General features: G+C 43.1%; 2 protein-coding genes across 2 annotated transcripts in view; both read right to left on the reverse strand.

Annotated features, from left to right (window-relative positions):
* Positions 1-25,272: 25,272 nt before the first annotated feature.
* On the reverse strand, positions 25,273-56,046 carry LOC311132440 (brevican core protein-like; the record flags this gene model as incomplete). The annotated part of the gene is made up of 14 exons (XM_084165730.1): positions 25,273-25,499; positions 25,960-26,104; positions 26,266-26,348; positions 26,923-27,081; positions 28,270-28,377; positions 31,066-32,073; positions 33,107-34,573; positions 37,296-37,589; positions 38,588-38,715; positions 39,201-39,375; positions 39,595-39,981; positions 54,769-54,844; positions 55,048-55,197; positions 55,633-56,046. The coding sequence occupies 14 exons, from the start codon at positions 56,044-56,046 to the stop codon at positions 25,273-25,275; spliced, it is 4,821 nt and encodes a 1,606-aa protein (XP_084021856.1).
* Positions 56,047-66,790: 10,744 nt separating this feature from the next.
* The window catches only part of mrpl24 (mitochondrial ribosomal protein L24), a 6,615-nt gene continuing 1,316 nt past the window's right edge, over positions 66,791-72,089 (reverse strand). The window contains exons 3-6 of the mRNA XM_084165976.1: positions 71,995-72,089; positions 71,210-71,313; positions 70,579-70,709; positions 66,791-67,265 (exon numbers count right to left, since the gene is read on the reverse strand). The exon at positions 71,995-72,089 is cut by the window's right edge and continues 1 nt beyond it. Coding sequence (XP_084022102.1) covers positions 67,129-67,265; positions 70,579-70,709; positions 71,210-71,313; positions 71,995-72,089 — 467 coding nt within the window. The 3' untranslated portion in view covers positions 66,791-67,128. The remainder of the gene's footprint in view (positions 67,266-70,578; positions 70,710-71,209; positions 71,314-71,994) is intronic.

Consider the following 72,089-nt stretch of genomic DNA (forward strand, 5'->3'; position numbering starts at 1 on the left):
TGTTGTTAAAAATAATTCCCCCCCTAGGACAGTGCGTTGAAACTAATAAGAACATTTGCCCTGTCTTCCCTTGGCTCTCTCAGCACACCAAACTATGAGTGTATAAACATGCCTCAATGATGCTCTCTAGTGGTAGAAAAGTAGATGAGAGCAAAGGCCCATTCAACTTGCCTGGCTACCTATCCACATCGCTTCGGCCTAACTGACGTTTCTTTTCCAAGACGAGTCTGGATTTGCCTCCCTCCCCTACGATTTCTAGATTGTGAACACATTCTGACCGTTCTGATTGGTCTCAGAAACTGATGGGTTGGGCCAGAGCCAGCCTACATGATGAGTTATCAACTTTGATTGGTTAGATTTGTTAGAGACTATTGAGGATGGCAGATTCAGACTGAATGTATGTGCGATAGAGCAACGGAATTAAATTCAGGGTGAGTCGACAGGCAACTATTCAACCCCCTCAAACACTGAGCTAAAATTGCTGTGTTGGTTTACACAGGCAGCCCAACGCTGATATTTGCCACTATTGGTCTTTTGACCAATCAGATAAGATCTTTTGGCAATAAGGCTGCATTTACACAGACAGCCCAATTCTGATATTTTGCCCAATTCTGATCTGATTGGTCAAAAGACCAATTAGTGAAATTAAAGATCAGAATTGGGCTGCCTGTGTAATTAGTGTAACCACTGTAGTTGAATATAACCTAATAATACCTAGGTACATTTGAAAACCAGGCGGGCTGCAGCGTTATGGATAAGTTGAAGGGGTTTGATGGCAGAAGCGGGGAGCCCAGCCAACAGCGAGTTGCAATAGTCCAGACGGGAGAGGACAAGTGCCTGGATTAGGACCTGCGCCGCTTCCTGTGTGAGGTAGGGTTGTACTCTAGATGTTGTAGAGCATGAACCTGCAGGAGCGGGTCACTGCTTTGATGTTTGCAGAGAACGAGTGTTTTTGCACTCTGGGAGGGCAACACTGGAGTGAACCGTGATAGAGAGGTCATTGTGCAGGCAGACCTTCCCCAGGAGGAAGAGCAGTTCCGTCTTGTCGAGGTTGAGCTTGAGATGGTGGGTAGACATCTAAGTTGAGATATCTGCCAGGTACACAGAGATGCATGTCACCACCTGGGTGTCAGAAGGGGGGGGGGGGTCAATAATAGGAGAGACCATGTGAGGATCTGACGGAGCCAAGTGACTTGGTGTACAGAGAGAAGAGGAGAGGGCCTAGAACCGAGCCCTGGGCTATACCAGTAGTGAGAGTACGTGGTGCAGACATAGATCTTCTCCACGTCACCTGGTAGGAGCGGCCTGCCAGGTAGGATGCAATCCAAGAGTGTGCAGAGCCTGAGACGCCCAGCCCTGAGGGTGGAGAGGAGGATCTGATGGTTCACGGTGTTGAAGGCAGCAGATAGATCTAGAAGGATGAGAACAGAGGAGTCAGCTTTGGCAGTGTGGAGAGCCTCCATGACACAGAGAAGAGCAGTCTAAGGTGAGTGACCCATCTTGAAGCCTGACTGGTTAGGGTCAAGAAGATCGTTCTGAAAGAGATAACAAGAAAGTTGATCAGAGACAGCACGCTCAAGTGTTAAAATAAAATAAAGGGATACAGGTCTATAGTTTGACATCAGATGAGTTGAGTGTTGGTTTCTTGAGGAGGGGAGTGACTCGGGACCTTTTGAAGTCAGATGGGACACAGCCAGCAGTCAAGGATGAGTTGTAGGGAAGTGAGGAATGAGAGAAGGTCTCCAGAGATGGTCTGGAGAAGGGAGGAGAGGATGGGGTTGAGCGGGCAGGTTGTCGGGCGGCCAGACCTCGCTAGTCGCAGGATGTCATCTGGAGAGAGATTGGAGAAAGTAGTCAAGGCGTAGGGTAGTTATTTGCGAGTGAGACCAGTGGACTCAGTAGGCTGAGTGAATGAGTAGCGGATGTCAACCTTTTTTTCAAAGTGGTTGACAAAGTAATCCGCAGAGAGGGAGGCGGGAGGGAGTGGAGGATTAAGGAGGAAGGAGAAGGTGGAAATAGTTTCCTAGGGTTAGAGGCAGAAGCTTGACATTTAGAGTAGTAGAAAATGCTTTAGCAGCAGATAGAGAGGTAGCGAAGGTAGAGAGGGAGTGAAAGTATGATAGGTCCTCCGGAAGTTTAGTTTTCCTCAATTTTCGCTCAGCTGCCTGCAGCCCTGTTCTGTAAGCTCGCAATGAGTCACTCAGCCACAGAGCAGGAGGGCTGACCTGGCCGGGAGGAAAGGGGACAGTGCGAGTCATCGGATGCGGAAAAGGAGGAGAGTAGGGTCGAAGAGGCAGAATCAGAAGACAGGAGGGAGAAGGATTTAGCAGAAGGGAGAGATGACAGAATAGAAGAGGAGCGTAGTGGGAGAGAGAGAGAGCGAAGATTGCGATGGTGCATGACCATCTGGGTATGGGCTGAGTAGAAAGGGAGACAGAAAATGTAACAAATTAGTGATCTGGAGTGAGATTAGTAGGCGAGCAGCCTCTAGTAAAGAGGAGGTCAAGCGTATTGCCTGCCTTGTGAGTTGGATGGGATTGGGAAAGGGTGAGGTCAAAAGAGGCAAGGAGGGGAAGAGAGAGTTGGAAATAAATTAATCGAAGGCAGACGTCGGGAGCTTGAAGTCGCCAAGTACGAAGAGTGGTGCGCCATCGTCAGGAAATGAGCTTATCAAGGTGTCAAGCTCATTGAGGAACTCTCCAAGGGCACCTGGTGGGCGATAGATGACAATAATGTTAAGCTTGAGTGGACAAGTGATAGTGGCAGCATGGAATTCAAATGAGGAGATGGACAGGTGAGGGAGAGAAAAGAGAATCTCCACTTAGGAGAAATGAGTAGACCTGTGCCACCACCGCGACGACCAGATGCTCTTGGACTATGAGAGAAAACATAGTCAGATGAAGAAAGAGCAGCTGGAGTAGCAGTGTTCTCTGGGGTGATCCATGTCTCCGTTAGGGCCAAAAAGTCAAGGGATGGAAGGGCAGCATAGCGTTCTTGACCGCAGATTGGCAGTTCCAAACGCTGCCAGAGACCCGGAATTCCACATGGGTTGTGCGTGCAGGGTACACTAAATTAGAAGGTTGCAGCCAAGGGGTGGGGAGCATCTGTAAAGCCAACAGGGAGAGGTGAGAACAGGTATAGAAAACACACACATAGTTGACAAAGCTACAAAAGATCAAAATGAGATAATCTGTAAATAACTACTCAAGTGAGAGAGTGGTGTGGAGCCTTCCACTCTTTCCTTGAACAACCCGGTAGAACCGTCTTTGTTTCGGAGACGGTCTTAGTTTTGCAATGAAACTGCCACTGACACAAATGTCGCTTACAGCTGCCGCTGAAAAAACAGGGGAGACTGAAGAACTAACACTAATTGCTAATTGCCTAGCAGAGGTGAAACCACTCCCCCTCCAATACAGCCTCTGATTACCAAAACAAGGCACAAATCACTCCTGGAGATACCAGGAGCTATAGAATGAAGCACACTGAGATGGAGCCTGAGAAGCTGGTTACAGTGGGGGAATAAAGTATTTAGTTAGCCACCAATTGTGCAAGTTCTCCCACTTAAAAAGATGAGAGAGGCCTGTAATTTTCATCATAGGTACACGTCAACTATGACAGACAAATTGAGAAAATCCAGAAAATCACATTGTAGGATTTTTTATGAATTTATTTGCAAATGGTGGTGGAAAATAAGTATTTGGTCACCTACAAACAAGCAAGATTTCTGGCTCTCACAGACCTGTAACTTCTTCTTTAAGAGGCTCCTCTGTCCTCCACTCGTTACCTGTATTAATGGCACCTGTTTGAACTTGTTATCAGTATAAAAGACACCTGTCCACAACCTCAAACAGTCACACTCCAAACTCCACTATGGCCAAGACCAAAGAGCTGTCAAAGGACACCAGAAACAAAATTGTAAACCTGCACCAGGCTGGGAAGACTGAATCTGCAATAGGTAAGCAGCTTGGTTTGAAGAAATCAACTGTGGGAGCAATTATTAGGAAATGGAAGACATACAAGACCACTGATAATCTCCCTCGATCTGGGGCTCCACGCAAGTTCTCACCCCGTGGGGTCAAAATGATCACAAGAACGGTGAGCAAAAATCCCAGAACCACACGGGGGGACCTAGTGAATGACCTGCAGAGAGCTGGGACCAAAGTAACAAAGCCTACCATCAGTAACACCACGCCGCCAGGGACTCAAATCCTGCAGTGAAAGACGTGTCCCCCTGCTTAAGCCAGTACATGTCCAGGCCCGTATGAAGTTTGCTAGAGTGCATTTGGATGATCCAGAAGAGGATTGGGAGAATGTCATATGGTCAGATGAAACCAAAATATAACTTCTTGGTAAAAACTCAACTCGTCATGTTTGGAGGACAAAGAATGCTGAGTTGCATCCAAAGAACACCATACCTACTGTGAAGCATGGGGGTGGAAACATCATGCTTTGGGGCAGTTTTTCTGCAAAGGGACCAGGACGACTGATCCGTGTAAAGGAAAGAATGAATGGGGCCATGTATCGTGAGATTTTGAGTGAAAACCTCCTTCCATCAGCAAGGGCATTGAAGATGAAACGTGGCTGGGTCTTTCAGCATGACAATGATCCCAAACACACCGCCCGGGCAACGAAGGAGTGGCTTCGTAAGAAGCATTTCAAGGTCCTGGAGTGGCCTAGCCAGTCTCCAGATCTCAACCCCATAGAAAATCTTTGGAGGGAGTTGAAAGGCCGTGTTGCCCAGCGACAGCCCCAAAACATCACTGCTCTAGAGGAGATCTGCATGGAGGAATGGGCCAAAATACCAGCAACAGTGTGTGAAAACCTTGTGAAGACTTACAGAAAACATTTGACCTGTGTCATTGCCAACAAAGGGTATATAACAAAGTATTGAGAAACGTTTGTTATTGACCAAATACTTATTTTCCACCATCATTTGCAAATAAATTCATTAAAAATCCTACAATGTGATTTTCTGGAAATGTTTTTTCTCATTTTGTCTGTCATAGTTGACGTGTACCTATGATGAAAATTACAGGCCTCTCTCATCTTTTTAAGTGGGAGAACTTGCACAATTGGTGGCTGACAAATACTTTTTTCCCCCACTGTATATACACTCAGAAAAGAGATGAAACCACCCCCTCTCCAATACAGCCACGATTACCAAAAAAAGTCACAAATTGCCCTGCCCCTTAATCCTGGTTGATGTGTCAACAACTATCTGCAAATTATGAGCAGTCAGCAGTTCACACACCAAGTAGGCCACTGGGAAGACAGGCAGCACTTAAAATAGATGTCCCTAGCTAGCAAAAAGACAGCACTAGACCACAACAGATAAAGACACATTTTTTAAAACGTATTACTCCTGGAGGTTTCAGGAGTTCTCTAACTAGTATTATTTCTGAGGTTTATTTGTGAGATTACTAATTAAATGCATTGAGATAGTAGCCTACTTGGTAATAACTCAAATATTTTGCATAATTGAATATATCATAATAATAATAATAATAATATCATTATTGAAGGCTTCAAAGTACATTGAGGCGTCTCACTAAACTTGCACAAAAAAGGACAACCCTCTCAACCTAACTTCACCCTAAATTTCTCTCTCACTTCAATCACCTGTCAATCCCCCATCACACCTTTTCCAATTTCCAACCAATCGGGGCACATGGATGAACTTCAGGACACTGTCCATGTTGGAGTGTGTTTTCTACCGGAGACTAGAAGAAGACCACGATTGAATACGGAGCAATCATGGCGGAAGCGGAAGTGCTGTTTGATTCTGATGGCGGAACGACATCACCACTGGAAGGAAGATTCAAGTGGAGTAATGGCGGCTGGTAGAGCTTTTTGAGTCGACGCGACATGGTGGCAAATTCAAGATACAAGAACCATTTGAACAGTTTGCAATTATAGCGGATGAAGGAGCAGAAAGAGCGTGGAGATGTGGAAATGGACAGCGGGGAAGAAGGTAAGGAGTGTAGAGGGAAGCGGTGTGGTGAAGAAGATTGGCGTCATGTACAAAAAGAAAAAAACCTACTCCAGTAGCTCAGAAATCTGAGAGTGAGGATGAATTACCTGCGGTGGCAGGTGCGGTGAAGACCGCTGAGTTCGGGCCTCGTCCTGATGATGACAAGGATGTTTCTGGCACAGTCGGAGTGAAGAGAATGAATCCTTGCTTTCTGGCTGATCATATGTGGTGACAGGATGGGTGGAGAAGAGGTTGGAGACTGTCGAATCGGTGAAAGTAACTTGAAGTCTGTCCTGCTGAGTTTCGATGCAGAGTCTTTACCCGACAAAGTCAAGTTATGTGTCAGTTATCCTGTGAGAGCTTTTGTCCCAAACCCATTACAGTGTTTTAGGTGCCAAGCTTATGGTCATGTTGCAGCAGTGTGTAGGAGTGAGATTCATAGATCTGAGAAGTGTGCAGGAGGGTGGAAAAAGCTGTGTGTGTTAACTGTAGGGGTATCCATGGCGATGGAGATCACAAGTGTCCGGTGAGAGAAAGGCAGGTCGAGGTTGCCAGGATCAGAGTAGTACAGAAAGTGTTGTATGCTGAGGCAGTGAAGAGAGTAGTAAAGGAAGATTGGTCCAGGGCGAGGGATCCTAAGAGGCTCCCTGTGAGTAGGCTGAGGCCAATAGAGAGCGATAGGAATAGCATGTGTTTAGATAAGGTTAGCTTCTTAGAGTTCATAGCCATGGTTATCCACTGTACCGCAGAAATTGAACATAAATCACAGAAAATAGATGTTGTAGTGGCAGCTGCAGAGAGGTACTTGTGTGTACAAGATTTTACTGTTTGGTGGGACGTTGCAACGTTTCCATGAAACGTGTCTAGAACATTAATATGTTAAATTCTGAGAACATGGTAACCACGTTCTGGGTAAGTTCTATTTGTCATTAAGGGAATGGTCTATTGGAAACATTCCTTGCACATCACAGGAGCATTCCTATGAAAACACAGTTAATGACCTAATAAGACTCTTAAGGGAACTAAAGTTGGGGGAACGTTTGTTGTTAGCTGGGTTCCACTTTCAATATTGCACACTTTGAAAATCCCAAAATGTTGATTACTGCTCTAGTTATGACCTTTAAATAAGCTTTTTCCTCTGTTGGACACTGAGAGTACACATTGTCCACATTTGCCTATTTAGTTATGCAATCCTGATTTCTCTGTCACACGGTTGCCTTGTTAGTAGCTATAATGTGGGATACAAACTCACTTCTCCATTTGAGCAGTACAAGTTATCAATGCTATATGAATTGTTATTTTCTCAGAAACTTTTCATACCACCTCCTCCTTTTCATGTTGAATGCTGTTGAACCTGTAAGCATGAAAATGACAATTCTAATAGATATTAAATATATATCTATGTAAATACTGCATGCAACCGTGTGCCTGGAGTAGGACCTTCCATTTTGGGCCTTAGGATCATGGGAACCGTAGTTCTCTGATGTGTCCAAGTACCTGGCTGTACCATGTCTTTCACAAAACCTGCAACATAAACTAAAATTAGATTAAAAACAATAATTTCCTAGCACGTGTTTTAACTGAACAAATGTGTGTTTTGACTGCAACTGTCCCTTTGATATTCTCACCCAGGGAACCTTTCCCGCCAATGTTGATTCTAATTATAGCTGCCTGAAGCCTTCACTATGTGTGCAGCATGGTAGACATACTGAAGAGCTGAGATCAGCCACCAGTAATTTTTATATGGCTGTTTAATGGTATGATTTAATGCTGACCAAGTTTAATAACCATAATTTATTGCAACTTGAAGCCTCTGGTAAATGTGGATTATAACTGTAACATGATCAAATACATAAAATGTTTTTTAGACTGGTGTACACTTGTTCTTCATTGTAAGAACTTGGTTTAAGGGAACACTGCCTGAATTGGTAGTCCACATGTACATACAACACGGTCCTCATACGCTGATTTCTCATATAGATACATATCTTAAATCAGGTTACATACCATTTAACTAGGCCTGAGACCTTGTCGTATCGGGTGAATGGTGGCAATTATTGCTGATGAACAAAGGAGTCCGCTCTTACTGAACTTGGATCATAAGGTTTATTCATATCACAAGCTTCAGCATAAGTGACAGATGTCATGACATCCGGAGAGCGACGCCTCAGAATGGCCGCTCTGCCTTCTTCTTCGTTTTGCCCCTACTTATAAACAATGCAAAAAGATGGGTGGCTCCCTCTTCTGGCCAATCACCAGTCTCCCCTGGGGCGTCACCCTCCAAACGGCTACATTTGACCTAACATAAACAACATTCCATTTCCTCAAGAAAAACATTTAACAAAGGCATAATCCCAATACACGACATTTCCCCCCATCGAGACTAAACAGTCTCGAAAACAAACAGAATAGGATTATGACTAGTAACAATTTATCTTATTGAGTATCTTTAACATTAAACCAAAAAACATTCTTCTCTAGAGTGTATATACCTTTCTATGAAATATGAATAACTGTTTATGAAGTGTGAATACATTACTATGAAATATGAACAAATCTTTATGGAGTGTAAGAGCGAAAAACTGTCCGGCAACCTTCGTTCCAAATCCATCCATCAATCAAGACAGTAAAATTCTCTCACGGTCCCTCTGCCCCAGGCAACCACCTAGATACTCCAAATAAACTCATAAACAATGTAAATGCATTTGAAACTATGATGCAATTAAATACACATGTAAGCCCCTGCAAACAAAATCCTATCCAAAAAATATCCACTCTAAGGCTGGTCAACCCATTGGACCCTATAGTGGACCTCTCCCTGCCTAGACTCCCTGTCCCTAAGCATTTACGAAATAAACAAAAACATCTAAGATCCCCACATGTATTCAATAACATCAAACATCATTCTACAAAAATTAATCCCTAAGGCTATGACACAAATTATGTATTACACATCAAATATGTCTATATTTCATTGCAGACACTGGAATGTAGTCCACTACACTTCATCTCCTCCGTAGTCTCCTCTTCCAATGGACTGTTGATGATGGAATCGGAATCTTTCCACCCCTCCTTGTTTTATCTCCTCCAGTCATTGTCCTTTCATATTGTCCTTGTTTGAGTATTTCAATCTCCACATGTCCCCCAAATGCTTCTGGAAGAAAAGGAAAGACCAAACAGTATCTTTTGCAAAACAACACTTTCAAATTAAACATCAATATCAACTAAGAATATAAAAATGATATATAAATGATGCATGAATCAATATAAATGATAGAATAATGAACTAGGATAATTATTCACTCATACACTTCCCCCCTTTGATTCATAAAATCATACCAAAATCACACTAATATTGAAAAAAAATAAAAAATTTGAAAAATGATCAAATAATCAAAAATGATATTTATCCATTCAGTTCCACTTGTCCATCTTCATCCAGATCTGGAACAGTCAACACCGGCATCTGAGTGTTGTCTCCAGGCATCACTCTCCAACCTATCTCAATATCATAGCTTTCTCAAAGGTCAGTAACAAATTACAAACATCCACAGTGCTATCAAAGCTGCAACTAAAATCTGAACTATCACTGCCCCTACTGGGCCTAATTGATCTTGCAACCAAGACTTCGCTGACCATCCAGCTCCCTCAGATCTCCCAAACGCATCCCTTATATTCTTCAATGCATATATAACCCTAGTGATAATATCTGAACTATCTGGACTCAAAGTATACCTAATATTATCAATATGATCTTCCCAAATGTTACACCATACCATGGAAAAAGTCCCCCCTTCTCCCTTAGATGTATCCTTCAATGATAGGCTTGAAGACTATGACATGTCTCCAGGTCTCTTTTCATCCTATTTCCAAACCTAGATTAAAATGTATCTGTGTCCGGTGCTACCCCTCTTTTAATGGTAAAAACCTCATATGGAAGCTTCAACGTCGACATGTAACAACATCCTATCCATCAATAGGGTAAAACTATATACGCTTTATCACCACAAACCCTCCAAATCTCTAAAACTCCCCATAGTTACATTGACAGGCAAAAGCTAATCTTTTAACCATCAAAGTCCTGCTCTTCTTACTACCTGGTACATAAAAAGTTACATTATATTTGTCATTACTACCCTTAAGGTCATGCATACCCAAAGTTATCATATAACATCACAATCTGATATTCCCATAAACATACCCTTTACATCATATGTTTTATTAGAACAAAAACAACTTTTAGCCCTCAATGGTTTCACCACAAATGCTTCAGGGTTTGCTGTTACCTGATTTTTCTTCCCATCTAACAAATGCACACAAGTTAATTCACTTAACCCAATACCACCTAACCCTAGGCTTAAACAAATGTTTTGACAACAACATTATTTTATCGGTTACTGATTGTTGCTGATACCACAGTCATGACAAAGCATAAGATTGACACATACTTGATAGAGGTCGAGCGACCGTCTCTAACATGTTTGTCTGGAATTCTCAACAGACATGGACCTTCAAGATTCCTCACTGATCTTACAGAATGAGCTGCTGGAACCTGCCCATCTATCTCTAATTTTCACAACAGAAGAATCAAACCACTCCATTTAGTTTCTCTCTTCCCTAACGAGCGGTACTGCAGATACCTCTCCTTGTCTGTCATTAAAATCAAAGACCTCATCCTGTACATCCATGATGAATCTATATTCTCTCTACTACTATCTGTTCTCCTATTTTAACCCTATTCGTACTATCCTTGACAGCACTCTCCAATTCGTAACATAAACCCCTGAGTCCTTCTTGCTACCCCCTTTAATTTCAGAAAAGTTGTTGTCGGTGTCATACTTCCTACATTTGCTATTGCCATCGTATCATTAATCCCTTCCAAAGTTACTGCTGTTAAAGTAGTTGATTTAGTTGATGTATTAACACTCTTAACTCCTTCTAGTGCGAAAGTTCCCGATATCCTCGGTGTATTATCTACTGTTGGAGTGACTACTGTAATCTACTCCTGAACTCCTTCGGTGACTGTGGAAACTTCAACAGACTCCAAATTTTCCATTATAAGCGTCACTTTATGAATTACATAGCCTTTTAACCAATAATTCTTAACCAGAACAAATTTTAATGCTTGCACTAGATAAGTATACTTCTTCTCCATAATTATCTTTCTCTGTAACATTACTCAAAATAAATGAACAATCACTCATATGGCCCTCTTCCACTTCATATCGTTGTACAAAATATACTTCCTTTGACTAGGTGCACCAGCTTCTACTCTTGGTCCTGATAACAATACTTCTTCTCCATAATTATCTCTCCATGTGGGAGGAACGTCCCCATCCTAACCCTAAAAACAGCGTTCCCCTAAAATGGGTGCTGGAGATATTGGTTCCCTTATAATCAAATGCGATATATTTATGGCTTTAATAACTATCCATGTTGAAAGAGTTAAATTGCTTCTCCCTGTTGTTTTAATAGACTGAAGTGTTAATGTCCTTGTTACTTCATCCATTTTCCCCAAAGCTTTGAAGTCTTTGCTTGTACTTCCATCTATCACCACTAGTGTCACTTTTTCCCAACTCTCAGTCCTATCTCTAATCCCTGACATTCTAACTTTTGATTATAAAAAATACACCTACAATTACCTTGATCTTCTTACTCTAAAGTGTCCTTCACCATTGTTCTCTCTCTTACTACTAACTTTGAAACTTAGCTTACTGTCTTAGAGTTCCTTCAACCTAGTTCTCCTAACTTATTTTAATCTAATCTTTTCTCCTAACCTTTAAAAACCTTTTCCACTGATTTATTCACAAAATCCCTTTACCACCAATTTTTAGGATATGTGATTGGGAAAGTCCCCACATGCTTCTGACTTCTTTACACACAGACTTGGCAAACGACTAAACACCTTTTAGCCTAGCCTGAAATCCCTTGGTGTAAGAATGTAACCCAGAATAACAGTCACCCCTTTTAACTTTATTTCCCAGACAGATTGTCTAATAGGCAGTCTAATAGATTATCATCCTTCCTATGATATTATCTTTTGAAGCAAATATGATTCCCAAAAACCCTACTTTTTAAAATCTTCTACCAGACAGCCGTTTAGTGTACATCCTATTGTACAGTTCAATTTACACCATGCATCTCTTCCCAACATTGCAATAGGTATATGCTCTAATATTAGTATGTCTATTTTAATTTCTCTTTGAGTTCTTATAGCATAGCTCAATTGGTTCCCTAAGAGTAATTAACTGTTTTACTACCTCAAATCCCTATCCTAATTAGTTAATTTTACATAGTGAGATGTTTAACCTCTTTTAGGCTCAACACAGATACGTTTTTCCACTATTCACCATTCTTCTCATAGTCCTCTGGTTTTACTTCAATTGTTGGATATTTTCTCTTCTTCTCTAATCGATGCTATCAGCTGACACCCCCCTTCGTATCTTCTAGGCTCTAGAATCCTTAGGGTTCACCTGGAGAACAGGTGATCTTGACTGGCCCCTGTATCTTCCTTAAAAATGTTCTCTGTTGTTTCCTCCTGACTTGTTGCAGTCACAGGTAAAGTGACCAATCTGTCCACAATTATAACCGTCTTCTGGAGATTGCTGGAAGTGTAGCTGAAATCTTCCTCCTCCTTCTAAGCCTTCTCGTCCTCTTCCTCTTCAATTCTGTGTCTGTCCAGAAACTGGCTGTGGATATGAAACACCTGGTACCCCCTTGGCTGGTACAATTGCATTTGATATTGTTCAGTTGAAGCTGTAACAGTGATTGTTGATTTGGTTCACTCTGATTCTTCATAACCAAAGCTTCTCTTCTCCACCAGTTGTATGATTGAGTTTTTTGAGAGTTTCTTCGTCCTGTTCTTTGTTGTTGACATATCAGGATTCTTCAACAGCTTATATTCTAAGCACTGTCCTCGAAATATCATCTTCCATCATCTTCTTACTTTTCTTCAGCATCTTGGCCTCAATGTATTCTTCTTCTCCTCCAATTCTTGGGATTATTTTCTCAGCAGGTTTTCTCCTTGTCTCTTCAGCGTCTCGAGCTGTTCCTCTAGCTCTCTTACCTCTCCCAAAGTCCTCGCTTCCTCCAGGCCTGATAAGCATCGGTCTATATCTCCTTCTATTTCTTCTGTGCCAGTCCTTGTAGGACAAACTCCTTTTGAATACACAGCACCTTCAGTCTCCTCTTTCTCGCTGTCTTCATCTGAACTCGAATCTCTTGTATCCTTCTTCCTTCAACTTCCATCAGAGATCAAATCTCTAGTATCCTTCTTTCCTCTCTTGCCAACTTCCTTCTGATCACAGAGTCATATCCACCCATGATCTCTTCTCAATCACTCTGATTTTCATCTTCATCATCTTCTTCAAGTTCCATCTTCCTAACCTCACTCTTCTCTTTCAGACATCTCATTTTCTTCCTTCTGGAGTTCTGGATTCATCTTCATTGTCGTTTCTGCTTGTCCTCTATCTATTATTCATCTTCATCTCTGATGCAACAATCACCCTCCTGGATGATCCCTGGAAGCTGAGGATAAACATCCCTAAGCTCTACTTCCTTCTCATAAGGTGGGTGTCTTTTAGCTGAATCCGTATGTGAGAAAGGTGTACTCACTTCTGCCATTAGTTTTCCTGTCGCCTTTTCTATACCTTTGTTTATCTTATCGCTGGAATCTTTTATCAGTTTTTGTTTGAGAATGAAGGGCAACTTTTGTTTCATTTGCCGGATAACCTAACACTACTTTAGTTAAAGGATTACTATTTTGTACTATATCAATCGGTGTAATGACTTTTTATAGCCTTGATGTCGTTTTTCCCCATTGTAACAACCCTTTTATATTCCTTTATCGTGAATTATTTTATTTTAGACTATATAGCCTATGGCTTCCCCCCTTCAATTATTTTTAAATAAATCAATTAAAAATCATGAATAATTAAAACCAATTTTTATTCCTATATCCTATGTCACCAATTTATCAATTAGTGGTGGCTATCTTACCACAACCTATCAAATGCAAATGTAAGTTAGTCAACTTCAAAGCAATCCCAAACCAAAGCCTCTAACCCTTCAACACTACAATTCCCATAAACCCTTATCTTAATTTTACAGAATAATGTCAGTCCTTGATTCCCAACACATCTGTAATTAACCCAAGTGATGCACATAGCCTCCAAAATGCAATTTTTAATGAATCAGTTTGCCAAGCCTATGTGAAATTGTCATAACATCAAAGAAGATTTTGTAACCAGACCAGTCTCAAACCCTTTTTGACTTGATCCTCTGTCGCGTCACGTGATGCTACGTCACGCACCCGTTAGCCCCTCCTCTCTCTCTCCTTTGCTCTCATATGACAAAAGAACAGAGACACAGGAAAATATTTTAGTAGTTAATGCAATACTGAGTTACTTCAACCATATTTAACATTCCTTCGTTCACATTCGCTCTAAGAATCAACTCAGGACTAAATAGATCGCTCAAAAACATTTTTATTTTATTTTAATCCGTCATTTAATTTAATTCATTATACTCCGACACCATATATCTAATTTATAAATTCACTACATCTCAACAAATAGTTTCATGTTCAAACACCAGCCGCTTTAAACTATAAGATTCACGTTAAAATCTCTCCTCTTTGTTCCCTCGTCTGTGTCTCCCTGTCTCCCCCTGCAGCCCAGTCTAGTAAAATCCCACGCATGCGCGATACATTCAAAAATACTTTTTCACCGTGGAAGGGAGATTCTTAGATCTCTCCCCAACCCCAAATAGACGGTTAACAGTCCTGCTGTACCTCCGTTTCCCCTCATAGTCAAACAACATTTAACAGCGCTCACAAAACCTAGAACCGAAATTCTACAGACAAACATAATTTAAGAGGCTTTATCCCATCGCAGTGGACCTCTAAGGTTAAGGTTATCATGTAGCACGCAACACAATTAGCATTTAGCATTTAGCATTAGCATTAGCCTTTAGGTACAATGTGGCACGAAACACAATTAGCATTTAGCATTAGCATTTAGCTAAGCTGTGGCTTGCAACATGTAACAAAACCCGCATTGCGTCTTAAATTCATTTTTCTATGTTTCTATTTTTATTCTGCCGTGAGTATGGATATTTATATGAGCGGTCCCCCCCAAGCAGATATCCCGTCGGACAGAAGATGGGCAAGCAACCCCCAATAAATCTACAACCAAACTCCAGTCCAAGACTGACCTGACAAAACATAGCGCGTTACCAGGATTTTATGGCCCACCCTAGGGGTCGCCTCGTTTGTTACGAGGGCTTATCAAATCCTGCAATGTTCTAACTTGTATACATATCTTGGCCCCGATTGTTCTTGACTTACTATTCAAGCAACACATCTCTATGAACAATCCATAAGCTCTACCCACTTTTGCGCTGTTTTAAATTTTTTATAATGATTAGCCAGACCCCCAGTTATCAGCAATAACACCACACGAGGCACGGTCGTATGGTACATTTCTCCAGTGTACACAAGCAGTATCCAACCTAACAAGCTCCAAAGCGGTAAGAAAAACTCACCCTTGTCTGGCCATGGCATCAAAGCGAGTTAGCCTGGCGGCTGAATGAAACAGAGGAGAGATGCAGACCAGCCCCACGTTGGGCGCCATTTGTCGTATCGGGTGAATGGTGGCAATTATTGCTGATGAACAAAGGAGTCCGCTCATACTGAACTTGGATTATAAGGTTTATTCATATCACAAGCTTCAGCATAAGTGACAGATGTCATGACATCCGGAGAGCGACGCCTCAGAATGGCCGCTCTGCCTTCTTCTTCGTTTTGCCCCTACTTATAAACAATGCAAAAAGATGGGTGGCTCCCTCTTCTGGCCAATCACCAGTCTCCCCTGGGGCGTCACCCTCCAAACGGCTACATTTGACCTAACATAAACAACATTCCATTTCCTCAAGAAAAACATTTAACAAAGGCATAATCCCAATACAGGACAACCTCTAAACTTAGCAAGCGTGTCAATATTAGCAGGCTAGTTATTGGTTTCATAAGATATGGGGGCTCGTCCGGGATAATTGTTAACAGATGTTGGCATTTGTGGTTTTAGTCCTGTTGGTTTTGAACCGGTTTAGTTTTGTGGTTGTGCATTTGTTGAGAAAGTTTATAGCAGGTGTTGTGTCAAGCTAGCATGCTAGGACAGGGTTGCAGCAGTGCTACTGTGAGTTTCAGTTTGCTGGCTAGCAAGATAGCTCATGGTTTTGGTCAACAGAAATGTTTGGGGTGGTGGCCGTGTGTTTAGTCAGTTGGTTGCAGCTGGTAGTCTTTAGGTACTTTAGGGCTGATGAGGTGTTTTGCTTGTGGGCCGGAACATTTTGTGTTGACTGTTTTTGGCTATGGTTTTGGTAGCTTTTGTTGGCGCTGTTTGCAGGACTGGATTTCCCAGTTTGGAGTGTGGAGGACTTTGTGGCACATGCGTTTGTGTTAGTGCTAGGCTAGTGGATAACTGTTGCTATGGTTTGTGGCTTTGGTGAATGTGTTTGTGTTAGCGCTAGGCTAGCGGCTAAAATGCTTATGTGCTAGCTCCCTTAACAATGCAGTAAACTAATCAATAATAACAATGAAAAGAGTTGAGTCAAGTCAAAAATAACAAGTAGTAGAAATAATAGAAGATGTAGTATGCACAGTAGTAATGGACTGTATTTACAAATGAAGTGGGTAGTGGAATCAATAATATATGAAAGAACAGCAGCATTGACTGTGTGTGTTGGTGTGTATATTTGACATTTTAGTCATTTAGCAGATGCTCTTATCCAGAGCGACTTACAGTTAGTGAGTATATACCTTTTTTTCATACTGGTACCCCGTGGGAAACGAACCCACAACCCTGGCGTTGCAAACGCCATGCTCTACCAACTGAGCTACACGGGACTGTATATGAGTTCTGAGTGTGTGTGTGTGCTTGTGTGTGTGTTTGTGTAAGTTTGTGTCTAAGGAATGGATGTGTGGGTAGTCAGTGCAAATCATTTCTAAGGTGCATGTAGTCTCTCCGGTGCAAATAGTCTCTAAGGTGCAGGTCTGTGCAGGGAGACGGCTAGGTTGAGCTTTTCAGCAGTTTGGTGGTAGAAGCTGTCTCTGAGCCTGTTGGTCCAAGACTCGGTACTCCGATACCACTTGCCAGATGGTACAGAGTGAACAGTCCGTGGCTCGGGTGACTAGAGTCGTTGGCGATCTTTCGGGCCTTCCTCAGACACCGCCTGGTGTAGATGTCCTGGAAGGCATGGAGATTGCCCCCAGTGATGCATTGTGCCGTCCGCACCACCCTCTGTAGGGTCTTCCAGTTGAGGGTGGTGCAGTTGCCGTACCATGTGGTGATGCAGCCAGTCAAGATGCTCTCGATTGTGCAGCTGTAGAACTTCTTTAGGATCCGAGGGCCCATTCCGAATTTCTTCAGGCGCCTGAGGTTGAAGAGGCGCTGCTGTGCATTCTTCATCACAGTGGTGGTGTGATTGGATCATGTCAGGTTCTCTGTGATGTGCACGCTGAGGAACTTGAAGCTTATGACCCTCTCCACTGCAGCCCTGTCGATGACAATAGGGGCATGCTCCTCCCCCTATTTCCTGAAGTCCATGATCAGCTCCTTGGTTTTGCTGACGTTAAGGGAGAGGCTGTTTCCCTGGCACCACTGTGCCAGTGCTCTAACCTCCTCCCTGTAGGCTGTCTCGTCGACGATCAGGCCCACCACCGTCGTGTCATCGGCAAACTTAATGATTGTGTTGGAGTCGTGGGTGTACAGGGAGTACAGGAGGGGGCTGAGCACACACCTCTGGGGTGCTCCCATGTTGAGGATCAGTGTGGCGGAGGTGTTGTTGCCTACCCTCACCACCTGGGGTCTGCCTGTCAGGAAGACCAGGATCCAGTTGCAGAGTGAGATGCTCATACCCAGAGCCTTGAGCTTAGTGTCAAGCTTGGAGGGGACTATGGTGTTGAAATTGGAGTAGGTCCAGGGTGTCAGGTAAGGTGGAGCTGGATGTGGTCCTTGACCAGCCTCTCGAAGCATGATGACAGAAGTGAGTTCTAAAGGGCGATAGTCATTTAGGCAGGTTACCTTAGTTTGCTTGGGTACAGGGACAATTGTGGACATATTGAAGCATGTGGGGACCACAGACTGGGACAGGGAGAGCTTGAATATGTCCATTAACACTCCAGTCCTCTCTGAGGACACGGCTGGGGATGCCGTCTGGGCCAGCTGCTTTGCAAGTATTCACAAGCTTGAAGATTTCCGGAGGTCGTAGCTGGTCTTTTTGTATCCATCCATATCCTCAGAAATCCGACTGGAGTTGAATGTGTTGGTCCGTGCTCTCAGTTTTGCGCGGATGTCACTATTTACCCATGGTTTCTGGTTGGGATATGTGCTGATAGTCATTGTTGGGACAACATCCTCCATTTCCTGATGAACCCCGTGACTGAGTATGTATACTCGTTGATGTTATTGTCGGAGGTGACCCGGAACTTTTCCCAGTCCACGTGATCAAAGCAGTCTTGTAGCATAGATTCTGATTGGTCAGACCAGCGTTGAACAGACCTTACCACGGCTACTTCCTGCTTACATTTTTGCTTGGAAGCAGAAAGTCTTAAGGGTTTGTACAGTCCTACATCACACCATGAGTTGTTGATCGTGAAGTATTCTCCTCTGCCTTTGTTTTTCCCTCAAAGTTATTTTTTCCTGTCCACGCAATGTATGAAAAACCCTGCAGGCTGTATAGCCGTATTAAGCACCTCCCCCGTTAGCAAACTTTCTCCATGATACCCTTTCACACTCCATCCCCAGAGGGCAGAGGCAACGGTTTAGGGGATGTGTTCTGCCAGGAAGCCTTGATAATGACTCAGGGGTGGGCAATCAGTATGATGGTCAGTCCAGGAGAGGTAGGCCAGAAGCCTCTCAGATGGCCTTTGTTTGTTTCTTTGTGTTAAAGGGGAAGCCTGAAAGAGATTTGGAGGAGAAATTGGGAGAACCTGGAACTTTACCAGAACAAACTGGTGAATAAATTATCTTCCCCCTGATCGTCTGTAAAATAGGATGTGGCTTCCCCTGGCACTTTGTATCCTATTAATATATTTGTTAGAGGAGCCTGGAATAACCTCTTCTCCCTGGCCGCATGTCAGCCAGCATGTGTCGACATGTCAGCCTGGCTGTTTGCAGACTACCCATGGCCTATGGCGACGTGTTCTCTCAAGAAATAGGGGGAAAGGTTATGCACTAGGCATGCGTTTGGTGAAGGAAATGCAATCACAAATGTACATCCATTGTTCAAAGTTCACCCAGTGCGCATCATCAAGACTAAAATAAAAATAGAGATGTTACACATAAGTGTTACGAAACCAATAACTAGCCTGCAAATATTAATATGCTCGCTAAATCTAGGGGTCTAAGGCCTAGTTAACTGGTCTGTAATCTAACCTGATTTAAGATGATCTATGTGAGAAATCCTTTTTTTTTCACCTTTATTTAACCAGGTAAGCCAGTTGAGAACAAGTTCTCATTTACAACTGCGACCTGGCCAAGATAAAGCAGGACTGTGTTGTATGTACATGTGCCCAGGAGACAACTAACTTGCAGAGTTCAGGACCATCTCCGTTTTGAAATCTTGGTCAGCCAGTCCAAGCAGATTATTATATACTTAACAAAAATATAAACGCAACATGTAAAGTGTTGGTCCCATGTTTCATGAGCTGAAACAAAAGATCCCCAAAATGTTCCATACACACAAAAAACGTATTTCACTCAAATTTTGTGCACAAATTTGTTTACATCCCTGTTAGTGAGCGTTTCTACTTTGCCAAGATAATCCATCCACCTGACATGGGCAAGATCAAGAATATCAATGGGCAAGATAAAAAATCAAGCATATCAAGAAACTGATTAAACAGCAGGGTACATGCAACAATTTCAAAGATTTTACTGAGTTACAGTTCATAAGGAAATCAGTCAATTGAAATAAATTAATTAGGTCTTAATCTATGGATTTCACATGACTGGGAATACAGATATGCATCTGGTGGTCACAGATACCTTTTTTTTAAAGGTAGGGGCGTGGATCAGAAAACCAGTCAGTATCTGGTGTGACCACCATTTGCCTCATGCATTGCTACACATCTTCTTCACATAGAGTTGATCAGGCTGTTGATTGTGGCCTGTGGAATGTTGTCCCACTCCTTTTCAATGGCTGTGCGAAGTTGCTGAATATTGGCAGGAACTGGAACACGATGTTGTACATGTCGATCCAGAGCATCTCAAACATGCTCAATGGGTGACATGTCTGGTGAGTGTGCAGGCCATGGAAGAACTGGGACATTTTCAGCTTCCAGGAATTGTGTACAGATCCTTGCGACATTGGACCGTGCATTATCATGCTGAAACATGAGGTGATGGCGACGGATAAATGGCATGAAAATGGGCCTCAGGATCTCGTCACGGTATCTCTGTTCATTCAAATTTCCATTAATAAAATGCAATTGTGTTCGTTGTCCATAGCTTATGCCTGCCCATACCATAACCCCATCGCCACCATGGGACACTCTGTTCACAACGTTGACATCAGCAAACCGCTCGCCCACACGACGCCATACACGTAGTCTGCGGTTGTGAGGCCATTCAATTCTCTGGCAACAGCTCTGGTGGACATTCCTGCAGTCCACATGCCAATTGCACACTCCCTCAACTTGAGACATCTGTGGCATTGTGTTGTGTGACAAAACTGCACATTTTAGAGTGGCCTTTTATTGTCCCCAGCACAAGGTGCACCTGTGTAATGATCATGCTGTTTAATCAGCTTCTTGATATGCCACACCTGTCAGGTGGATGAATAACCTTGTGGACAAAATGCACGAAATGAGAGAAAAAAGCTTTTTGTGCGTATGGGAAAATTTCCGGGATCATATACTTCAGCTCGTTTCATGGACCAACACTTTACATGTTGCGTTTATATTTTTGTTCAGTGTAAATACAACCTCTGGATACAGTCTTCATCATCACCTGGACTGTTACATAAATTCCACCATTTTATGCACCTGAACCTCTGACTCCCTCTCAACTGTTGATGCTCCACACCAACTAAATAGGCACACAAACACAGTCACAGAAACATTATAATTTTATTTTGTTTATAATGAAGAGTATTACTGTAAAATATACTTAGAAAATCAGTAAATAAAGAACAAAATAAAATATTTCAGAAAATGGCTGTGTGGTTAATACTCATTAAATCCTTGCTTTATTCTACAAAACTTTATTACAACATAAAGCTTTTAATAGGACTGTGTCAGTAAAATGTAGGGCATCTATCAGAGGGAAGAGTGGACAGTAATTAAACCATACTTTGAAACAAAATCTAATCAATATCATTGATACGTACAGTAAAGGCATTGTCACCCTGGTAAAAACAATTTCATGCTACTCACCCTAGCCGTTTTCACCCCAAAATAGTTAAGAGTGAATAAATAAACCACTTTGTGAAATATAAATTCTAGTTTGATAATGGAATTGGCTTTATAAACGTGTTTTATTTTCTAAAATCCTATTGCACAAAGGTGCCATTTTGATTCTTTATGTTTAAAAAAATGAAACGTACTTCATGCATGTATCATAGGCAAGGGCGTTAGCACCACATTTCATATAAAGTCTGTTGATGATAAAAGTCTAAGAAGGCCTATGGTTGTGAGATGGTTGAGATGGAAATAATGCTGAGTTCAAAACTTGATATGGGTTCCTAGGAGTGCAGGGATTTTCTGCCCCAAACCAACCATTGCTTCTATTCTAAAGACTTTGTTAAGTCACCTCATGGATCTGAAAGATTTGGATTGGTTTCAGCAATGTGGTAATAGCCACACCTAGTCCTCTGATAGGCTTGGCGGAGTTCCCACCATATTCCGTACACCTATCCAGTCCTTTCAGTTCTATGAAGGGGACTCAAAGGACCTAGAGGTTGTGACGTGAGACAGGTTTGGATATGGACCACAGAGTCTGTTGTGTTTCTTCCCTGACACTCAACCAAACATCCCTATAATGACTCACCTGTCCTGGAGTGTACTCAGTTAGATAAAAAGTTCAAAAACATTGCAGGTAGAAATATTACTAATAGAACTACAGTCGTTACCAAGTCCACAGGCAATCCAACGTGATCTCAGGGAAATTCATATTATTCTGCAAGTAAATCTGTGACAGTCTATTTAGTATGATGCGTTACGTTACATTATAAATGGAATAGTGGTCGTACAATATCATTTGATTTAGAGGACGTACAGTGTCATAGGTCTTACCCGGTAGTACAAAACATACAAATATCTGAGGCCAGGTTGCTTGTTGCGCTGTAACAACAAAGGAGAATTACAGGGAGAATTTACATGGGCGGTTAGGGTAACTAACGGCAAAGGTTAGGAGAACTAAAACGACAAAGGTTAGATGAATTTACGTAGCAGGTTAAGTTTAGAATAAGGGTTAGGGGAAGGGTTAGCTAAAATGCTACAGATGTTCCTGATGCAACTCGCACATGCAACCTTGGATTGCTAGACTGTCGCGGATTACGCCCACCCATCCTCCCGACCAACTTCCCTACTTGAATTTCTGTCTCAAGTAACTAGACCATTAGTAGGTATCATACGTCTTGGAGGTGCTCAGAAATACATAAAGTATATTTCATACGGCTCTGAGGCCAGGCTGGACAATCATATCTGTTCTACACAAGACATTTCTATCTGAACGTTCTGTAATGTTCACCCTCCTGAACAGACCCCAGGTAATCCCTAGCTGATGGAATATGAATGGAATTGCAAACAGACCAGCTGTTGTTGAAAATATGATGGGTGGATTTATAAAGCTGATTTGCCAATAATAGTCAATAAACATTGATTGATTGATAAATTATGCAGATTAAATCACTGAACACCGTTAGCGTGCTGAGGCCTGTTTAAAACCAGCAAAAGACCTGGCCCTACATATGACGCCATACATTGAATGCAATGGCATCCTAGATCGCTATAATGTGGAGCCCGGAACATATTTGGTGAAAAGTCCTTAGGCATAACGGTTTCCAAATATCTTGCTACTGAAGGCATATTTATAATCCATTAGGCTTGGCTCGCAGTCGGCATTCCAATTCATCCCAAAGGTGTTCAATGGGGTTGAGGTCAGGGCTCTGTGCAGGCCAGTCAAGTTCTTCCTCACCAATCTCGACAAACCTTTTCTGTATGGACCTCGCTTTGTGCACGGGGGCATTGTCATGCTGAAACAGGAAAGGGCCTTCCCCAAACTGTTGCCACAAAGTTGGAAGCACAGAATCATCTAGAATGTCATTGTATGCTGTAGCGTTAAGATTTCCCTTCACTGGAACTAAGGGGCCCGAACCATGAAAAATAGCCCCAGACTATTATTCCTCCTCCACCAAACTTTACAGTTGGCACTATGCATTCGGGCAGGTAGCGTTCTCCTGGCATCCGCCAAACCCAGATTCGTCCATCGGACTGCCAGGTGGTGAAGCGTGATTCATCACTCCAGAGAACGCGTTTCCACTGCTCCAGAGTCCAATGGCGGCGAGCTTTACACCACTCCAGGCAACGTTTGGCACTGCACATGGTGATCTTAGGCTTGTGTGCGGCTGCTCGGCCATGGAAACCCATTTCATGAAGCTCCTGACGAACAGTTATTGTGCTAACGTTACTTCTAGAGGCAGTTTGGAACTTGGTAGTGAGTGTTGTAACCGAGGACTGACGATTTTTACACCCTACGCGCTTCAGCACTCGGCAGTCCCGTTCTGTGAGCTTGTGTGGCCTACCACTTTGTGGCTGTGCTGTTTTTGGTCCTAGACCTTTCTAGACTTCACAATAACAGCACTTACAGTTGACCGGGACAGCTCTAGCAGCGCAGAAATTTGCAGAACTGACTTGTTGGAAAGGTGGCATCCTATGACGGTGCCACGTTGAAAGTCACTGAGCTCTTCAGTAAGGCCATTCTACTGCCAATGTTTCTCTATGGAGATTGCATGGCTGTGTGCTCGATTTTATACACGTCAGCAACGGGTGTAGCTGAAATAGCCGAATAGACAAATTTGAAGGGGTGTCCACACACTTTTGTATATATAGTGTACAATTCAGATGGATGGACAAGGAGTTAGGGTTTATAGATATGCCTCAGTGATAGGATTTTCTGAAAGCCTAAGGACTTTTCACAGAATATGTTCCGGGTTCCGCGTTCTAGCACACCATTGCAATTCATGGCATCCTATGTAGGGCTACAAGAGACCCTAAAGCCCAGGCTATTCCAACAACAGATTCAGATCGATGTGCTTTGGGGAGGAGAGTAGGAATGGAAGAGGTTATGCCTGACTGACCATGTGTCCCAATACTCTTTCCTTGTCTCCTTTCCTTCAATATCACCCTATTGCCTTCACATGTTCAGCCATTTCAGATCTCTGGTCAATGAGGAAAGAAAACTATTGAAGTGTAATGGGACATGGTATGGAATTTAAAAGTTCCACTTGATGTCCCAGTATTGAAGCGTTTTCTTTGTTGTTTGTGATTCCTCTTCAGCCAGCTCCTGGTTTCCTGTGGTTGGTGATGTTACTCCTGCTATCTGTGCTGTGCTTCCTGCCCCTGAAAGGAAACCCCAACACAAAGTTGAAAATAAAGACTTCTGACAAATCTGTTGGATAAAAAGGCAGTGTCATACGTACATTACTTTCATACATCTATCTTGTCCCTCCCACATAATATCCAGAGTGAGAACTGTCTGATTTAGCCGCTAGTTTTCTGGGTTGGCTTTGCCTGCCGCTATGGCATTGCCTTGACTTAGGCCGGGACTCAATGAAAGGCACATTTCAACAAGCGCACAGCACTGTCGACAATCGACATTGTGTCTTCTACAGGCAATTCCCTGACGGTTGTGTAGATTGCATTCGCAGTAAACACTGCAGATGTTGGCTCAAGTGTAAACTACCTTTAAAAGTGAAGTGCAGTGCGCTTGTTGACAATGCGACTGATTGAATCCTGGCTTTGAACCCAAAGATAGATGTTCTCCTCCAGAGCTAAATCAGATTCAGCAACTCCCCACTACAGAATAACAACTAACTTTCCGGTTAAAAAAACCAGTCTCCACTCTTAAGCATCTCCTTCATTCTTCAAAAGAATCAGTGACACTGATGTACTAAATCACAATTCTTCAGTATTTCTTTAGTGAGGCAGATTCTTGCTGACAGTCTGTCACAAGAGATGAACTGTATCCCAATAACTGTTCTTGAGTCATATTTAGCAAAATCAGAACTGTAATGGAACATGGTCATGGGTTAGAGATAGGTGGGCTGGTCATAGAACTGTTCATACCAGCGATGCAGAGGATCTGGGGCTCCTCCCACTTGCCACCTGGCAGGCACTTGACCAGAGGGTTTTGTCTCTGCTGGAAGCCCTGGGCACAGTAGTAGCGCACAACCGCGTCTGTCTCGTACCTCTGGCGAATTTTGCCAAACGCAGATGCGTTCCGGACTTTGGGGGGAGGGCCACATGAAGCTGTGGGAGGAGTTACAAAGACTGTAGGTGATAATGTCTTCTAAATCAAAAACACATTCATGATAGTCCTGTGTAGCTCAGTTGGTAGAGCATGGCGCTTGCAACGCCAGGGTTGTGGGTTCGATTCCCACGGGGGACCAGTATGAAAATGTATGCACTCACTAACTGTAAGTTGCTCTGGATAAGAGTGTCTACTAAAATGTCAAATGAAAAGTTAAACGATTATTTGTCCTAATGTACACATTCAATACAGTTAAGTTTTGAGCGTTATACTAGTTTGGGACTGTATTGAATGTGAGCATTAAACATCTACTACTACTTCTACATACCTCTAAGTTAACTACCTCTGTGACCTATTGCCTGTATAGCAATATAATCTATTGCACAGAGGTAGTTACAGATATGTAAAGGAACTGGTAGATAGGTGCTTGTTTGTAGTAAAATCATGTCCATTACTCACAGGTGCCTTTCTTGCAGGTGTAGGCCAGGTGGTAGTTGCAGGGCACGTCGCTCCAGCGCCCGGCATCATGCCATACCATCACCACACAGTCCTCTCCAGACAGGAAGTAACTGTCAGGCTGGCCCCTGTACCAGTTCTCATAGAGCTGTGAAGACAAGGTGAGAGACACAGACCTGTAGTAGTTTATAAGCATGGGAGCTAATGTCTTGTGTCTTGTGTTCCTGTGTCTTTGTAGCTGCATGTCATCCTGTGGACATGTTTTGACACAGTACTTTTTCTATGTCAAACCAATCTGTCTGGACTCACCAATGGGTTACCATCGGACCAGCGGAAATCCCCCTCGATGGTCTTGTCGTTCAGTCCAGTCCACTGATACTCCTTATAGTTATCTGCGGATAGAACAAGCCATTTTATTTGCTTTTCAAGCAGTAGGCCTATCACTCCTCGAAGAAGTTATACAGTAGACCTTTGTCTTTGTGCTTCCACTGCGAATATCAACAACTCTGCCAGGGTTTGTGTTGCCAATTGACTGGGCATGAAGTTACTTGGAGGTAATTTGGCCACGTAATTTAGAACATGCTAAAGCTGCCCCCCATCACTCCCATTGTGTTTTTGGTAATTAATGATAATGTCAGCAGTTGTGACAGTGGCTGAGTACACAGTCTGTCACTCTGGTTAAAAGTAAGTGTTCATCTAATTGATTTAGTAATTTTGCTGAACTACCTCTTTAATCACCCAGATTAGCATTTGCATGTAGCACTTCCGCACAGCAGGGTCATGACATTTGTCCTTCCTATGCTAATAAATAGCACACACAAACCCTTGAGAGCTAGCTGCTATATTTCCAATGTATTAATGTGCTGTAAAATGGTACGCTCTGCTAACAAATGGAGTTGCCTATCAATGAAAGAGAAAAGGTGGAGTAGGAAGTTTGGTGGCTCGCTGTCACCACTCCCACCGTACTGTTAATGAAGTCCTGCTCCTCAGGGGTCATGATTGACACCAGGTGGCCCCCCACCATGCGACAGTGCTGCTCCGCCACCTCCCAGATCAGCCGCTGGTTGAAGTGCTTGTAGCAGTTCCCATGGAACTTTTGCCAGCCCACCCCACACTGCTCCAGGTCTAAGAGACAGAACAGGAGGGAGGGAGGGTGGGAGAGATTTACTAGATGTAATTATTTTATTTGGACGATTAAGAGGGAAAGGTTAGATCCGTTTAGCTTTTCTGACCATTGAACAAGAAAGAGAGAGAAGAGGTGGTATTGATGAAAAACAATGAGGTGACCCGAACGAAACTACCTTAAGACCTTGCTCGGGATTCAATCTAAGATGCATTATCGACAAGTGCAATACACTTGACTTTTGAAGGAAATTGTTTAAGCTTGAGCCAAAATTCACAGTGTTGACGTGAATGTGATCTCCGCGAATGCCAGGAAAATTGTATTTGATTGAATCCTGGCCTTACTCTGTAACTAGATGATTCTAACCCACAAAGACAGTTTCCCTGATTCACTGAGCATATAGATCCATGAGGTTCATCCATCTAAAGAACACTTCATTTCGCCTTCTTTCAATTTCTATGTTCTCATCCCTAAATCTGTGTGACAGGAACACGGTGGCATAGCAAGCAGGTCTCAAAGAAAAGGCTGTGTCAGACTGAACTGAGGTGGACAATTGTTCCAAAAGCAAGGTTTTGTCCTTTCTAGAGTTGGGATCAGGGATGGAACAGCCATTCTTGGATTGTCCTCTTCAAACAAGGTGGTTCTTTGAGATTAATGGGCTCTTAACGCCACAGTGTGTAATATTTCAATTTGATTGATTGAGTTAATAGTACTACTAGTTATTAATAGCGTAGTACTAGTAAACTAGACTAGTACAACTGTCTTACCTTCTAATAACAAAAACATTAAGGATCTGTTACTTTGTTTATGTTTTGGCCGTATATATCCTTTTACTTCTTTATTACGAAGATGACTGGAATGTGGCTCCACTCATCGGAGCCTGACTTAACCTGCTTCAGCACATACAAACCCAAAAGTATTATTACTGAATGTGGTGGTGCATTACATTATAGTCATTTAGCAGATGCTCTTAACCAGAGCAACTTACAGGAGCAATTAGGGTTAAGTGCCTTGCTCAAGGGCACATCGACAGATTCCCCCCATAGTTAGTTTAGGGATTCGAACCTGCAACCTTTCCGTTTCTGGCCCAACACGCTTAACCGCTAGACTACCTGCCACCCAGTAGTCTGCCATCTGGTGCATTATAACACTGTTTAATAGCACTCTTACAAGAAGAATGAGGAGCTCACCTGTCTGACAGAGGTCACCTCCATAGCTGGGCAAACAGAGGCATGTGGTGCTCCCACCCATCTCAACGCAGGTGCCGCCGTTGGCACAGGGGTCCTCCAGACAGGCATCTGAAACACAGCAAGAGGCCAGTCCTGCCAGCTCTGATAACCATATGCAGCCTACTACTGTAGTAATACTAATAGTAAATAGTAAAGTTGCACTGTAGTAAAAATAATACACTGATAATATCATTCAATTATAGCCTAGTGTGTAGAAAACAGTGAGGGTAGCTGCAGCAAAGAGGATAAAGAGAACAATATTTAACGTGGTTAAAATATGAGTATGATGATAAAAGAGTTGAAGTCAAAGAGTTTAGAGATTATGTAAAGAAAAAGCAAGGTTGGTGAAGGTCTGTAAGGCTGCCCAGTCAGGTGCTGCATCTCCTGCCCGAAGGATGTTCAATGAACTCAGTGTGACCATAGTCCTTGTCATGTCTGCTGAAGATATCACCGTAACCTTGAATGACTCCCTGACTATTCACCAGGTCAAGTACTTATTAACTCTCAGGGTAATTACGCCCTCTCTGGCGAGGATGAGTAAGCCATTTCTATCACTGTCTACAATTATGATGATGATTTCAGTGTTGTGATACTTAGACATTTAGTGATGATGAAGGTGATGTGATAAAGGGTGCAAGGGAATTAGTAATACTGTCTTTATCGGCAATTGATTACCTACAATTAACCTCTCATGATGTTTTCCATTGGGTATACTTTTGCATGCATCTCTGTGTAGATGTTATATTTTGGTCCGGAACATATTACCAAAGTACAGTGTTAAGATTGCTGATAATTGTAAAAATGAACTATGACACATTATGGATGCCTCATACCTTAGTGGTATTTCTGCAATCTACTATAAATGTAACCTGGGCTGGAACCAGAAGTGAGAGAGTGAGACTTAGACATTAGGTATGAAAATAAGACCACCAAAAAGAATCTACCTGAAAGTATCACATTGCCTCTTGTATCAGACTGGAGCACACATGTATCCGACTACAACCAGTGGTTCTAATCCTGAATGCTGATTGGTTAAAACCGCATTCCAGCTGGTGTCTATTCCACAAGTTACCTCCATCTTCTCCTTTCCTTTAGATGAACATACAATCAGCCAGTAGATGGAACCAAAGTTCACATATTGAGTTGATAACAATGCTCACAAAGCCTGCATCTGGCATCACCTGTGTAGAGAAAGCTTGAGGTAGAAGTTGTCCTTAACTACAGATGTAGGATCAGATTACCCAACCCCCTATTTTAACCATTAGGCGGATAAAGAAATATCAGATGCTGTGTCAGTGGTTAGGGCAATTTCTACCTAATCTGTCTGGAAAGTAAAGCACCAGTGAGAAAGTAAACCTAAAATTAAAGGCCATGTCCTCTAATTTTGATTTTCACCTTTAATGGTTACTTCTCTGTGTAAAAGCACATTTACTAAAATGAGACGGCAAATGTAGCATTTTATACAATTCTGTGCAAGTTATCCAACAGGCTGGTTTATGGTCTGTTGGTTGAATGGTTTTATGGATTGGGCCATCATGTTTGAGTTAACTCCTTAGAGGAGAAAGCACACATGTTTAAAGAATAATCCATGCTGTTAGCTGTGCTTGTGATATGCTGGTTCTGACTCTCCATCTATACAATCACAATCTGCAAAGACCCATTTTATATTAGATGACATGGCACTAATCATGCCACACTGATTTTACTTTAGCGTCAAACAATAAACCAGCCTCAATAGTTTCCATGTTATATTTAGAAACTCTTACTCATTACAAATGTTTAAACGTTTTGGAAGAAACTATGATCAGACCGCCATCTAGGAGATCATTGTCATTTTTCAAATGGTATGTCTTGTTACACTGAGAGATTGATGGTATTACATAAATTTTTACCCCAAATAACATTACAAATATTCTAATTAGATGTAATTTACATGTCTACAAGACTTGAAAGCTGGACATTCCCTTATTATGGTTATAGAAGTGACATTATTCGCCATACATTCTATTATATATCTACTATATACTAACTCAATACCTGCTGAGTTAGTTTAAAAAGTTGCTGCCGTTTTATAATTGGGATACTGTCCCTCTATTAAATCAATAATATCTGTATTCTTTGCCAATAAAATGTCAGTGGTGTTGCATTTGGGAATCAGTGCTGTTACATTCAGAGTTAGTGGAGTTACAATGCAAGGACAAATGTTTGTCTGGATGAATAACACTGTTTTTTTTTCACTTGGAATTGTGCTCAAACTAATATGGGCCCCTGGTAAGAGGAAATTGACTGTTTGAATGCAGAAACATTCAGGACGGTGAAGGTGCAAGTTGGACATCACTCTGGCAGGAAGAATAGGGGGAGAAAATCAAGCATCGCAATTCTCTTTCACAGAAATGGTGTGTCTGGGCAATACAGTACTTCACAGAAGTCAATCTTTGAGTGACAAAAACATCATGCACAGCAAGACTGGTTTGTTTGACAAATGTCAAAAGGGAGTTGTCCCATATATCTGTCAATGCTCAATTCCTGGGGATCACAAAGAGCAGGGTGCTCTTTAAGGGGGAAGGAGGGGGAGGAGGGGGAGTGGGCTGCTGAGACAAACAGTGAGACAGACGAAGAGGGGGGAGCCGTTGGGAGGGTGGTTGTTTGCAGAAAATGGAGCAAGGCAGCTTGGGGTGGGAGAGGCCGGGGTTTAGTGCATCGCCTTGTCGAGCAGCAAGAGGACGGTTAGGCTGGTTAGGGTGGCTTGAGTGTTACCTGAAATCTTCCTGGCACTGCCCACAGCAGCCCTCTCATTGGGCAAGATGAGCAGGGTGGGCGGCTGAGTGAAGCCGAATTCCAGATCCAACTGGCCCTCATCCACGGGGGGCATAAGAGCTGTCACCCTCTCCGGCTCAGATGTTTCTGGGGGACCTGGTGTGGTGGAGGTGGTGGGGCTCCAGGTCTGTGTGGCCCACTCTGTGGATGTGTACATGGTGGATGTGGACATAGTGGCAGCGGTGGGATCCGTACTTGAGGTGGACAAGGAGTCTGACCCAAACCGATCAGTTTCTGCTGAGGAGTCTGGAAGCTCTGTCTGGGAAGAGGTGGATGGGGGTTCCCCGCTGTATTCAAGGTCTTCCTGAGACTCTTGGGATGCAGAGGTGGAGCGGTGCAGATCCCAGCTAGTTGTTTGCGACTCAAGGGGGAAGACGGTAACTTTTTCTCCCAGGGATGGTTCATCAGTGCCTGGCTCATGTCCACTTCTATCTTCTTCAGGGTCCATGGTGGTGGGATCCACCTCTATTCTGGACATGGTCGTTGTTTGATAGCCCATTGTGGTAAACTCGACAGGCAGCTGGGAGGTGGTGGAGAGGTCTGGAGACTCTGTCGTGGCTATGCCCTCTCCAGACCCCAGGTTCTCCTCATCAGACTCCCCTAGTGTCAGCTTCACTTCTCCTAAAGGTTCCAATCTCTCTGGAATGACGATACCCTCGAAATCTAGAATGGTGCTGCCTTCCGGCCTAGCGGAGGAAGTTCCCTGGGAGGTTCCTTGTGGATGGCCTACTGTGGAGTACACAGCTACTGTGGAGTACACATCCAGTCCCAGCTCCTCATAATGATCCAGTCCAGATGAGATGCTGCTTGAATGCGGAACTCTTGTCTGCTGCTCACTGGGGATGCTGGTGGCTCCAGGGGAGGCAGACATTTGAGGGGTGAAGTCAGAGGATTCAGAGGTGGGGGATCTGTCTGTGTGGATTCCCTGGTGGACACCTATGTCTATCTCTGTAAAGAAGGTACAATATACATTATTGTTGGATGATTATGAAGTCTTAAATTCTACACAGCCCTACAATGACAAAGTACATACTTTTGAGAAAAGGAGTTAGGAGTAACATCTGTAACAACTATAAGATCAAAAACGTCTAACATCGAAGATATTATTTATTTTATTTTTACATTATACACTATTTTCAAGTATGATCAAAATACACTTGCTTCTAAAATAACAAGCAGGTTTTCATGTAATAGGCAGATTGCAGTTGGTCCAGAACAATGCAGCACGTATCACACTTAGATGTACACAGAGGGTGAATGTCAATGACATGCATGTCAATCTCTTCTGACTCAAAGTTGAGGAGAGGTTGACTGCATCACTATTGGTCTTTCTGTTGATGATACCAAACTGTCTGTTCAAGCAGTTGACACACAGTTCGGACACTCATCGGTATCACACAAGACATGCAACCAGAGGTCTCTTCACAGTCCCCAGGTCCAGAACTGAGGCTAGGAAACACACAGTATTAAATAGGCCCATGACTAAATGGAACTCTCAGCCACCCCAGGTAACTCAAGCTAGCAAACAAAACCAGATTCAAAAATTAGATAGAAGAACACCTTACGGCATGACGGGGACTATAAAGAGACACACAGACATTTCTATGCATTTTGTATTGTATTTTGCATTGTATTATGTATTGTATTGTGTATGTGATACGTGGTTGGGATACGACTGTGATATGTGGTTGTCTCGCCTGGCTATCTTAAGATGAATGCACTAGCTGTGGGTCGCTCTGGATGGGAGAGTCTGCTGAATGGCTGAATTGTAATGTAAATGTAGTGCTATCTATATTTATGTATATTATGTATTTTATTTGCTGTGTTGATTCCTGTTTGGACCCCAGCAAGAGTAGCCGCTGCCTCGGCAGCAGCTAATTGGGGATCCTAATAAATACAAAATACAAAAAATATTAAATGTCATGTATCATAAAGCTATAGCCCAAAGTACATGAGGAATTGGGGGCCACATTAGCCATACCTTGGGACACATCTCCAGATCCATCCAGGGGCAACCACACTGAGGTTGCCTTTCCGTAGGGGGAGAGTGTAGACCAGACTGGGTGGGGATCAAGCTCTCCCGGGGACTCGGTCGAGATGGATGTCTCCTCAGGTTCTCCCACAATCGCCTCTTTGTGCCTCCTCTCTGCAGTGGGGTCATGTGCCTCGGTAGCATTCTCTATGGAGTCAAAGGTCATTGTGGTAGTCTCTTGTGCATTCTCCCGATGACTCTGGTTACCTGCTGTTGTGCTGTAGTTGGCTTCCAGTTGATCCAACTCCAGGTTGGTCTCTGGCATCGGCTGGAAGTGCTTGGAAGATCCTGACTGCTGGTAGTCGGGTTCCTCCGGGTTAATCTCTGGCATCGGCTGGTAATGTCTGTGTGGCTCGTAGGACGGCTCTGGGAATTCTGGGGTCGTTTCCAGCTCGAGCCGGTAGAGACTGGAGTTGCCTTCGTGGAGGGAGTTTGGCACGCTGGAGGTACTGGGTAATGAAGTAGAATTCTGGGAGTGATAGTCTCCTTCGGGGAAGGAGTCTGGCTCACTGGAGGTGCTGGGTAGTGAAGTAGTATACTGGGTGTGATAGTCTCCTTCGTGGAGGGAGTCTGGCTCACTGGAGGTGCTGGGTAATGAAGTAGGATGCTGGGAGTGATAGTCTTCTTCGTGGGGGGAGTCTGGCACACTTGAGGTGCTGGGTAGTGAACTAAAATTCTGGAAGTGATAGTCTCCTTCGTGGAGGGAGTCTGGCTCACTGGAGGTGCTGGGAAGTGATGTAGAATGCTGGGAGTGATAGTCTCCTTCGTGGAGGGAGTCTGGCTCACTGGAGGTGCTAGATAGTGAAGTAGGATGCTGGGAGTGATAGTCTCCTTTGTGGAGGGAGTCTGACTCACTGGAGGTGCTGGGTAGTGAAGTAGGATTCTGGGAGTGATAGTCTCCTTCGTGGAGGGAGTCTGGCTCACTGGAGGTGCTGGGAAGTGAAGTAGGATGCTGGGAATGATAGTCTCCTTCGGAGAGGGAGTCTGGCTCACTGGAGGTGTTGGGTAGTGAAGTAGGATGCTGGGAATGATAGTCTCCTTCGGAGAGGGAGTCTGGCTCACTGGAGGTGTTGGGTAGTGAAGTAGGATCTTGGGAGTGGTAGTCTTCTTCTACAGGAAGTGAAGTCTCATCAAAGGGCTGGAGGAGGTCCTGGGTGGAGGCTGTACGGGTGAGTGGGACCTCTGTGCTTAACATGGCAGTAGGGGGAGTCCCCTGCAGGTCCTCCCGAGCAGGAGCTGACTGAAAGACAGGGAGGGATTCCAGGACACTCTGGGCCTCTCGCTCCATTTGCTCTGGATCCTGGCTCAGATGGAGCTCCTCGGCAGGCTCCATAATAACGACAATATCTTGTCCGATGTCCTCTGGCTCAGTGGCCATGTAGTCCATGGGGGCATCAGTGTGAGGATTCCCATTACCTGAGAAGAACAGGGGGTAGACAGGAGATCGTTTTATGTCCATTCATTAGACAAACACATTCTCTGCAATTCAACACAAAATAATCCATGGAAGCATGCAATCCAACAAATCTCTTGCAATAATAAAACCTATATTATATATGTTACAACTAATTAGTCCAGTACAAAACAGACCTCTGAAGTAAGTACTGTACTATCTCTTTTAATTACTAATTAGTCCAGTACAAAACAGACCTCTGAAGTAAGTACTGTACTATCTCTTTTAATTACTAATTAGGCCAGTACAAAACAGACCTCTGAAATGAGGGGGGGGGGGGGGGGGGGGGGGGGGGGCTACTAAGCTAACATATGGAATTATTTTAAGATGGTCATACCATGGATCATCTAGCTATGTAATTAGAATTTTAGGACCCATTTAAGTATATCTATATATAGATAGATAGATATATATATATATATTTTTTTACATTATTTGATAAAATATTGAATTTGGCCCATAGAAACGCATTGAATAACACATTCATACAGTGAGGGAAAAAAGTATTTGACCCCCTGCTGATTTTGTACGTTTGCCCACTGACAAAGAAATTATCAGTCTTTAATTTTAATGGTAGGTTTATTTGAACTGTGAGAGACAGAATAACAACAAAAAAATCCAGAAAAACGCATGTCAAAAATGTTTTAATGAGGGAAATAAGTATTTGACCCCCTCTCAATCAGAAAGATTTCTGGCACCCAGGTGTCTTTTATACAGGTAACGAGCTGAGATTAGGAGCACACTCTTAAAGGAAGTGCTCCTAATCTCAGTTTGTTACCTGTATAAAAGACACCTGTCCACAGAAGCAATCAATCGATCAGATTCCAAACTCTCCACCATGGCCAAGACCAAAGAGCTCTCCAAGGATGTCAGGGACAAGATTGTAGACCTACACAAGGCTGGAATGGGCTACAAGACCATCGCCAAGCAGCTTGGTGAGAAGGTGACAACAGTTGGTGCGATTATTCGTAAATGGAAGAAACACAAAAGACCTGTCAATCTCCCTCGGCCTGGGGCTCCATGCAAGATCTCACCTCGTGGAGTTGCAATGATCATGAGAATGGTGAGGAATCAGCCCAGAACTACACGGAAGGATCTTGTCAATGATCTCAAGGTAGCTGGGACCATAGTCACCAAGAAAACAATTGGTAACACAATACGCCGTGAAGGACTGAAATCCTGCAGCGCCCGCGAGGTCCACCTGCTCAAGAAAGCACATATACAGGGCCGTCTGAAGTTTGCCAATGAACATCTGAATGATTCAGAGGAGAACTGGGTGAAAGTGTTGTGGTCAGATGAGACCAAAATGGAGCTCTTTGGCATCAACTCAACTCGCTGTGTTTGGAGGAGGAGGAATGCTGCCTATGACCCCAAGAACACCATCCCCACCTTCAATCATGGAGGTGGAAACATTATGCTTTGGGAGTGTTTTTCTGCTAAGGGGACAGGACAACTTCACCGCATCAAAGGGACGATGGACGGGCCCATGTACCGTCAAATCTTGGGTGAGAACCTCCTTCCCTCAGCCAAGGCATTGAAAATGGGTCGTGGATGGGTATTCCAGCATGACAATGACCCAAAATACACGGCCAAGGCAACAAAGAAGTAGCTCAAGAAGAAGCACATTAAGGTCCTGGAGTGGCCTAGCCAGTCTCCAGACTTTAATCCCATTGAAAATCTGTGGAGGGAGCTGAAGGTTTGAGTTGCCAAACGTCAGCCTCGAAACCTTAATGACTTGGAGAAGATCTGCAAAGAGGAGTGGAACCTGGTGACCAACTGCAAGAAACGGCTGACCTCTGTGATTGCTAACAAGGGTTTTGCCACCAAGTACTAAGTCATGTTTTGCAGTGGGGTCAAATACTTATTTCCCTCATCAAAATGCAAATCAATGTATAACATTTTTGACATGCGTTTTTCTGGATTTTTTTGTTATTATTTTGTCTCTCACTGTTCAAATAAACCTACCATTAAAATTATAGACTGATCATGTCTTTGTCAGTGGGCAAACATACAAAATCAGCAGGGGATCAAATACTATTTTCCCTCACTGTAAATGGCAAAAAAGACAGTCAAAAAATAAATCATAAGGAATAAAATGTTGAAGTGTCTGTCCTATATTTAGGAGATATAAGAAAGCTCAGGATTTTTAAATATATATTTTTTACACACAATTAACCCCTTATTTTTGTAGGCACAAAACGACCTTCATACTTCCATTTGTTTGTATGGGTTACCTTCAGATGAGTCCTGTGTCCTCGTAGAAAACAGAGAACACCATCGTGTTCGTGAGTGCCTCCCCTTTCCATAGAGTGGTCATAATAGTTTTTTAGGCCAAACCGTTCAGACGCTACAGACGTTTTCGTGAGAAGACCGATTTTCGGGATGTCTCATGGTCTGACAAACACCGCTGTAACTTGGCCACCTTCCACGGCAGATGCGGAAGGCTGACATAGCAGTTGTGAGGGATTGAGACGCAGCCCATGGAAAAAAACTGATTTCTCTAGTTTAAACTGACAGATTTTTATGGGGATTTTATTATTATGTTACTTAGGTTTAACGCACGGGTGCGTCAATAGACTCTTAAGGATCTTTTAACTACTTATTAGGCCAGTACAAAACAGACCTCTGAAATAAGTACTTTACTATCTCTTTTAACTACTAATTAGTCCAGTACAAGACTCAGACCTCTGAAACAGTAAACATCATGGCGGCTGGATGATTCAGGGAAGCCTGTCTGGTTGCTGTAACGATACAGGGTCTTGACCCCTGCCTGAGGCCCTCCACAGCGCTCTCTAGGGGTGATGATGGGGTAGCGCACACTGCCATCAGACAGCCAGCCAGGGTTGCAGCGGTCCAGACCCTCACTCCACGCCATGTACAGCTGCCCTGTGGTAGCCAGCTTTGCCCCTTCCTTCTCGCAGTACGCCCAAGCCTCATCCAATGACAGCTGCTTTGGGGCAGAGCCATGGAACACCTCCCCTGCACAAAAAGGGTCACGTGTTAGACTCCTAATGGGAATTAGATCCCGAACAATTGTCCTAGATCCTTAATTTCCCTGAAGTATCTGGAAAAATACAAAAGGCTGAACACATGGGAGAATGAGACCTTGGTTGGGAAATTGACATCAAGATTTGATATGTAATGTACCTGTCCTTGGAGGGAAAGTACTATCAATGTCTAAGATGTATGCTGTGTAAATACAAATTATCTCACTCATCTAAAGTGTGTACTCTGTCCACTAGCTAAAAACCCTCCATGCCTGTAACTTAAAGGGATAGTTCACACAAATTACAAAATGATATAATGGTTTCCTTGCCCTGTAAATGGTCTATGGTAAAGGTATGATAGCAATCCATGATTTGGTTTAGTTTACCTGGCACTGTTACCACATGCTAACGTTTTAGCATTTGTGTCACACATCCCATTCAAGTCATGGGACCGATATTAGCATTTTTTTCGCACATCATGTCCAAATAATCAGAAACTATCTACAATTGTGAAGCTCAACAAAGTAACTTAGAAACTATTTGAACATGATGCGTGAAAAATGCTAATATCGGTCCCATGACTTGGATGGTGCCACAAATGCTAAATGCTAAAACGTTAGCATGTGGAAACAATACCAGGGAAACTAAATCAAAGCATGGATTGCTGTCATACCTTGTTCAGAGACTGTTTGGAGGGTAAGGAAACCAATATGTAATTTTGTATTTGGGTGAACTATCCCTTTAAGGAGACCCAACACTGTCATTTTATAGAGTGCCTTCAGAACACGATGATATACAATGACAAAGCATCTGACTTGACAAAATTACATATTGTCCTTTATGATTTTTTACACAATGTCACAAACGTACAAACATACGTTATTGCTCAGTAGAATCACATTTACATCCTTTTTTTACGGGGAGCTATTCACACTGTCACTATTTACACTGCCTTTTTACGGTAAGCTATTCACAAGTTCTATTTTTTACCATCAATATGCTCCACATAACAATACACATCAAACAGTTCCTCTGGTTCCAGCGTCCCATAGTTCCTCACTCCTGGGCGGCCATCCATGTCACCATAGCAACCTTCCCGGGGAACTTGGATTGGATATCTGCGTAATAGGTGCAAAAATATTTGTATTTCCTGTGCTAAGAAAACATTGTAAAGACTAACTCTGATAGGTGAGGGGTCTCAGTCATTGTTTTTTAATCTGTTAGCAGGAATTGTTGTGTGTGTTGGGAACAAAGACCAAATAGAGTGCTTATTTTACACATGTAAGCCATGACAATACACACGAGGAAATCTAGCTTAATTAACACCAGGACTACAGTGAGACTGATTCAGCTGCCATCAGGCCAACACACAGTCTGCCAGAAAAGTACAACAGCTGGTGCGTGAAATAGTATTACATACCACACAGTGGGCCAAATTCAAAAACCCCAGTAGCCTATAGATGTGTGAATTAGCTCACTGCTGTTTGTTGACATTCTATAACCTTGGCACCTCAGCACTGCCCGTTAATAACTCAGGTAGTCAAAACAAAGTCTTGCACTTTTAAGAAATGTGTCTTTGTATTATAGGGCAAGTTGTGGATACCTGACAGATTGATCAGCGAGCCAGCCGGCGTCACACTGCTCATAGCCATCGTAGTAGGCTGCCAGAAGGTGGTCGGGAGTAGCGATGTGTGCCCCAATGCCCTCGCACGCCGCCTGGGCCTCACTGAACGAAAATGCATAGCGGCCAGAGGCGTGTCTGTAGTGGAAGACCACACCTACATGCACACACGTGTGCACAAACACAAACATACATGCACAGAGAAATATGGACAGGCTCAAATACACAATATGTGGTAAAAACTGGAAGAAAAAATTTGAATAGTTGCATACAAGGCTAAATCTGTTTGTTTTCTATAAGCAGTTTCTAAACCTGTTCGACAAGTAAAAAAACTCACAGACTCCTACAACCTTAAAAATGCTTCTCCCTCTGTTACCTTTGACCTTGATCTGTGTGAAGTCACTGGCGTCGTCCAGGCCCTGCTGCACCTCGCAGCGGTAGTGCCCTGTGTCTGTTGAGCGCAGCTCCCCCAGCCAGAGGGAGAGGTTCTCAGGCGAGTCTGCAAAGTTGACAAGGGAGGCTCGTTCTCTGTAGGCCTCGTTGACCTTCACCCTTTGACCCCGCGCCACTAGGATCTCTGTCTCCTCCTGCTCCCCATCATGCAACACGCTCCACTTGACCCGGGGCAGGATGGGGGGCAAGGAGGACGAGGGGGGCCCAGGGGACATGGACACCAGACAGGGGATTGTGATGGAGCCTCCCAGGTGTGCAGTGGAGATCGGGGTTGCCTTGGAGATGGTGACCTGGAGTTGTCGGTTGTCATCTAGGTCAGGAAGGAGAGATACAGTGAGTAAACGATGCTGACTGAGTAAGTGGCCGGCTGTTAACCTCTAGTGGTGGTGGTGAATAATGCATTTTGGGGACAATCTTCAAAATTCTGCAGCAATGGTTATATTCCATGGATGAGTACAATTTCAGAAAAAATATTATATGATTACGGAATGGGCGGAAAACTAAATGCTTTAATCATGTACATGTTGAATATATAGAAATATAAATTATACATAATCCATATTTATCTTAACTATCTTCTATCCCAAGCAATTGTAATACAGCAACTATTATGCAGCAATTACTATACAGCAACTGAGGCTTTAAATTCTAGTTCATGATGACCACAGGGCTGCTAAGGTTAAAGGGATATTTTGTGATACCATTTCATGTCTCTGCGTCCAGTATGAAGGAGTTAAGAGGTAGTTTCGCGAGCCAATGCTAACTAGCATTAGCACAATGACTGGAAGTCTCCCATAGATCTCCAGTCATTGCGCTAATGCTTGTTAGCAAGTAGGCTAACGCTAGTTAACAACTTCCTTCAAACTGCACGCAGAGACATAAAAATGGTATCCACAAGTTCATCTGACTCTGGGGAAGTAGATAAAGGCCGAAGTAAAGGCCAAAATCCCAAAGTATCCCTTTAAAATAATAACCTGAAATCAAAATAAATGTTTTAATGCAATGCATTGTCATCACAAATAATGATAGTCCATCAAAATATACGTTAGAAGATCTGTACCTTCTGAGTATCCTGTTTGCGCGGGGAAAGCCAGGGTCAGATGGCAAACTGCATACAGAAGGGGGAGGAACCTTACTGGTCTGCATAGGAGAGGTAGTGAAAGTGAGACGAGGAAAAAAATGACAGATTACATATGCACCTCATTTGTATCTCATTGAAGAAACAATATCTACTTCACCAACTGGTTACAGTATTATTTTTTAAGCTTATTTTACTCCTACATTATAAACCCGCTATGATTTGAGTGAAGATAAGGACAGAGGAGGCAGAGAGTGATGAATGATGAGTATTAAAATGTTAGATCAATGCCAGAGGGTAAACAAGTAGATTGAACGACATAAACATGGTCAAACAGATTGATAGAGAGATGAGAGAGAGCAGGAGCAGAGAGAAGGATGTGTGGAGAAAAAGAGGATGATGGGATTGAAAGTGTAGTTGATGAAGAGATTAGGGAAAAGCACATGCAGTATGAGGAAAAAATGGGGGGGGTGACAGAAAATTGACCATTTATGGGAATAAAGTAAAGACTAAATGGTAAAAAGACCAGGGACATTAAAAAGCCTAATATAGGACACAGAGGCATTGGAGGAGCAGTCGCTCAGCCCCCAAAAAGGAATCCGACGGCACATCCACATCTGACCGCAAGCGATTCATCACCTCCAAGAGAAAATTACACGTCTGCATAGCCCAAGGCTGCCTGCCAGTGCTTCTTCACCAGTCTGACCCTGTTATTAGCTCAGCAGGCATGGCAGGCAGCTCTCACTGACCTTAGAGTAGGCCACGATGGAAAGGGGAGTGGCCATAAACATCTACCTCACACAAATAAGTGCAGAGGCAGTTTTCACAAAAGACAGCAGAAGTAGGCCTACTTCTTATATTTTTTCAAAATACTTTTCAGACCCTTTTCAGAAAGGACAGGGCAACAAACTTTACCTCATACTTCTGAGTACTTTTCAGATTCTTCTCCAAAAGGGTATATTTTTACCTTTTATCTCACATAAATTAAAACATTTCAATTTTGTGTGTCTTGACCACCAGTTGAATCATCTATACGATTCATCACCTATACAATTATGATTTCACTCATTGTAACATCTTTACGCCTTCCCCGTTTTTCCTAGATGCACTTTCCCAAAATTCTACAGACTTAAAAAATTAGCCTAAAATACCACTTAGAGCAAATATTTTAAAAAAAATTAAAAACCCTATAAACCTGATAAGTTGGCTAGTTTGCTGCCATTTGGCTTAGCTGGTCGTAAAAACCTCTCTTCCTCCATGATGAAGGGAGAATCTCAATTGGTTCTGCTCAACTCCTTGCATCCTCTTCTCCTCACCTCTTTTTTTTTTTTTAAAGTCAAAGGTAATCAAGGAGAGGAGTGGAGGAAACGTGGAAACAAATGCACTTCTATGAAATTAGACCTTCTTCACTAGCACGTTATCATGCAAATGACGGTTACAGGTGTGGTATCCCAAAATAAATGTGTGAAGTATTAAAAAGAAATGTAGCTAGTTGTGCTAGAGATTTTATAGATAAAAGGATAAGTAGCGTATCGTTTTTAAATATGTGCAACAGCTGATTCAAAGGGGGTGTGGCAGATTTCAAAACTCTTCCGCAGAGGATTTCGCGAGAGGAGGCTATCGAGGTGAGGAGGACACTCCTGCATTCGCTTACTAACAAACTGACATTCTCCTCGACCACTCGACCACTTATCGGTTTCCTGGTCAGAGAGGAGAGGAGGACGGAGTCGAGGAGAGGACAGACTTTTGGCCAATTGAGAATCTCCCTGAATGTTTGCTGACTGGTAGCATTAGCGAAGTTGCCAACAAACGGAAGTTAACAAGGCAACACTCCATCTTAACTTCTCCTTCACATTTACTGGATTGGTTGAAAAGTGCAGAAGAGAACCTTTCCTGACAGTTCTTTTTTATTCTTGTCAAGACCAGAATGTGGTGGATCTAGTTTCAGGCATTTCTTTTACGCCTGGCTACGTTAGGTTAGCTGACTGGGTAAGTATATGGCTGGTGCCATCTAGCAGCGGTGAACATAAATGCATTTTGGGGAGCAATGGTAAATTCTGCAGATAAAGGCCAATGTGAGTGCATGTTCTGCAAAAAAAATCAATTATTGCGGAAAACCAACCATTTGGAAAATGATTTAGTTATCCGTCTTTGTACACATATTTGTGAATATTGTTTTTCTTTCATTTGTATTATCTTTCAGTCAGACACAGTAGCTATTAACAGACACAGTAGCTATTAAAAGACACAGTAGACTATTAACAGACACAGTAGCTATTAACAGACACAGTAGACTATTAGGTCACTATGACTGCAGACACTGTTTTAGAGACAAGCAGAGTCTGTGAGCTGCTCAAAAAATACAACCCTGCTCACATTAAATGAAGAAGGTCCTCTCATCAAAATACACACAAATACTCTGTGCACGTGTTTGTGTGTGTGTGGGTATATGTGTTTGTGTTGGGGGAGTACACTCCTATCCAGCTGGCTTAACTCAGGCTTTTTTAGTCATTCTATGTGACTGAAATTCTAATAATCAAGCACCAGTTGCACCAATCCACCTCCAACAGTTTCACAGAGCTTACTACTAGCCTACTAAATGAGCCCCAGACACCCTCAAAACAGAGGCAAGTTCATTTGGCTGACCATGGATAACCCAGTACATACAGAACACCTACTCATTCAAGGGTTTTTCTTAATTTTAACTATTTTTTGATTGTAGAATAATAGTGAAGACATCAAAACTATGAAATAACACATATGGAATCATGTAGTAACCAAAAAAGTGTTAAACAAATCAAAATACATTTTATATTTGAGATTCTTCAAATAGCCACCCCCTGCCTTGATGACAGCTTTGCACACTCTTGGCATTATCTCAACCAGCTTCACCTGGAATGCTTTTCCAACAGCCTTGAAGGAGTTCCCACATATGCTGAGCACTTGTTGGCTGCTTTTCCTTCACTCTGCTGTCAGACTCATTCCAAACCATCTCAATTTGGTTGAGGTCGGGGAATTGTGGAGGCCAGGTCATCTGATGCAGCACTCCAAATAAATCACAGACAGTGTCACCAGCAAAGCACCCCCACACCATAACACCTCCTCCTCCATGCTTTACGGTGGGAAATACACATGCGGAGATCATCCGTTTACCCACACCACATCTCACAAAGACACGGAGTTGGAACCAAAAATCTCAAATTTGGACTCCAGACCAAAGGACAAATTTCCACCAGTCCAATGTGCATTGCTCGTGTTTCTTGGCCTAAGCAAGTCTCTTCTTTTTATTGGTATCCTTTAGTAGTGGTTTATTTGCGACCATGAAGGCCTGATTCACACAGTCTCCTCTGAATAGTTGATGTTGAGATGTGTCTGTTACTTGAACTCTGTGAAGCATTTATTTGGGCTTCAATTTCTGAGGCTGGTAACTCTAATGAACTTATCCTTAGCAGCAGAGGTAACTCTGGGTCTTCCATTCCTGTGGCAGTCCTCATGAGAGCCAGTTTCATCATAGCGCTTGATGGTTTTCATGACTGCACTTGAAGAAACTTTCAAAGTTCTTGAAATGTTCCGTATTGACTGACCTCACAACCGCAGACCACGTGTAACCATGCCAGCCCAGGACCTCCACATCCGGCTTCTTTACCTGCGGTATCGTCTGAGACCAGCCACCCGGACAGCTGATGAAACTGAGGAGTATTTCTGTCTGTATTAAAGCCCTTTTGTGGTGAAAAACTAATTCTGAGCACCCATGGCTGTACCCCTGCCCAGTCATGTGAAATCCATAGATTAGGGCCTAATGAATTCATTTCAATTGACTGATTTCCTTATATGAACTGTAACTCAGTAAAATCGTTGAAATTGTTGCATGTTGCGTTTATATATATATATATATATATATATATATATATATATATATATATATATATATATATATATATATATATATATATATATATAAGCACACATGCACTATGTGTTCAAATTTAGGCCGGGATTCCGTCCAACACAGATTAGTGACCTCCGCACAGCTATATACTTTAAAAGGCAATTTTCCAGATGTTCACGAAAATCATGTTAGCTGAAGTCACTCGCAATCGAAGTGCACAGGTCATTAATCAGTGTTTTTTAAATCCTTACACTCATCATTACTGTTACTTTATATCAAATGACAATCTATCCAGGCAAAGGTCTTCAAACACAAAGCAAACAAAGAGACACAAGTGTAGTATAAAACGGCACTTTCTTGTGGTCGAATAAATGTTGTTTGTATTCACGCCAGCTGGGTTAGCTCCACAGACATGCAGCCATTAGTATTCTCGACTGGAAAACGTCTCACAAAGGGCGAGCGACGGGCAAGTGGACAGCTGCACACTGTGTTTCACTTTATACCAGTTCTCTTACAAAAGTGGATGTGGGAAAATTACAGGACCAGAGGCACTGGCACGCTTTATTTTATTTTTTATGGAAAAGGAAGCAGAAAGCCACTAGGAATCCCTTAAAACAGGACATGAAGAAAAGCAATGACCACATGAAGAGGTCGGTAACCAGGGACGTCTCAAACTGTATAATTGTTATATGAGTATCCGTAAACACAGGTTTGTATCCATCCTAATGGCGACAGACTGATGACAGTGAATAAAATGGCGGTCACGCCTGGTTATCTTTCAGGAAGAACATCCTTGGACTTAAAGTCATTGTGCCGCCAGCTTTTCTGCTCCTTTTAATTAAGAAAACAGTAAATAGAACTCAAGCGTCGCCCAGATACACCACCAACAGCAATTCCATATTCGGAAAAAGCTGCCTGTGCAATATCCTCAAGTACATGATACACACAGTACAAAATAGGGCTCTTTCAACCGGTTCTTAAAGCATAAATCATAGTCCACAGACGCTGAGACTTGATAGTCCGGTGTCCAATTGGGACATACAGTGGGGGAAAAAAGTATTTAGTCAGCCACCAATTGTGCAAGTTCTCCCACTTAAAAAGATGAGAGAGGCCTGTAATTTTCATCATAGGTACACGTCAACTATGACAGACAAATTGAGAAAATCCAGAAAATCACATTGTAGGATTTTTAATGAATTTATTTGCAAATTATGGTGGAAAATAAGTATTTGGTCACCTACAAACAAGCAAGATTTCTGGCTCTCACAGACCTGTAAGTTCTTCTTTAAGAGGCTGCTCTGTCCTCCACTCGTTACCTGTATTAATGGCACCTGTTTGAACTTGTTATCAGTATAAAAGACACCTGTCCACAACCTCAAACAGTCACACTCCAAACTCCACTATGGCCAAGACCAAAGAGCTGTCAAAGGACACCAGAAACAAAATTGTAGACCTGCACCAGGCTGGGAAGACTGAATCTGCAATAGGTAAGCAGCTTGGTTTGAAGAAATCAACTGTGGGAGCAATTATTAGGAAATGGAAGACATACAAGACCACTGATAATCTCCCTCGATCTGGGGCAAGATCTCACCCCGTGGGGTCAAAATGATCACAAGAACGGTGAGCAAAAATCCCAGAACCACACGGGGGGACCTAGTGAATGACCTGCAGAGAGCTGGGACCAAAGTAACAAAGCCTACCATCAGTAACACACTACGCCGCCAGGGACTCAAATCCTGCAGTGCCAGACGTGTCCCCCTGCTTAAGCCAGTACATGTCCAGGCCCGTCTGAAGTTTGCTAGAGTGCATTTGGATGATCCAGAAGAGGATTGGGAGAATGTCATATGGTCAGATGAAACCAAAATAGAACTTTTTGGTAAAAACTCAACTCGTCGTGTTTGGAGGACAAAGAATGATGAGTTGCATCCAAAGAACACCATCCCTACTGTGAAGCATGGGGGTGGAAACATCATGCTTTGGGGCAGTTTTTCTGCAAAGGGACCAGGACGACTGATCCGTGTAAAGAAAGAATGAATGGGGCCATATATCGTGAGATTTTGAGTGAAAACCTCCTTCCATCAGCAAGGGCATTGAAGATGAAACGTGGCTGGGTCTTTCAGCATCACAATGATCCCAAACACACCGCCCGGGCAACGAAGGAGTGGCTTCGTAAGAAGCATTTCAAGATCCTGGAGTGGCCTAGCCAGTCTCCAGATCTCAACCCCATAGAAAATCTTTGGAGGGAGTTCAAAGTCCGTGTTGCCCAGCGACAGCCCCAAAACATCACTGCTCTAGAGGAGATCTGCATGGAGGAATGGGCCAAAATACCAGCAACAGTGTGTGAAAACCTTGTGAAGACTTACAGAAAACGTTTGACCTGTGTCATTGCCAATAAAGGGTATATAACAAAGTATTGAGAAACTTTTGTTATTGACCAAACACTTATTTTCCACCATAATTTGCAAATAAATTCATTAAAAATCCTACAATGTGATTTTCTGGATTTTTTTTCCTCATTTTGTCTGTCATAGTTGACGTATACCTATGATGAAAATTACAGGCCTCTCTAATCTTTTTAAGTGGGAGAACTTGCACAATTGGTGGCTGACTAAATACTTTTTTTTCCCCACTGTAGCTACGCGGCTGTGAGACCACTGTCCGCCGGGGACGCACAGCCCGAACGCGCACCTTCCCAAAATTCCCAACCAACATGGCTCCCATGTACGTGTCCTTTTTTCATTTGAACGTGTTAACAGTTGGAGAAATTGCTTAAGCCGCACTGAGAATTTGAAAAGTATGAATGCCAATGGTCCAATATTCTAGAACACTGCTGTGCATACGCATACAAGGTTTGGACTATGATACCCACTTTATACAGACACAAAAAGACAGGTAGAATGCAAGCAAAACGCTTAAGTAGTTGTTGGGGAGTAACTGTGGGGACTTTGAAAATAGATTATCACAACCCATACTGCACTTCATTGTGATATCAAACACATACTGTACTGTACTGTGTTGTGGTGTGATGCACTGTACACTATAGTCACCAACCCTGAGCCAAGGGAGCTATGTGGTGTGCAGCTTTTTGTTCCAGCCCACCACAAACAATTCTGTTCCAATCAATTTGTTGAATCAAATGTGTTAATTCAGGTGCCTTAGTGCAGGGCTGGAACAAAAGCCTGCACATCCTGTATCTCTCCCAGATCCTGGGTTGGTTGACCATTGGTCTACTGCCACAGTACATGTGTCATACAAGAGGCGTATCAAGGTCAAATCACATAAACAGCTACAAGCTCTGGATATTACAGCACCATTTTAGTGAGGTTATGTTTTCTTTCACTTCATTTCAAGGTTGGGGGATACTTAATGTGTGTTTTGTTTAGATTGAATCTTGCTCTCCCTCCTTACCTCATGCTCTCCATTCCTTCACTTCCGTCAGTATTTGTTCAGACCCATTCACTTATATGGACACCTCTCACTTTTCTGCTTATGCTCCCACTCCCCCATCTCCCCTTCTCTTCTCCAACCGCCCAGTCTATATGTTGTGTCCATTACTGTACTGAATTAAGGAGCCCACAGTCCCAGAGGCTGCGTGGTGAAAGCCAGAGAAACAGAGTGCACTCAGAGCGGCCTGCTTTCGCCTCCTGCAGGGTGGGATGAAAGGCAAGAAGGTGCATGATGTCCTGGTTTCCTGGATGAGGAGACTGAGGAGACAGTCACGGGGGAAGCAGAAGATGTTAGCAGTCTCTGCACGGCCCAGCGAGGCACAACATCCGCATGTTGTTTTATAGAAAACTACAAAAGGAATGTTCTGGCCCAGATACACAAGAGAATGTTGGCGGCTTGTTTTTAATTCTCTCAGCTCTTAGTCTCTTCATCACTGGTCTAACCTCCGTAACCCTAGTTCATTCATCTAACTTCCCCTTGTTCAATGAGCACCGGAGGCTAGTTCAAGTATCTTTTTTTAAGTACTACCTCTGAATCTTCCCTACAACCTCGTCTGTTAAAAGGATAGTTGACCCAAATTACAATGCAATTTGGTTGAACTATCCCTTAAACAACCATGTAGACCCCAGTTACTTTTTGTTTGTTCCTTTAACCTGCTTCCTCATATTCATAAATCACTCATCATGTCTGTTACCACACAAAAGTCTCTTAGGGAAAATGACTCTCCTACTCCCCGTTGTCTGTTCACTCTATCACACATACCACGAGTTTTCTCATCTTACCTCTACAGTCATTTAGGGCTGCACCGTAAGTTGAGAAGTGTGTGTGCTGTAATTCGAACTTTCACGTAAATCAAGTATTGATGTCAATGGGAGATTGATGTCATTGACGTGGAAATCACTAGTAAGGATTATTATATATTATTTGGGCTGGAGATTCAATAGAGATTCAAAATCCTAATGGATTTATCGATTTATCTATCCATCATTCCAGTTCAGGTAGCTAACAAAAAGTGTGTGAATCACACAACCACCCCCACTATTGCAATTTCAGATTCTTGGTTGAAAATTACATTTGATTGAACCCATGAGTCTATCAGAAAGTGTCTTCAAATAAACTGAAATGGCAAAGAACATTAGAAATTGAATTTCAGCCAGCCTCCTGATTTGACTTAATTGACAGTGAATTGACCCCAACCCTGGTGTCAACATACAGTGAGGGAAAAAAGTATTTGATCCCCTGCTGATTTTGTACGTTTGCCCACTGACAAAGACATGATCAGTCTATAATTTTAATGGTAGGTTTATTTGAACAGTGAGAGACAGAATAACAACAACAAAATCCAGAAAAACGCATGTCAAAAATATTATAAATTGATTTGCATTTTAATGAGGGAAATTAGTATTTGACCCCACTGCAAAACATGACTTAGTACTTGGTGGCAAAACCCTTGTTGGCAATCACAGAGGTCAGATGTTTCTTGTAGTTGGCCACCAGGTTTGCACACATCTCAGGAGGGATTTTGTCCCACTCCTCTTTGCAGATCTTCTCCAAGTCATTAAGGTTTCGAGCCTGACGTTTGGCAACTCAAACCTTCAGCTCCCTCCACAGATTTTCTATGGGATTAAGGTCTGGAGACTGGCTAGGCCACTCCAGGACCTTAATGTGTTTCTTCTTGAGCCACTCCTTTGTTGCCACGACCCATTTTCAATGCCCTGGCTGAGGGAAGGAGGTTCTCACCCAAGATTTGATGGTACATGGCGCCGTCCATCGTCCCTTTGATGCGGTGAAGTTGTCCAGTCCCCTTAGCAGAAAAACACCCCCAAAGCATAATGTTTCCACCTCCATGATTGACGGTGGGGATGGTGTTCTTGGGGTCATAGGCAGCATTCCTCCTCCTCCAAACATGGCGAGTTGAGTTGATGCCAAAGAGCTCGATTTTGGTCTCATCTGACCACAACACTTTCACCCAGTTCTCCTCTGAATCATTCAGATGTTAATTGGCAAACTTCAGACGGGCCTGTATATGTGCTTTCTTGAGCAGGGGGACCTTGCGGACACAGCAGGATTTCAGTCCTTCACGGCGTAGTGTGTTACCAATTGTTTTCTTGGTGACTATGGTCCCAGCTGCCTTGAGATCATTGACAAGATCCTCCTGTGTAGTTCTGGGCTGATTCCTCACCATTCTCATGATCATTGCAACTCCACGAGGTGAGATCTTGCATGGAGCCCCAGGCCGAGGGAGATTGACAGTTCTTTTGTGTTTCTTCCATTTGCGAATAATCGCACCAACTGTTGTCACCTTCTTACCAAGCTGCTTGGCGATGGTCTTGTAGCCCATTCCAGCCTTGTGTAGGTCTACAATCTTGTCCCTGACATCCTTGGAGAGCTCTTTGGTCTTGGCCATGGTGGAGAGTTTGGAATCTGATTGATTGATTGCTTCTGTGGACAGGTGTCTATTATACAGGTAACAAACTGAGATTAGGAGCACTCCCTTTAAGAGTGTGCTCCTAATCTCAGCTCGTTACCTGTATAAAAGACACCTGGGAGCCAGAAATCTTTCTGATTGAGAGGGGGTCAAATACTTATTTCCCTCATTAAAATGCAAATCAATTTATAACATTTTTGACATGCGTTTTTCTGGATTTTGTTGTTGTTATTCTGTCTCTCACTGTTCAAATAAACCTACCATTAAAATTATAGACTGATCATTTCTTTGTCAGTGGGCAAACGTACAAAATCAGCAGGAGATCAAATACTTTTTTCCCTCACTGTAGTTGTACTACCTACCAGTGGTTGACGAACTCTACAAAAGTTCAATTTCACAACCAATGGTGGCAATAACATTTGTTTGTCGAGACCGCATCTCCAGACATAGCTTGGGGGGGTGGGTGTTCTACTCTAATGTGTACCCTGGACAACAACCTTTGTGGCCACAAAGCACATAAGCTAGCGATAATAACAAGTAATATACGCCCACTCTGTCACCAGCATTTTAAACCACGTCTGGCAAATTAGGTTGGTTCAAAAGAGCCCTGAAATTCAATATTGATAATAGTTTGGTAGTTATGAGCTAGAATCATATTGGTGCCACTAGAGTAAAGTGCCAAAGCAGTGTCGCGGGGGTCAGATCATATATGTGCAATGATCTTCTTCAGATGGGTTGCATTGAGAGGAGAAGAATACCCATCATGAGGGTTAGCAACAATTCTCCTCAGAATATAGTTCCCATCAAAATGAAATATCAACACGGTTGATATTTACTATTTATATTTACTATATATGCTATGTTGTTTTAAATTAAAATTGTAAAAAATAAACGAAAATAGCTTCTTAGCAAAGAGCTATTTCTCAAGCAAGAATTTTGATAGGACTTTCTGGGAGTGGTCTGAGTGGGGAGGGGAAAACTGAAAATGAGCTGTTATTGGCAGAGAGGTTTGGAACTCTCTTATTGGTCTATTGATGATGTCACCAGGCAGTCCAAAACTCCATCCCACCAAAGCAGGCTGAAATTTCAGGCAGTCTTTTCAAACAGCTCTTACACAAAAAGGGCATTGTCATAATTTCCACAATTTCACAGCATTATTCCAACTTCATAGAGTGGAAATAAATATAAAACACAGGAAAATCACACTTTTGACTGCACTGGGCCTTTAAAGTCTGATGTCACTGACAGAGGCTGAGGCTTATAGCCTGTGATGCCAAAGGCAACATGTCCACTAAGAGACTGCATTAGAGAGGGGGGAGTGAGAGAGAGAGAAAAAAAGAAATACAGAGGTAGCAGGGAGGAGACAAGAGAGAGTGTAAGAGAGAAAGAAAGACTAAAAATAAAAGACAGTGAGAGAGATGCTATTCATGACCCTGTCTAAACTGAGAAGTGCTAGGAGTGGTACTGTACTAGAAGAGTTGAGCAAAAAATTAAGTGGTGAAGGAAAGTTATTTTGTGCTTTAATGGATGGATAGTATAGAGATAGAGTTTAATTATGTTTAAGTTTCTACATTAGAAAAAGGGCGAAGAAGTCTACTGTACGTTTCTTAATGTCACTAAAGAGCTTTGCAAGATGTTCCACAAACCATATTAGAACTCTCAAATTTCCACATAAAAACGCACATTCATCAGCATCATTATTTTGTAGGCGACACCTTCTGCCCATAGTTGGTTTAAACTTTAAGCTACAAAGCAAAGTTAAAGACGTATCAGTCAAAACATACTGCATTAAGATTGTGGAATGAAAAGTTATGCTAATTGATTTATCCTCAATCAGATGCAAAGACGTTCAAATTACGCAGCCAAATGTCACTGTAGAATATAGAAACGTGAAAGGTATTGTTCTTAACATATTTTATTTTTTTCTGATAGTGCGCAGGTGAGCTTCAAAGAAATACGACCCTAAGTGGTCTAATCCTGTTTGTAGCCCTATTATAGCCCATGTAAATAAGAGTAGGCTAAATTCAGGACCACCGGGGGAGAAAACTAATGAGAGGAAAGAAAGAAAAGCTACATGTCACACATAAGTGCAGGCTATGGGTAGATATTTACTCTGACATAGCCAACTATAACTTTTTGTCCTAATTTCAGAGCCAAAACTGTTAGGCTAAATTATCAATAAAGCGTCACCTACCGCATTCTTTTGACAAACATTTCGATTAATGGTTGCGAAATCCTGGATTTTATAATATTTGTTGGTTGAAGGGATGTGAATTATTTTCGGTATCGGCTCCGTCTTGGTGCAGTGCGTGCGGGATATTGCGACGTTCGATACCGGACGGTCCTCCAGAATACTGGGAGCTCTATGCAGGTATGGGACGCGTGCGTCCGACCGGCCGCAAAGGACAGGGAGAAAAGAGGGAGTTTGAGACAGTGAGGGCAAATATAAAATCTTGAACTGCCCACTTTTTTCATGCAACTAAGAGGATGGAGGAGAATGTGTCCGTCAAAAGGAATGGGGTATAAAGTGGGATGGGATAACATAGCCTACAGAGCAATGCAGTTGAACTGTTTGAGCGACGTCTTTATTCGTCATAAAGCTGATGGTGAATATGATGACGTTTAATGGTAAGGACACATGGTTATATTGCAGTAAAAGGGGGCGATAGAAGAGAAATGCCGTGCATAGAGAGGAGAGACAAATGGGGATAGTGCGTCAGTCAGTGCAGCATGCGGGCAAGTTGCTGATACTGCAGGCACGCGCTGAGAACGAGTATAGGCTAGAGTCGCAGAAAGGAGGCATAGAAGGCGATGTGAAGATGGGCTGCAGCCTACGAGAACGTCTATTGAATATAATGTATGCCTGCAAGTAACCATAAATAACGCATTTACAATAGGCTTATAATGCATTTACAATAGGTTAATTTTGTCAATGAACATAATACCAATTATTTAGAAATTCCAGGTGTGAATATTTAATTATGTTACATTTGGCTATTATTTAGATATAATACACTACCAGTTAAAAGTTTTAGTACACCTACTCATTCAAGGGTTTTTCTTTATTTTTACTATTTTCTACATTGTAGAATAATGGAAGACATCAAAACTATGAAATAACACATATGGAATCATGTAGTAACCCAAAAAGTGTTAAACAAATCAAAATATATTTTAGTTTTTAGATTCTTCAAATAGCCACCCTTTGCCTTGATGACAGCTTTGCACACTCTTGGCATTCTCTCAACCAGCTTCATGAGGTAGTCCCTTGAATGCATTTCAATTAACAGGTGTGCCTTCTTAAAAGTTAATTTGTGGAATTTCTTTCCTTCTTAATGCGTTTGAGCCAATAAGTTGTGTTGTGACAAGGTATGGGGGTATACAGAAGATAGCCCTATTTGGTAAAAATCCAAGTCCATATTATGGCAAGAACAGCTCAAATAAGCAAAGAGAAACGACAGTCCATCATTACTTTAAGACATGAAGGTCAGTCAATCCAGAAAATGTCAAGAACTTTGAAAGTTTCTTCAAGTGCAGTCGCAAAAATCATCAAGCGCTATGATGAAACTGGCTCTCATGAGGACCACCACAGGAATGGAAGACCCAGAGTTACCGCCGCTGCAGAGGATAAGTTAATTAGAGTTACCAGCCTCAGAAATTGCAGCCCAAATAAATGCTTCACAGAGTTCAAATAACAGACAGATCTCAACATCAACTGTTCAGAGGAGACTGTGTGAATCAGGCCTTCATGGTCGAATTGCTGCAAATAAACCAATAGTAAAGGACACCAATAAGAAGAAGAGTATCAGACCTCAGGATAAGACCCAGATGCAGACAGTTCAAAGTAACAAAAGTTTATTACAACAACAGCGGCAGGCAAGCAACAGGTCAAGTGCAGGCAGAGGTCAGTAATCCAGAGCAGAGTCCGAAAGGTACCGAACGGCAGTCAGGGTCAGTAATCCAGGGCAGTGTCACAAGGTACAGAACGGCAGGCAGGCTCAGGCTCAGTGCAGGCAGAATGGTCAAAACCGGGAAAACTAGAAAACAGGAACTTGAAAAAGACAGGAGCAAGGGGAAAAACAATCACAAAGACAGGTGAAACAACAGACCCCCCCCGGCATCCTACCCGGGAGCATACCTGGCTGACCGGGGTGCCGGCGATGAAGGCTGGGTCCAGGATGTTCCTAGCGGGGACCCAGCACCTCTCCTCTGGACCATAACCCTCCCAGTCAACCAGTTACTGGAATCCCCTTACCCGAGGTCGAACACTCAGGAGACGCCTCACCGTGTATGCCGGATGGCCGTCGATGAGACGGGGGGAAGGGGTGGGCCTGGAAAGAGGAGACAGAGGGCTGTGAGACAGAGGTTAAATAATTGATACATGAAACATGGGATGTATACGGAGGGTGCGGGCCAACAGAAGACAGACAGCAGAGGGGCTAAGGATCTTGGAAATGGGGAAAGGGCAAATAAAGCGGGGGGAAAGTTTGAGGGACTCTACCCGGAGGGGCAGATCCCGAGTGGACAGCCATACCCTCTGCCCAAGATGATAGCGGGGAGCCGGGGCCCAGTGGCGGTCCTCCTGTCGACAATACCTGGAGGTGGTTTTGAGAAGGTACGCCGACAGTGGTGGACGAACACGAACCTGTTTCAACATATCCCGGAGAACGTCATTAACCAGGGCCTGGAACACAGCAGGCGCATTGATCAAATTGAATGGCATCACCAGGTATTCATTGTGTCCGCTAGCAGTGTTGAAGGCTGTCTTCCACTCATCACCTTCCCATATCCGTACCAGGTGGTAGGCGTTCCGCAGGTATAACTTAGAAAAGATAGTGGCCCTCTGGAGCGGCTCGAAAGCAGAGGCGATGAGTGGTAGCGGGTAGCGGTTCTTAACCGTGATGTCATTGAGGCCCCGGTAGTCGATGCACGGTCGCAGGCTTTTGTCCTTCTTCTCCACAAAGAAGAACCCTGCGCCGGCGGGGGAGGCAGAAGGACGGGATACCCCCTGCAGCCAGGGAGTCCTCGATGTATGTCTCCATAGCCTTGGTCTCCGGACCCGACAGTGAATACAGCCTTCCCCAGGGTGGTGTAGTGCCCGGGAGAAGGTCGGTCCCACAGTCATAGGGTCGATGCACAGGAAGCGAAGTGGCCCGAGCCTTGCTGAAAACCTCCCGGAGATCCTGGTACGAGGCTTCTTCCGAGCCCAGCGGAAGACGTCCCGGGGCAGGCTGCACCGAGGCAGGCAATGGGTGTGGCAGAACGGGCTCCAGCCCACGATAGTACCAGCAGTCCAGTTGATAAGGGGATTGTGGCACTGGAGCCACGAAAACCCCAATACCAAGGGAACCTGAGGAGACTCGATGAGCATAAACTGTATAGACTCACTGTGGTTCCCGGACACACGCAGGTGGATAGGAGTAGTATTGTGGGTGACCCTGCCTATAGAGCCACCATCCACTGCTCTAACGTCTATGGGACTGGAGAGGGGCTGAGTGGGGATGCCCAGCTCAGACACCAGGGTGGCATCCATGAAACTCTCGTCGGCCCCAGAGTCAATGAGAACCCGGAGAGATTTAGACTGGTCGCCCCACAGAAGGATGGCATGGAGAGGGGTGTGAGTAAGGGGACAATAAAAATTATCCGTAAGGCCCAACAGAGTACTCGTACCTACTGATGAGCCTGGTCTCTTTAAAGGACAGGTGGACACATAATGACCGGCAGTTCCGCAATACAGACAACTTTGGATGTTAAGTCTGCCTAATCGTTCGCCCGGAGACAGCCTAGCTCTGCCGAGTTGCATCGGCTCTGAAAAGGCGAGTCGGCAGACCTCGGAGGCTCTCGGGGGAACTCGGGTAAGCTCGGATCCTCTCGGGGACGTAAACGCCGGGAACTTCTGGAATTCCTCGGGGGCAAGGTGGGATCCTTGGGTGAGCGATTGGGACCGGAATCAGACCTCCTCTCCCTTCTATGTTCCCGTAGACGCCCATCGATCCGGATGGTCAAGGCGATGAGCGAATCCCCCGACCTCAACCCAATTTAGATATTTTGGGATGAGTTAGACCGCAGAGTGAAGGAAAAGCAGCCAACAAGTGCTCAGCATATGTGGGAACTCCTTCAAGACTGTTGGAAAAGCATTCCAGGTCAAGCTGGTTGAGAGAATGCCAAGAGTGTGCAAAGCTGTCATCAAGGCAAAGGGTGGCTATTTGAAGAATCTCAAATATAAAATATATTTTGATTTGTTTAACACTTTTTTGGTTACTACATGATTCCATATGTGTTATTTCATAGTTTTGATGTCTTCACTATTATTCCACAATGTAGAAAATAGTAAAAAATAAAGAGAAACCCTTGAATGAGTAGGTGTTCTAAAACTTTTGACCGGTAGTGTACATGAAAAATAAAACACTAATACAGTATACCTCGATTAGATTCAACCCTCTGAATCAATACATGTTAGAATCACCTTTGGCAGCGATTACAGCTGTGAGCCTTTCTGGGTAAGTCTTTAAGAGCTTTCCACACCTGGATTGTACAATATTTGCACACTATTCTTTTCAAGCTTCAAGCTCTGTCAAGTTGGTTGTTGATCATTGCTAGACAGCCATTTTCAAGTCTTGCCATATATTTTCAAGCCGATTTAAGTCAAAACTAGAACTATGCCACTCGGGAACATTCAATGTGATCTTGGTAAGCAACTCCAGTGTATATTTGGCCATGTGTTTTAGGTTATTGTTCTGCTGAAAGGTGAATTTGTCTCCCAGTGTCTGTTGGAAATCAGACTGAACCAGATTTTCCTCTAGGATTTTGCCTGTGCGTAGCTTTATTCCTTTTCTTTCACATCATAAATAACTCCCTTGTCCCTCCCTACCAATAACATGATACAGCCACCACCATGCCTGAAAATATGAAGAGTGGTGTGTTGAGTTGGATTTGCCCCAAACATAACGCTTTGTATTCAGAACATAAATTATTAGCCACATATTTTGCAGTTTTACTTTAGTGCCTTATTGCAAACAGGATGCATGTTTTTATTCTGTACAAGCTTCCTTCTTTTCACTGTCAATTAGGTTAGTATTGTGGAGTAAGTACAGTGTTTTTGATCCACCTCCGTTTTCTCCTATCACAGCCATTAAACTCCGTAACTGTTTTAAAGCCACCATTGGCCTCATGGTGAAATCCCTGAGTGGTTTCCTTCGTCTCTGGCAACTGAGTTAGGAAGGACGCTTATCTTTGTAGTGACTGGGTGTATTGATACACCATCCAAATTGTAAATAATAACTTCACCATGCTATTCAATGCTTGCTTGTAGGTGCCCTTCTTTGCGAGGCATTGGAAAACCTCCCTGGTCTTTGTGGTTGAATCTGTGTTTGAAATTCACTGCTCGACCTTACAGATGTGTGGGGTACAGAGATGAGGTAGTCATTCAAAAATCATGTTAAACATTATTATTGCACACAGAGTGAGTCCAATAAACTTTATTATGGGACTTGTTGAGCAAATCTTTTACTCCTGAACTTATTAAGGCTTGCCATAACAAGTTATCTGATTTGATTTATTAGGCTCCCCATTAGCCGACGCCAATGGCGACAGCTAGTCTTACTGGGATCAGATATATAACGAAAAATACATTAGACAAAATATTTTACAATTTACATACATTTAAAAACATTAACATGTAGTGTGTGTGTGTACATCTATCAGTTACACATACATGTCAGTACATACACACACCAAGTAAGTCACATGGAGGAGAGGTGTTGTGCCGTGAGGTGTTGCTTTATTTGTTTTTTGAAACCAGGTTTGCTGTTCACTTGCGCTATATAAGATGGAAGGGAGTTACATGCACTTATGGCTCTGTATAATACTGTATGTTTCCTTGAATTTGTTCTGGACCTGTGGACTATGAAAAGACCCCCTGGTGGCATGTCTAGTTGGGTAAGTGTGTGCATTAGTGCTGTGTGTAAATTGACTATGCAAACAATTTCCAACACATTAATGTTTCTTATAAAAACAAGAAGTGACACTGTCAGTCTTTCCTTAACTCTTATCCAAGAGAGACTGGCATGCATAACATTAATATTAGCCTTCTGTTTACAATGAAGAATACTTATTGACTAAAGCTTTTCATTTGTAATTAATTTGTAAAAATGTCAGAGAACATCACTCCACTTTGATATTATGGGGTATTGTGTGTAGGCCATTGACAACAAATCTCAATTTAATTCATTTTAAATTCAGGCTGTAACACAACATTTGGAAAAAGTCAAGGGGTGTGAATATTTTCTAAAGGCACTGTATTTTAAGCAGCACCATCTTCTCCAGTTGTTTGAATCAAATTTCTCTAAGCTTATTTAATTGGTCAAAAAACTATGAGGAAGAGTATTCAGACCCCTTTACCGTTTCCACATTTTGTTACGTTACAGCCTTATTCTAAAATTGATTAAATAAAAAAAAATCCTCAGCAATCTACACACAAAACCCAATAATGACAAAGTGAAAAGAGGTTATTAGAAACTTTTGCAAATGTATTAAATATAAAAAACAGAAATACCTTATTTACGTAAGTATTCAGACCCTTTGCTATGAGACTCGAAATTGAGCTCAGGTGCATCCTGTTTCCATTGATCATCCTTGAGATGTTTCTACAACTTGATTGGTGTCCACCTGTGGTAATTGATTAGGAAAGGCACACACCTGTCTATATGAGGTCCCACAGTTGACAGTGCATGTCAGAGCAAAAACCAATCCATGAGGTTGAAGGAATTGTCCATAGAGCTCCGAGACAGGATTGTGTCGAGGTACAGATCTGGGGAAGGGTACCAAAAAATGTCTGAAGCATTGAAGGGCCCCAAAAACACAGTGGCCTCCATCGTTCATAAATGGAAGAAGTTTGGAACCACCAAGACTCTTCCTAGTGCTGGCCACCCGGCCTAACTGAGCAATCGGGGGAGAAGGGCCTTTGTCAGGGAGGTGACCAAGAACCCAATGGTCACTCTGACAGAGCTCCAGAGTTCCTCTGTGGAGATGGGAGAACCTTCCAGAAGGACAACCATCTCTGCAGCACTCCACCAACCAGGCCTTTATGGTAGAGTGGCCAGACGGAAGCCACTCCTCAGTAAAAGGCACATGACAGCCCGCTTGGAGTTTGCCAAAAGGCACCTAAAGACTCTCAGACCATGAGAAACAAGATTCTCTGGTCTGATGAAACCAAGATTGAACTATTTGGCCTGAATGCCAAGCGTCACGTCTGGAGGAAACCTGGCACCATCCCTACGGTGAAGCATGGTGGTGGCAGCATCATGCTGTGGAGATGCTTTTCAGCGGCAGGGACTGGGAGACTAGTCAGGATCGAGGCAAAGGTGAACGGAGCAAAGTACAGAGAGATCCTTGATGAAAACCTGCTCCAGAGCGCTCAGGACCTCAGACTGGGGTGAAGGTTCACCTTCCAACAGGACAATGACATTAAGCACACAGCCAAGACAACGCAGGAGTGGCTTCGGGACAAGTCTCTGAATGTCCTTGAGTGGCCCAGTCAGAGCCTGGATTTGAACCTGATCAAACATCTTTGAAAAGACCTGAAAATAGCTGTGCAGCAACGCTCCCCATCCAACCTGACAGCGCTTGAGAGGCTCTGCAGAGAAGAATGGGAGAAACTCCCCAAATACGGGTGTGCCAAGCTTGTAGCGTCATAGCCAAGAAGACTCGATGCTGTAATCCCTGCCAAAGGTGCTTCAACAAAGTACTGAGTAAAGGGTCTGAATACTTATGTAAATGTATTATTTCAAATAAAAACTTGTAATATATTAGATTTTTTTTCCAAAAAAACTGTTTTTGCTTTTTTGTCATGGGGTATTGTGTGTAGCTTGATGAGGGGAAAAAACGATTTAATAATTTTTAGAATACGGCTGTAACGTAACAGAATGTGGAAAATGTCAAGGGGGCTGAATACTATCCGAATGCACTGTACATGCTGCATATGGGCATTGAGTTGGAGTTCAATACACCTGGTGCAGCGGTAGTGTGCCATGGTGTCACCTGTGTTGGTGGCTGGGCAGTGAGTGAATGGTGCTTTGTAGATGTCCTCCTCCGCCTTCGTAGACGTGGCGAGGTGGCAGGGCCCAGAGGAATTTGACACTGATGAGACATTGCCGGGACTGTCTAGGCGGAAAACTGCAAAGCAGGATGGGCTAGGGCATGTTCATTAGGCATCAAACAGAAGAAAACGGACTGAAATAGGAAGGGACTACATGGACTTGACCAATAAGAAACATTCATTTTCTTCTTCCATTGCAAAAAAATGTTAGGCTGTTTTTCTGGCTATGTATGGGACTACTTTTAAAAGCCCAGAAAAAGGTGCAATTTCTGTGGTGAAAATCTCACGGGACTCGCACAACTCAATCTTAACAACAACATCCCAAACCTTAAAGGCTGTTTTGTCCAGGGTTTGATGGTCTAAAAGACCATGCATTTTGGGAGCAACAATATCCAGACCTTGGGTAATACTTTCAAGGAGGGTTTGCAGAAACTACAGACATTGGATTTGACCGGAAGTAATCTTAAATGAAATCGGAACAGAAAAGTTTATGATCACTCAATAATTTTTATTTAATCAAATTTTCCATCTGGAATCCGGGGCCTTTGAGCGACTGGCCAACCTTACAATACTCCATCTGTCATCAAATCAAATAGATCAATATTATATTACAAGTGCTGTGTTCACGGGACCAAGAAGCTTACGAAACCTTGATATATCCTGTAATAATATCTTCTATAAACCAATCTCTCCACCGTTCTCTAACCTGTCATCTCTAGATTACCTGTTGATTGACAATCTGGGTCTCCAGGAGTACCTTATTGTTTACTGCTTAACTTTCTATGTAGGCTAGTGGTTAAGAGCATTGGGCCAATAATCAAAAAGTCGCCGGTTCAAATCCCTGAGCTGACTAGTTGAAAAATCTGTCGATATGCCCTTGAGCAAGGTACTGAAAACCTACTTGCTCTGGATAACAGCGTCTGCTAAATGACTAAAATGTTGAAGGTCTGAGATCGTTATCATTTTTCATTGCAGGAGATTTTGGATTAAGACGCTGCACCCAAACACATTCACTCACACCCCTTGACCTCAGCTATAATGGCAATAAACTGTTGGACCTTGACATTCATTCCTGTTGGGTAGACATAGGCTTCTTCTACTTAATCTCCACCACTTCTCTGGTCCTCTTCCCCCTGATGGGGTCCTTTTATCTGCCATCTCCTGAGATGGCAGGTGGTCTATCCCTAATATGTCTTCCTGGCTTATCTCCACGACATCAAGAGAAGGAACAGGCGTGTGCCTTATCAGTATGATGCCTTTGTCTCCTACAATGCCCATGATGAGCTCTGGGTTCTGAAGGAGCTGCTGCCAGAGCTGGAGGGAGAGCAGGGCTGGAGACTGTGTGCCACACCGGGACTTCCAGCCATGTAGTTGTGTGTGTTTGTGTGTGTGTGGTGGGGGGGGGGAGGGGGACACATTGAAAACCCCGAAAATAACGGTATACATTTTACATGATGGATATGTGATTCACCTCCAGCCAGATTCAGGAAATTTGACAGTAGTGACACAGACACTGTATTTACCAAGGATTGGTTTGCAACTGTATTCCACAGGCAAACTCATCACGGACAACATCACAGATGCCATCTACGGGAGCAGAAAGACCATCTGTGTGATCAGCCGTCGTTACCTGGAGAGCGAGTGGTGCTCCAGAGAGATCCAGGTGGCGAGGTGGGTCTAATGTCCTTCTAATCAGATTGGGGTGACTCGAACAGGTATCAAATACAGCAAATGGATATTTAAACCCTGGGTTGTATGTTACTCGAGACTGCGTTAGCAAACTGTCTTATGGGGTTACTCTCTTTTCTTAGCACACACAAACACACCTAGCTTACTTTTACTCTCGCCTCTGGTCTCTCCATCTTCCGTCTGTTTGATGAGCAGAAGGACGTGTTGATCCTGGTGTTTCTGGAGGAGATCACAGCCGAGCAGCTCTCTCCGTACCACCACATGAGGAAGCTGCTGAAGAGACGCACCTACTTGAACTGGCCCAGAGCTGGGGAGCACACCGGAGTCTTCTGACAGAAACTCAGGGTGGCTCTGGAGACCAGGGACTGAGTAGAACCCCATCCTCACTGGGGTGAAGAGGCCATGACAGAAACAACGGAAATGAAACGACTATCATCATCTGAATTTCAATTACTTTTGAGTATTTTATAATTTGTATTTGAAAGGCCTGGGAAAAAAATTGTGATTTGTAACAAGATACTTCAGAACATTTACAAAATACTTTTCTACCATATTTTTTTTTTTTAAAGAGGTTCAGAATTTTGTGGCCCCTATTACCCCAAATGTAATGCATTGGTATCAGAAGTCTTATGGCAGCATCCTTTGAGGCCTTTAGAGGTGTTGGTGGATGAGTGGAGGAGCTTGAAAGAAAGTTGAAACAGGGGTGCACTTCCAGAGCGAGGATCATGCAGTGAATTTGGTCCACAAGGGACTCGACTTTTGCATTTTGTATTTTCCGTATTTTAAATAAAATACATGTATTTATTTGGCACCAGTATTTTGTCATTTATTTTGATAATTATTTTGGGGGGAGGGGGTGGGGGGTATTTTGTAACAATATACATTTTGATGCATCTTTGCCCATCCCTGCCTCGGCTCAAGCACTCTGTTCAGCAACCTGTGGACACTTGGCTTCCCCACCCCTCATCCCAGCCACAGCTCTTCTCTGTCCTGCCACCTCAGTGGTGGTAGGACAACATAGTCCCTTGATGTGTGCCCTCTATTGACAGAGAATTTGGTACTGCAAGGTTGATGCTCCGCTGTATACCACCGTGTGACAAAAAAATTTAATAGAGTGGAACTTCTCCGCATAAAGGTTCTCTGACTGGACAGCTAGTGAGTCAGACAAGAACACTTACATAACAAAAGAGGTCAAAGCTGTGACTGCATGCTAGCGGTGCATTCAGAGCCATCCAGTAGCTAGCCATAAGCATGCCGGTAGCATGATGGGTCTCAAATATTTTTTACATTTGGTATACCAGGGGAACCAAAAGGTCAACAGTGTGCCAAGCCAGCACTTCGGTCAATGGATAGCTGCCATTCAAATGCCCTCACAGTGGCAGCTACGTGCAAAGTTAACTTTTTCCCAGTGCATCCATCCCATCCTGCTGGCGTCCAGAGGGCATAGTTCCATAGAGATTTTGGCTGGCTGTCATTCAACTGAGGTTAGCCAAGGCTATAAGGACAGAGGTGTTTTCTTTTTGAGTACCTGGCTGGCTTATTCAGGCATCCAGGTGGACAACTAAATACACACTGAATGATGGTGATTGGTGGTCCTGAAGCACAATACTATTTGCGCCACGTCTCAGAGTGCAAAAGCTTGGGGAATTCCTCTGGCAGTTTCTTACCATAAGTGAGGCCCAATGAAGGCGGACAGAAAAAAAATCTGCCATTGTGTGTCAGAGTTAAGAACATGCCGTAAGCTTGAAATGTCTCCAATAGAGCCATTAAATTTGATTCTTTTCTATAGCTCAACTGGTTGGTACTTTGTCAAGTAGGGCGGTCACGTGTTTGCGATCAGAGGATCACTGGTTCGAGCCTGGTTTGGGGACAGTGGAGGAAGCTATACTTTTAGCAGTATGCTGACGTTTTCATGAGCATCAATTATGTTTCATTTCGTAACCAATAACCAATTACCCAAACATGCAAGTAACCATCATTGGGTAGCACACAGGTCATTTAGTGACTCATGGGCATAATTGCAAATGCGGTTCAACATTGCATCAGAACTATGCTGGAACTCTTTGAAACAAATAACCCACAATAAGAAGGTTAACAATTTAGGTAAGAAAAATTGCATTAAATACAGGCCTACAGGTGGGATGCATTTGTTTTCCATGGACAGGCAGGGTCACCAAGTGAATCACCTAAACTACAAGGAACCGAGTTGTGTTTATTAGAAGTCTCTAATTTAGACTGTCTGAGTCACTCTCAGTGGTATTATTTAAATTGATTGCTATCCTTCCTGCTGGTTTACCACAAAGGAAAATACAAGTTGGCATATTTTTCAAGGTCAATTTTACCATTACTGTGCAGGCTCAAAGATGGGTCGTTGGGAAATCTGTTTAATCTGCCAATTAAATATTGAGAATTCCAGAGGGAGATTTTTCTGTTATCATTCATTCAATGTCCCTATATGTTTGCTTTGCGTTGGTAATGTGAGTTCTTGCACTTTCCAAGCCAATATAGCTTCTTGAATGTAATTCAGAAAGAGAGACAGAGATCCCACAACACACAGGCGTAAAAATGTGAGCAAGAGTTCGGCTATAGACCTACTCTCCATATTCCTATGCTGCGATCCATAACGCACTCACACGACAGTGGGAAAAGAGGGCAGCTGTTAAGTCATTTTTCCCATTCATTCCTTTCCATTAAAAGAAACCACAAAACCAGATTTTTTTTGCTGACTCGCCGTTCTTTTTCCTTGGATACAAAGCCTGGGCAAGGGAGGATATGGATGACCATGAATGAGGTAATGATGTATTTATATGACACATCATTTCTCTTGTCTCACCGGCTGGCGGTGATGATAGTTTCTCCAGCAGTTGGAATCCTGGGAGGAAATGGACACCAGTGGATATAACATGTCAGCGGTGGTGTTTGGAAAAAGAATATACATTATGGTTTTGAGGGTTTTATACACACACACAGATACGGTTGAGCCTCAGAGTCAAACACGATGATTAACGGCAGTCTGCGGCACAATTAACAGTGTGTGTGTGTGGCGCGCATGTGATGTATTCCTTTGTTCATAGTGCAGAGTATGGCTACAGAGAAAATTGTCTATTTAAAGTGGCCAGACAAGCTAGGCACTGAATCAAAAGACACACACGCCAACAGAAAACAGACAAGTTAATAACTGAAAAGACACACAGAAAGCCACTCGACAAAAAGCGAGGAAGCACAATGCAAACCATTGAGCGAGTGGAGAACTTCTGAGCAAGCGGAAGAGAAAATGAGATCTGGAGATGGGATGTCTTTAGATGAGGTTTGTTTATGAGCTTCAGCTAATCTAAGCATCAACTGGACCGACAGTATAAAATGATGAAATGGATGCATCCATATTACATACAGTATACCTTTGCAGCTGCTATTTTAAATTATGCAAATGAACAAGCAGGATGTCACAGTGACAAAAAAAGACTTATGAAGATTGCTTTTCAGTTGACTAAGGCAGAATATTATTACACTTCTATTAAATAAAAAGTAAAGATTAATCAATTATAAATCATGGACTTTCAACAGTTCAGTACTGTTATTTTTTTGGGGTGGGCTTTCCCCTTCTTGGCCATCATATAAAACTTGTATGAGTCTTTTGTACACCACCCTGCGGTAAATGTTTGACTGTCACACATATCCAGCTTCCAACAGTCAAATGAGGTGACTGGGCATATAAGACGACACCCTAATCAAATGAGGGGAGTGTGGGCCTATTGAGAAGACTTCCCGCTCCTCGCCACTCCCTTGCTATGGATTTCCTTCTGGAGTATCTCCATTACTTGGTCCTACACCTCTTTCCTTCAGACGTATTAGAAAGAGAGACCCAGACATTTGTCTTTAAGCTTAAAATGGCATTATTACACCCTGGCCCCAGTAGTATATCTATTTTTAACATATAATAAATGGTCAAAGTGGCGGTGAGCTTCCCAACATGAGTAATGACTTAAGGTATTTTCTACTTCATCCTCACGAACCGTTTTTACAAGAGAGGCTGGCAGCTTTTTTATTTTTTCCTGGCACTGCGTTTGCTGCAGCTTCGAACTTTAGAGCCTTGACGTCTTTCTCCTTAACTCTGATTTCAGCCCGTCTGTCACATTTTGAGCTCTCCATCTGTCAAACTGTCCCTCAAATGCCAAGTTCCGTCCTGCAAAGTAAAACCCTGTTTAAAAAGCTTGAATTAGTTGCTGATTGTGCAGTTTTGGTAACACGAGACGTCTTTGCAGCTTTACACGTATTCATGTAAGTCTTAGACATAAGTTCACTTCGGGATGCTTTGACAAGACCACTTGTTCAACATCTGAATGGATAACTAAAGTAGCCAATTTTACAACAAAAGCAGATGTACCATTTACAGCATGTACATGCTCAATTTGTAGCACAGAAACATTAGGATTACTTCTACTGTTCATTTTTATCTCCCACTATCTAGGAAAACTTAAAGTCAAATCAAGAATAGGATTGTAGATTATTTAGACATTTATTTAAGACATGAAAACGAACCAAAACATTTGAGACAAACTCTGAAAGCATCATAAATAGTGACTTCTGCTGAATTTATGCCTGAAAGAGGACCTGTAATCCAGTTACATTTCTGTGTGCACATGATGGTTCCCATCACGTTACTGTACTCACTCAACCCATTTCCACTGATATCCATCAGGACTGAGCGATGTGGAACATTTCTTTAATACACAGATATAGGCCTACAGTAGGTCCATAAAGAGCAGTCAGTAGGGATACCGTGGATGCAATGCCCCAACCTGTGGCCCAGACACCAGAGGGTCTCCCCCCTCAGTACCAGTAGGTCTTCCGGTTCCTCCTGGGTTCCTCGATGCCCAGTTTCTCCATCACCTCCTCCTCCAGTGTCTTGAGGGAGGGCGTGTAAGTCTTCTCCAGGGTGTCCTCCGGACTGGTGTCCTTGGGGCCGTCTGGGATGGCAGACACCAACCAATAAGGGGTTTCCAAAATTAGGGGTGTCAATTCAGAAGAAAGGGTATGTATTCTTACACTAATTATACAAGCATGTGGCTGAGCCAACTCACCTAACTTCCAGTCTATCATAAGGCACACATCACCCTAGACATTATTATGTGATTGACGAAAATGCACTGACGAAGGAAAAGGTTTGTTGATGTGTGGCTTGATTGAACCATATTATGCAGTAAATGTGTGCGATTGGTTGAAATGGCGAGCCCTGTTTTTGTAGTGTGTGATCGGTCACTTTTATGCGATATTGCAATGTTTTATACGGTAATTGATCAAATATGCAGGGAATTGGCCATCGCATAATTATGGAGGGACTACAAAATGATCCTAATCATAGGCCAAATTCTGACTAGAGACGCAGGGAAATGTTAACTTCAGCACAATTCTCACATTGATATAATAAAATGATTTAAAGGCCCAGTGGAGTCGAAATTAAGTTAAGTTTTCCTGTGTTTCTTTGTGTAATATTTGTACAACAGCTGATGAAACTAACACAAGTTTTATTTTTATCAGTGTTATTTTCTGATAGTTGCTGGTTGAAAATACAATCTACACAGGGCCTTGTAATCAGCAGGTTTTGCATGGGTGGAGTTATGGCCTGCCTGGTGACTTCACAAGGCGGTATAAGTTAAAAGCCCAGTGTAGTCAAAAATGTGATTTTCCTGTGTTTTATATATATTTCCACACTAGTGGTTTGAAAAGACTGCCTGAAATTTCAGCCTGTTTTGGTGGGATGGAGATTGGGCCTGCCAGGCGGTAAATTAGTTAATAGACCAATAAGAAAGACCTCTCTGCCAATAACAGCTAGTTTTTAGTTTTCCCCTTCCTACTCAGATCACTCCCAAACAGTCCTAGCAAAATTCTTGCTTGAGAAATTGCTCTTTGCTAAGGTACTTAATTGTTACCCAGAAATTATTTGATATTGAGATAGAAACTGCTGCATTGGACCTTTAATAGACCAATAACAAAGAGAGTTCTAAACCTCTCTGCCAATAAAAGCTAGTTGAGGTTACATATCCCTCCCATTAGGCTTTTCAATTAGGTCCATCACTCAGACCACTCCCAAACAGTCCTAGCAAAAAACTATTTTTGTTTCTTTGACAAATTACAGCAAGGTACTTAATTGTTACCCAGAAATGATTTGATATGGAGATCAAAATAGCTGCATTGGGCCTTTAAAGGGGCAATCTGCAGTTGCTACATAATTTTTTTAACTTATAAATTAATGATAAGTACCCATTGATTCTTGAAAATATAACTTATTAATGCCTCATGAGCTTAGTTCAACTGTCGTACCCTATCAGAACCCAAAATGTAAGCTTGTTTTACTCCAATCTTTGTAAACAAAGTAAATGTAAACAAACACTATATAGCCTCAAAAAAATATACACTGCTCAAAAAAATTAAGGGAACACTTAAACAACACAATGTAACTCCAAGTCAATCACACTTCTGTGAAATCAAATTGTCCACTTAGGAAGCAACACAGGTGGAAATTATAGGCAATTAGCAAGACACCCCCAATAAAGTACTGGTTTTGCAGGTGGTGACCACAGACCACTTCTCAGTTCCTATGCTTCCTGGCTGATGTTTTGGTCACTTTTGAATGCTGGCGGTGCTTTCACTCAAGTGGTAGCATGAGACGGAGTCTACAACCCACACAAGTGGCTCAGGTAGTGCAGCTCATCCAGGATGGCATATCAATGCGAGCTGTGGCAAGAAGGTTTGCTGTGTCTGTCAGCGTAGTGTCCAGAGCATGGAGGCGCTACCAGGAGACAGGCCAGTACATCAGGAGACGTGGAGGAGGCCGTAGGAGGGCAACAACCCAGCAGCAGGACTGCTTCCTCCGCCTTTGTGCAAGGAGGAGCAGGAGGAGCACTGCCAGAGCCCTGCAAAATGACCTCCAGCAGGCCACAAATGTGCATGTGTCTGCTCAAACGGTCAGAAACAGACTCCATGAGGGTGGTATGAGGGCCCGACGTCCACAGGTGGGGGTTGTACTTACAGCCAAACACTGTGCAGGACGTTTGGCATTTGCCAGAGAACACCAAGATTGGCAAATTCGCCACTGGCGCCCTGTGCTCTTCACAGATGAAAGCAGGTTCACACTGAGCACGTGACAGACGTGACAGAGTCTGGAGACGCCGTGGAGAACGTTCTGCTGCCTGCAACATCCTCCAGCATGACCGGTTTGGCGGTGGGTCAGTCATGGTGTGGGGTGGCATTTCTTTGGGGGGCCGCACAGACCTCCATGTGCTCGCCAGAGGTAGCCTGACTGCCATTAGGTACCGAGATGAGATCCTCAGACCCCTTGTGAGACCATATGCTGGTGCGGTTGGCCCTGGGTTCCTCCTAATGCAAGACAATGCTAGACCTCATGTGGCTGGAGTGTGTCAGCAGTTCCTGCAAGAGGAAGGCATTGATGCTATGGACTGGCCCGCCCGTTCCCCAGACCTGAATCCAATTGAGCACATCTGGGACATCATGTCTCGCTCCATCCACCAACGCCACGTTACACCACAGACTGTCCAGGAGTTGGCGGATGCTTTAGTCCAGGTCTGGGAGGAGATCCCTCAGGAGACCATCCGCCACCTCATCAGGAGCATGCCCAGGCGTTGTAGGGAGGTCATACAGGCACGTGGAGGCCACACACACTACTGAGCCTCATTTTGACTTGTTTTAAGGACATTACATAAAAGTTGGATCAGCCTGTAGTGTGGTTTTCCACTTTAATTTTGAGGGTGACTCCAAATCCAGACCTCCATGGGTTGATAAATTTGATTTCCATTGATAATTTTTGTGTGATTTTGTTGTCAGCACATTCAACTATGTAAAGAAAAAAGTATTTAATAAGATTATTTCATTCATTCAGATCTAGGATGTTGTTTAAGTGTTCCCTTAATTTTTTTGAGCAGTGTAGAATGTTGATATCATGTATGGTTTGCATCCATAACTCTGTGTATAAATTTGAGTGGTTACATTTCTCCAGTCCCATCCCTCAGATTTTACCAAAACAGGGGCAGGGATGCCGCTTTGTTATTGTTTCAACTGCTGATTGCCACTATAAACAAATAAAGGCGTTCCTTATACATCACCCAGACCAGCTTCTGTTCTGCTTTTCCACGCACTCATCTTCACCCACATTTCTGACAAGCTCGACTCTCATTCACAAAAGCTCCCTCTCAACCTCAATCCATCTAGATTTCTTTGACCTTCCTCTAGCCTCTGTTCCTCCCTCCACAAACGCAGACTCACCCTTCCACTGCTGCGGTACGATGCCGTCTCTGCGCTGGAACACTGGTTTGGGGACAATACGGCCCGTCCTGAGGGAAACGCGCACCTTCTCCCCCTCCTCTGTGAACCTCCACTCCACCTCGGTGGGTTTCCTGTTGGAACAACAGACAGGAGTCATGTTTGGTATCAAACTCAGGACTAAAGTAGTCAGGATCAGTCAGGGTTCAAGTCAAAGCATTCACTAATCATAAACTATTTAAATACAATAGAAATTTGGGTACATCTGTGTACAAAAACGCTATTTATTGCACCTTTAAATACAAGTCCTGCACATAAAATCGACTGAAAATCTAAACTAAATCCAAAACTAAACTCTGAGCATGGACACAAACCCTGGTTCTGGATAGCTACTGCGTGAGCAGGCTGTTGTTACGCTCTTTTTTTGCATGGGTGTTTTCTGCACCACCCTGTGGTAAAGGTATGAATAACATGAGACTTTTCCACTGAAGCCCTGGTTAACTGAATCAGTTGTTTCAGTATTGGGCTGTTACTAAAGCCTGCACACCCAGCAACTACCTAGAAACAGGGTTGGTGATCATGGGCATAGACAAATGTTCGAATCTGGACCTCCCCATACTGCCCTGGGACTCACCTGTCAGTGGGGTCGACGAGTGAGATGTCTCGGAGTAGGAGGGGAGCTTCACTGGCAATGTAGGTTCCCCGGTAATCTGCTGATTTCCCAATGTACCTGAAATGCTAAGATGGAGAAATACTGGATTCATTTAATCTATTCAAACATTGCAGAGATAACAGAACTTGCTGTTGAAATCAATGTCCACGGTTTGTAACATTCCTGTAACGTAGCCTAAAAAGGGCCATATCCTTTTTTATAATATAAAGTGGGGTTCAACATAAAAATGCAGTGTTTGTTAACGGAAACATGCCATACTTGTTTATCATCATAGGCCAAAACATGACAAAATTCACTGTAATGATGGGAGCAAAATCAATTACTGGATGGCATTAAGCCTAGTTTGTGAGTTGCTCTTAAAATAGGATCCTATGGTTCTAACGATGAAACCGGGCCCTGGTCTTTGCTTTTGCAACTGTAGCTTGGCCTGTGAAGCCTTGAGAAGGCTACCCAGATTCAAAGACAGTGCACTAGAAACCGGTATGATAAAAATGTTAGAAGGAAGCCCATCAAGCAATGGAACCGGGCATTTATGAAGCTCCTCTTTGGTAGTAGGGACGGTTTTCTAAAATGCTAAAATAAATAGGTGACTATGCAACAACAACCATAGCTGGCACTATTTCAAGTGGGTTATACAGTATGTATAAAATTGTTGGGTGTTTATACTGAATGCAGTGTATGAATGTGTTCTCTGTTATGGAAGTGGCAAACATATCCCCTCTTACAGCGATGACTGGGATTCTTACCGTGTTCAGCCCGTCCAGGATGACCCAGTTTCTGTGTCTGAAGACCTGGGCCACTTTGCCCTGCTTTCCTTTGTCTTTCCCAGAGAGAATCTCAA

This window comes from Coregonus lavaretus (genome assembly GCF_964263955.1).
Source record: "Coregonus lavaretus genome assembly, chromosome: 7".
NCBI classification, from domain to species: domain Eukaryota; kingdom Metazoa; phylum Chordata; class Actinopteri; order Salmoniformes; family Salmonidae; genus Coregonus; species Coregonus lavaretus.